A 72,089-nucleotide genomic window follows, 5' to 3' on the forward strand; every position below is an offset into this window, starting at 1 on the left:
AACCAGAGACAGTTAAGGAGAGGATGGTGGCTCTGGGGAGAGAACTAAGATCCTGGCAGCTGCCAGGATCCCTGTGCTGTCATTCCCCATACTGCAGGAACTATCTTGCTCAGGCAGAACACTCCACTCCAAGTGGCTACGGCCTGAGGGGAAGCAGTAGCCCCACCGACAGGAATTATTCTGCCCCACTGTGTAGTGCTTAAGCCTAACGGCTGATTACAGTGTGACTAGATTAACAACTGAAGAAGACAGCCACAGACTGTCCTGGTAGTCTCAAAGAGGCTGACTAGGGGTGAATAAAGGGGCATGGAATGGAACAATGGTAATAGCATAATCAATAAAATATATTTTTTAAAAAAGAAGTAGACTTTCAGCCCAGACGGAGGCTTAGGTAGATATACTGTGCTTCCTTGAACAACCAAAAGGAGGACAACAAGAAATTTAAAAACAAAAAACACCAGTTTTTTGAAAATCAAACTGGTATCAGAAAATCAAACTGTATGGAAGTCAGACAACCAAGGAGTTAAAAAAGAAACATTCATCCAGACTGGTAGGAGGGGCAGAGACAGGCAGCTGGCTGGAGAGAACTCATGGCAAGGCAGTAGCTGGAGGACTGTGGCAGCTGGTGGACCAGGGCAAGCAAGGTGGTGACTGGCAGAGCAGGTGGTCCCACATTCACCTATGGATAAACAGAGAGGAACTACTAGGGAGGGAGACAGACCACATGACCCAGGGTTCCAGTGTGGAGAAATAAAGCCTCAAAAACTCTTACTGAAAACACCTGTGGGGGTTTCAGTGGCGGGAGAAACTCCCAGTCTCATGGAAGAGTTCAGAGACCCACGAGGTCCTAGAATGTACACAAACCCACCCACCCAGGAATCAGCACCAGAAGGGCCCAATTTCCTTGTGGGTAGGGAGGAAGTGAATGAAAATCAACAGAGAGCTGAGCAAGTGGGACTGTTGCCTCTTAGACCCCTCCTCCACTGACAGGATCACAACACAGCAACTTGGGTTGCCCTGCCCTAGTGGATACCTAAGACTCCAACCCTTACTACATACTAAGTCTGCCAAGACCAAAAAAAAAAAAAAAAAAGCCCAAATGAAAGAACAGATCAAAGCTCCAGAAAAAATACAACTAAGTGACGAAGAGATAGCCAACCTGTCAAATGTACAGTTCAAAATGATGGTAATCAGGATGCTCACAGAAATTATTGAGTATGGTCGCAAAATAGAGGAAAAAGTGAAGGCTATGAAAAGTGAGATAAAGGAAAATGTACAGGGAGCCAACAGTGACAGGAAGGAAACCGGGACTCAAATCAGTGATTTGGACCAGGAGGAAGAAATTCTGGAGAACAGAATGAAGAAACATTCGAGGAGAACAGAATGAAGAAACAAAAATTCATCTTAAAAGAATAAAAGAGGAGGACTCACACTTCCAGATTTCAAAACTTACTACAAAGCAACAGTAAATAAGACAGTATGTTACTGACTAAGAAGAGACATACAAATCAATGGGAAAAAAACCTGAAAGTCCAGAAATAAACACATTTATGGTCACCAGATTTTCAACAATGGTGCCAAGCCATTCAATAGGAGAAGAATACTTCTTTCCAAACAAATGGTGCTGGGGCACAGGATAGTCACATGCAAAAGGATGAAATTGGGCCATTGCTCCACAACACACACAAAAATTGATTTGAAATAGATCAAAGACATAAATGTAAGAGCTGAAACTTTAAAAATTCTAAAAGAAAACATGGGGTAAATCTTCTTGACCTTGGATTTGGCAGAGGATCCTTATATATGACCCCAAAAGCATGAGCAACAACAGCAACAAAATAGATAGATTGGTCTTCATCATTATGCTTTAAAGCATATCATCAGGGAAGTGAAAAGGTGACCCACAAAGTGAGACGAAATATATTTAATTCTCATTATTCACAGTAATTGTGTTGCATAATGTCATTGCAGACACTGAACTAGCAAATATTGAAGCATTACCCCTAAGGGAAATGAAGGATTAAGTTCCAGATAGCTTCTGGTCAGAACATTTTTTTCAGCCAATCAATATATAACATCTTTTTATTTGTGTTTCTATTTAAGGACAACTTATTTAATATTTATTGTTTGTTCATTCACACTGAATTTATGATCAACTACACTCATGCCTAAATGAAGCTTATTAACAGACATATCTTCTCCATTAGGCACATCACAGCCTTCTTGTGCTTAGAAACACTAGATAGCTTTTCAAGTCAAAATGCCCAGTTTTCAATTTCAACATAAAACTGTGATGCATGCAGAAAAATAAAAAATTATGCTCCATTACAAAGGGAAAAAAAGACATTAACATAACCTCTCCCCAGGAAGTACAGATATTGGACTTACTAGACAAAGACTTTAAATAACTGTCTTAAATATGCTCAACGAGGTAAAATGCACCATGGACAAAGAGCTAAAGAAAATCAGGAAGCTGTCATCTCAACAAAAAAGAATATCAATACAGAGGTAAAAATTATTTTTAAAGAACCAAACAGAAGTTCTGAAGGATTCAATGTCCAATAACTGAAATGAAGGATTCATTAGAGAAGTTAAACAGCAAACTTGGGTTGACTAAGGTAATAATCAGAAAACTTGAGGCAGTGTTAAATGAATTAATCAGTCTGAGGCACTAAAGAATAAAAAGCTTAAGCACCTACATTAATATCAGACAAAGTGAATTTCAGAGAAATTAAGATTACATGAGAGAAGAAGGGTCACTAATTTTTTTAAAAGGAGTGGCAGTCAATTAATCAATATATAAGAATCCTAAACATTAGTGCACCAAATAACAGAGTTTTCAAAACATATGAAGGAAAAACATCACTCCAAGATCAAATAAACAAATCCACAATTATAGTCAAAGATTTTAAATAGCACTCTCTCAATAATTTATACAACAGATAAACAAAAAAATCAGTCAGGACATAGAAGACTTGAATACACTATTACTCAATTTGACATGATTGACATTTATATGATACTCCACACAGCAAGAACATACAAATGCACAGACAGCATTTGTAAGATAAAACACATACTAGATTAAAACACAAATAACACACACATGAGCACATAGCACACATACACATCACCAAACAAATTTAAACTATTCAAACTGGACAAAGTATGTACCACTTCAACAATGAAATTTTTTTTAAATTGATACAAGAAAACTTGCAAAATCCCCAAATATAAGTAAGCACTTACACATAAACTATGGAGAGAAAAAAATCAAAGGGAAAATTTAAAATATTTTGAACATAATTAAGACAAAACACAGCATACTGGAATATCTGAGGTGCAATTAAAGCAGTTTTTAAAGAAAAATATATAGTGCTAGAAGCATATATTAGTAAAGAATCATCCCAAATCAATAACATTAGGTTCTCCTTTAAGCAACTAAAAAGAGATGGGCAAATTAAATCTAAAGTAAAAGAAATGAATAATAAAAACAAGAGTAGAAATTAATAAAATAGAAAATATTAAAAAATTTAAAATCATTGAAATTAAAAACTAGTTCTCTAAAAACATTGATAAAATTAAACCCCTAGCCAGATGTATCAGCTGAAAACTACAGAAGAAAGCAATTATAAATACCAAAACAAGAAAATAGATATCACTGCAGATCCTAAACACATTTAAAGAATAATAAAGAAATTTCCTGAACAACTTCTAATAATTCTGAAAACTTAGGTGAAATAGATAAATTTCTTAAGAAGCACAAGCTAACACAACTTACCCAATATAAAACAGATAATTTGAATAGCTAGCTCAATTAAAGGAAATGGATTTTTAATTTAATGATTCACCACCTTTGCCAAAATAAAATCTTCAAACCTGTATGTGATTTCACTGGAAAATTCAACCAAATGTTTGGAAAAGAATTACCACCAATCCTACAACATATATCCCCAAAAATAAGGAATACAGGAACACTTTCCAAAAATAAGAAAACTACAGACCAATACTTTTGTGGATACATATGCAAATATCTTTAATAAAATATTAGCAAGCAGAATTCAGCAAAAAATTATACATAAGAAGAATTTGTTCCAGGATGTAACAAACTCGTAACAAAAAACATAACATAAATGTACAAAATCTATTGTATTTTTATATAATATCAATGAGTACATAGACAGAAAATTTAAAATGCACTATTGTTTATAATCACTAAAAAAGTTAAATACTTAGGTATAAAAAACATATACAGGACTTGTATGCTGAAAACTACACAATGTTGATGAAAAGAAAATCAAGAATACCTACATAAATGGAGACATGTACTATGTTCATGAGTTGGAAGAATCAACAAACTAAATGTCAATTCTCCCCAAACTGATATATACATTTAACATAATTGCTACCAAAATCCCAGAAAATTTTTTGTAAACAAAAATTTCTACAATTTATATGAGGCAAAGAAACTGAGATAGCTAAAAAATAATTTTGAAAAAAAATAAAGCAAGAATAATCAGTCTATTTAATTTTAAGACTTACTAGCTTATTGTGGCTGCAATAATCAAGACTATGTGGTACTGACAGATTGTACATCAGTGGAAGAGAATACAGAACCCAGAAATAAACCCTCCAAAAATATATTCAAAGACTTTTTTAAAAATTACAAATGCAATTCAATAAAGACTTTCAATACTGCTGGAGCAACTGGATATCCATATGCCTCTCTGTCTCCCCCTCAAATAAAACTCAGCCTAAATCTCTTTATATTAAATTATTAAACTTTATATAAAAATTAACTCAAAATAGAGAACAACAAGTATGAAACATAAAACTATAAGCTTTTAGAAAAAAGAAGGGAAAGCCTTCAGGAGCTAAGGATGGGCAAAAAGTTCTTAAATGTGACACCAAAAGAATGAAGTGTAAAAGAAAAAAATTGATAAATGGACCTTCAAACTTTAAAACTGCTGCCCTGTAAAAGACAGTTAAGAGAACAAAAAGACAAGCTACAGACGGGGAACAAATATTTGTAGGTCACATATCCAACATAGGGCTAATATCAACAATACATACAGAACCCTGGCACCTCAACAGTGAAAAAGCAAACAATCAATGAGAAGATGGGTTAGAAGACCTAAAGAGACAATTCACCAAAGCAGATACGACAGATGGCAAATAAACCCATGAAAAATGTTCACTATCATTTGTTATTCAGGAAATGCAAATTAAAACCACAATGAGATATCGCTACACTGTCAGATGGCTAATTTTTTTTTTAAATAGTGACAACACCAAATGCTGACAAGGATGAGGAGAAACTGGATCACACATATGTGACTGATGAAAATGTAAAACCGTATAGACAGACAGCCACAGCTTCAGTTTCTTAACAAACTACACATGCAAGTATCATACAATTCAGCGATTATACTATTAGGTATTTATCACAGAGAGATGAAGATTTACCTACGTTCACACAAAAACCTGTACACAAATGTTCATAGAAGCTTTATCCATAACACCAAACTAGAAACAATCCCTTTCAAATGGCAGTTAAACAAATTCTAATACATCCATGCCATGGCATTCTACCCAGAAATAAAAAATAAGCTAGAGATACACTCAATAGCCTAAATGAGTCTCCAGAGAATTAAGCTGAGTAAAAAAGCAAATCACAGCAATTTACATACTATAAGATTCTATGTATATAAAATATTTATTTTAATTTTTAAATTTAAATTTCATTTTTTAATTACAGTTCACACTCAATATTATTTTGTATTAGTTTCAGGTGTACAGCAAGCATAGTGGTTAGACGATCAGTGTTCCCCCTGGTATTTCCAGTACCTACCGGCACCTTACATGGTAATCACGGTATTACTGATTATATTCCCTACACTATATTCTATATCCCTATGATTACTTTGTAACTACCAATTTGTACTTCTTGATCCCTTCACCTTTTACCCAATTCCTCAATCCCTTTCCCCCTCTGACAACCATCAGACCGTTCTCTGTATGAGTCATTTTCTACTGTTTGTCATTTATTTTGTTCTTTACATTCCACAAATGAGTGAAATTACATGGCATTTGTCTTTCTCTGACTGACTTATTTCACTTAGTACAATACCCTCTAGGTCCATCCATACTGTTGCAAATGGTAAGATTTCATTCTTTTTTATGACTAATATTCCATTGTACATACATACTACCACTTTTTTATCTACATGCCTACTGATGGGCACTTGGGTTGCTTCCTATCTTGACTATTGTAAATACTGCTTCAATGAACATAGGGATGCATATACAGGGTCCGGCAGAAATTAAGGCCTGCTTGAGTGTGGGTGGTAGGATAATAATATGGGTGTAATAACTTACAGTTTTAATTTGAACATCTCACCTAAAATATCATATGGAATGCTTGAGTGTGATACTGTTATGTTACAGAATTACATGCTTATGATTTCATAATAAAAAGTTTTATACTAAATAAAAAGGGGTGTTATTTGTGCCAGACCCTGTATTATTTGGCATTAGTGTTTTGGGTTTCTTCAGGTATGTACCCAAAAGTAGAATCACTGGGTCATAAGGCAGTTCCATTTTTAATTTTTTCAGAAAACTCCATATCATTATCAATAGCAGCTACACCAATCTGCATTTGCTCGATGTATATAAAATATTTTTGAAATGTTAAAATTATAAAAATGGAAAGCAGATTTGAAGGAGACTAGTGAGAAGGAGGGAATGAGTATGTCTATAAAATGGCAACATGAGGGATACTTTTGCTCATAAAAACGTTCTACATCTTAACCACATCAATGTCAACATCATGGTTGTAATATACTACAGTTTTGTAAGATGCTATGTTTGGAGGACACTGGGTAAAATATATGAGATCTCTCTAATTATTCCTTACAATAGCATGTGAACCTGCACGTACCTAAAAAAGAGTTTAATTTTTTAAAACCCAACATGAAGAAATATGAATATATTTGTTATTTTGATTGTGATTATTTCATTACCAAAACTCATCATGTTATACACTATATTATACCCATAACACATTATAATTCTTTTGAATATGAATTATTCCTCCAGAAAGCTAAGGAGGAAAAAGATACTGTATTTCTCTTGATTTTTCCTTTTCTGTATAACTCAGTCTTATAGTCATTAGCAGAGCCTAGCAAAACAGGCATTCACACCAAAAGAGGATGCAGGAGGCAGGACAGGCAGTTAGAGAGGGGTCAGCCATGTCCCCAACATGAGTGTCAGAGCCCAAGCAGGGTTAAGGCTTCGCATAGAAGGGTTGCCTGGTACGCTGTTGGTGTCTCCACAACACAACTGCCAAACACACTTCAGTCTCAGCACTAGTGGTGGAAGATGACATCCACCCATAGAGGGGACAGTGGTGGGAGATTGCTTACATACTCGTGGAACAAGTAAATGCATTAAGTATAATGAGACCACATTCCTCATTGTCGGAGAAAGAAGTTATAAGCATGGAAATGGAGAAAACAAGAATGAACTTGGTAGTGTTGGATTGCAACTGGAGCACTGATGTAAATCCATGATTTACAGTATACTTATAGAAATAAGTCAATATTTAAACGTGTGAATGGGTGTGTTCTCTGAGAGGGCCTAGAAGCAACATCTTAGTATTAATGACCACATCTAACACCCTGACCTTGGATTCTAAATACCATTCTCCATTAAGGGAATGAGGACTTCTTGGAGAAATAGCTGAAACTTTCCCAGGGCTGATGTAGGGGAAAGTATATAATCAGCCTGAAAATCTTTTCTATCAGAAAGTAAGAAATTATGCAGATAAATCAAAAGAACCAACTGTCAGATACAGGTACCTAACTAAATCTGTGAAATATTATAACAGATTGAAGTGAATCAACTAGGAAACTAAGAGTCTATACTGAAATAAATAGCAAGAATATAAGTAAATGAATAAATTGAAGGTTTGAGATGAAATGATATATTTGTTTTTGTTTTGGAACAGATATTTAACTTTACTGAGAATGTTTTAATTTTGACTCATAGAATGTGCCCATATATTAGTAACATAATTAAAATTGATTTCAAAAATACAGCTCATAACCTGAAGATTCATACATATCCAGGGGGAATGGAGTGGACTGTGAGACCTCTAGGATTCTCTCCCATCATATTTTTCCAGCTCATCCATGTAACAGCTGACTGGCAATGGGGAAAATTAAGAAGGAGGAATGTAAAATGGCTCTTATGTTTCTTGCTTGGGGTGTCCAGGTGCTACAGACTGATACTGGGAATATGAGAAAAAGAGAAGATTGGGTATAAAGTAAGACAATGGCTTCAGTTTGGAAGATTCTACACTAAGGATGTTTGGCAAGCAGTTGATTCCATGGGCCTCAAATCAGAGGAGAACTGGGTGCTGAATTAACCACATGAGTGGACACCTAACCACATTAGTTAGAAACTACCCAAATGTCAGCACAAGTAGAAATTAATATTCTACCACTTAATAGGCTGACCATAGTTATATATAAAATTTTATAATAATATGTTTATGACAGCATTTATCTTTTAAGGAACATGTTATTTGAACAATAAAAAAGGCATGCAAAATCTGGAAAGAGAAGAATTAAAAAGTTAACAAATTGTTTTAAAGGTGGAAATTTATGATGTTTTTCAACCTTTCCATATCTTTCAAATTTGCTACATACTTTCAGATTGGGAAGTCACAAAAATGATTTTCTTCTACCTTTTCCTAAGATAAACATAATGACAGTTACTACTTAACAAAGAACCTCGACACAGACTCGGCCCTCAATAAATGCCTAAGTGTACGTATGCCTGCAATGAAGGCTTTTACCTGAGATTCTCTGCCCTATTAAAAAGCCTGCAGTCTTGTCCGTGTGAGAGGCCCACGTCCCGCTGTCCCGGATCTTGCAGGCCTCGACACACTGATCTGTGCCTACCTCTCTGTCCAAGGACACAAAGGCCTTCCTGAGCCTTTACCTGGGGTTCCCAGGAACCACTCCTACTAGATTAAGTGATGGGCCCCAGACAGGTAAAACTCTTACTGGATCCTCCGAAAACAACACCCAGAGTGCTGTGGGCATCTCCTTCCGGTCACTGGCCGTGCAGAGAACAGAAGACGACTTCCCCACTTGCAGTGTGGGCTGGGAACTGGGCGTCTCACGGTCCTCACCGTGCAGGCCCTCCCGGGGCCCAGGGCTCTCTGCGGGCTGCCAAGGCCGGGAGCTAACTGCGTCAGGGCGCCCCGCTCATTCCTTAACCTGGGCCTGTTACTTGTTTATTCCAGTTCTCAGAGCAAAACCTATTAGTCCGTATTGGCGTCTCCGCACAGAACAGCTGGGATCTGAGACTCAGGTTACTGCACAAGGCCAGCCAGCCACGGCGGGGTGAAGCTCCCAGAGTCCCCAGGGTCGGTACTTCCTGTACGACGATGGCCACCCCGCGGAGTTCGGTGCATCCCCACGTTGAAGGAGGACCTCGTGTGGCTGGCCAAACCCCCACCCCTCGGCCTCGGAGCGTCTTCTGGGGCCTCGGCCTCCAGAGGATTCGGGGCATGAGAGCTGGTAAGGCCCAGCCGGTGGGGATGGAAATGGGGGACCGAGGAAAGGACCCTGCGGGCAGGGCTGGCAGGAGTCGCTGGGGAGCCCCATACCTTCTGGCAACCTCTCTTTGTGTTAAACCTCAACTCCTACCTCCCAGAAATGATGAAAATGGCACCCAGAAGATTGAGGTGTCCTCTCAGCATCTGCCCTGAGCCTCGGCTTTAGGAAGCCAACAGCCACAGCCCCCAACCGGCAACGGAACGTGGCCCCGCCCCCAGGGCGCGTAGGGCGGAGCCTCCCGGACAAATCGCTCCCACGGCTTGTGATTCATTCCTCCAGATGTTCCTGAGCTGCACTAGGTGCCCTGGGCTGTGAGGAGGTGAACGGGTGTCCGGCCTCCCAGAAAGTGGATAACAGTCGACTTGGGAGCAATACGGGGGTTGGAGCACCAACTGCCTGCACAGTCGAAAACTTACATATAACTTAAGTTGGCCCTGTGCATACATGGACTCAGAACTGCCAGCTGAACCTTGAACAACACATTTTTGAACTGCCAGGGCCAATTAAATTCGTGGATCAGTTGAACTGTGATCAGTAGAATTGAGCAAGTCAACTGAAACAATCCACATGTAAGTGGACCCCTGCAGTTCAAACCCACGTTGTTTGAGGGTCAACTGTTATTAATCCAGATATTCCACACAATGTGGAAAGTGGTGTGAACCGGAAAACAAGGATAAATCCTGGCTAGGCAGGGTCCAGGGGAGACTTTCAGTATAATAGCAAGGAAAGAGGTGAGAAGAATGGGGGTTCCCATATTTTGGTTTTGCTGTTCTTTTGAAGTTTCCATGATGCAAAGTTCCCATCTTGTGAAGTTCCCATCTGATGACTTCTCACTCCGTGGTGCTCTACTGTAGCACAGATGCTCAAGGAGTGAGGAGTGTGGAGAAATTGTAGGAAAGTGAAATAGTTCTCAGTATTTAGGCAAGTGAATTGGCTAAGAAAGCAATCATATGAGCCCCACTAAGACGGGGAACTTCGTTTCCTTCACTCCAGTGTCCCAAGTTCTTAGAAGAGTGCCTAGTACATATTAAACACTGAAGGAATGAATGGGTTCTTTTCAGGCATTGTTGGAGCTTACTTAGCCTTAGTAGTAGACCATAAATTTATGGTGGTGCAAACATACCTGTGTGATTTTATCCAATAGGAATAAGTCCCTTATTGGAAGGCAGGTCTAGAAAAGGCAGAGTTGAATTTTTCCCAGGCAGGAGAGATGAAAGCAGAATGGGGTAAACGGTTTAGTATAAAACTATTTAGGTTTGGAGTTAAGTTATGGACCGTAAAGTTTTCCTTGGATAAAGAGGAAATGAAGATAAAAGCTTGTCAGATGGACAGGGAGAAAGTATAAAGTGGCTTGTAGTTCCTGAATAGGTTGAAGAATTGGCACTCTGAGAGCATAAACTGAAAGGATAAAGTTTCAATGTCAGACTATATTTTCAGAAGGCAGGACAGTTCCTGGTGAGAAGTTCTAGGATATGCCATAACTAAACTGGAATGGAGGTACGGGGTCTCCAGAATTGGCATTTTCTGAAACCCTAAGCTTCACTTAGTGGCCTGACTGTGGACAAGAAATGGAACAGTGAGAAAGAGGGCTATAGTGGACATCTGTTTTTTCTTGTTTTGCTCTGACATACAGCATTCACTCAACTTCTGGAAGTAATTCCTCTGTTGCCCTCTAGGGAACTAAGCCCATTCTCAGTACCAGTCCTTGTGCAAGTGGAGTTGTCTTTCCCTAATAACACTCTTTCTTTAAGAGATGGATGTATAACTCAAACCTAGTCAAAAGATTGTTCCTTATTTTTGGCAACAGTGATTGGTCAAAAATGGGCAGGGGACTCAACTGGAGGCAATTTAGGGACAATGGGAGTTTTGAAGGGACTAGCGGGAGAGATAATCCATTTTTACCTGCACCTGAAGCTTAGAGGATTTTGCCAAACATAAAGTCTCATGATGAAGCCAGTCCAGAATATAAAGTTGAAAAGGGGGTAGAAATTTTATCTTGATGGCATCAACTGAGTCCCAGTATGAAAACTCCTGACAGAAGACAGCCTTACTCTCATCTCAGACTTTTTATGAAAATGAGTCAACAGGTTTTTTTGTTTTGTTTTCAAAGGCAGAGGTTCTTGAGTCCATCATGATTGTAACTCTAATACTCAATGTCCAAGGTCATTTGGCCTATTAAAAGGCCAGTGGCTATGCCAACTGTCTGCAATGCAATGTACTGCTACAGCTCTTAAGATAATAGTGCTTGGTGATTAATCATCTCAGCAAACATTGTTTCATTCCTTAAAAAATTGTGCTGTCTACTAGAGGACTTTCACACAGAACCCATCCACTTAAGGAACTTATCTTCGCTTCCCTATTCTCAAGTGATTGGAGCCACTGCTACCTTTGGGCAACTATCTTTATTTCAACCCAGGAACAGCATGAATCCTGTCTCTATCCTGGGAACACCAGCTAAATGTTCCTGTTACATGAGAGTCTGCACAGGACTGTACAACAGGTGCCTCACAACTTCTGTTTGGGTCAGGACACATGGAAGGCATTAATAAGCCCAGAGACCAGAAGCCCAGAACTTCCTATAAGACCAAAGGGGAAAATTAATTTTTATTCCTTCTAAGTTCCCTATGGCAGGGAGTAGAAACATCAATCAATAACTTGGTAAAATACCCTACCTCAAATGAAGATGGCCTAAAGCTGGACAAAAATTCTGCACAGGAAAACAACACACTCTTATCATTGTCATCTTAACCGCCCCCCAACCCAAGTGAAGCACTGCTAAACTTGCATAATAATCCATTTTGGTTTTGCATCTCCCCCCAAAATTCCCCTCATGGAAAGAACAGACCCTGAGTCTCCTGGGAGAGATAAGAAGGCAGCCTCCACAAGTCTCTGAACCCACCACTTGACCTCCCTAATGAAGACCAATCATGTCTTCATGCCCCAAGAAAATAGCCTAATGTGCCCTCTGATTCAGAGCCAATGGAGGTTCTTTGAGAAAGGATTCAAGAGAAGAGCCCCTTATCGTAGTCTGGGCTCTTTCCTTGAGACTGAAGAATGGGTCACAGTTTTCAATGTTAATCCCTCTGAAGGCTACCACAAAGAAACTGATTTTATTAGGCAGCACCTGGAACCAGAGAAATCCATAATACCTAAACCTGGGATCTTGGGTCCTCATGCTCAGTCAAGGTGAAGGTACCTGTCAATTCATGCATTTTGTTTGATTATAGATCGGAGTGTGAACATGAAGTTGTAAAAATTCTGGTAACACATTCTGATTGCACGTTGGTGATAATTCTTCAGATACCACACTATACTATATAAATACTACACACACGCACCCAAAATTGCCTAACACTGTAATCCCTAAGTATGGGCATAAAGTGAATGAAATGTTTTTCTCGATAAATTGATCTTCATCAATTTATCGGAAGAGCTGTTCCTCTTCCGATAGGAACAGCTGTCTGGGAAAATAAAAAACAGTCCCAGGAGCAGAACAAGAGTTTGGGATCACTCCTGGATGATGCTGCCATCTCATTTGGATAGGTTACTTCCTAGATATCCTGAGTGTGCAAATTCTCATTGCCTCATCCAATGTTTCCCTGAGTAGAAGCAATAGGCACCAGGTATGACTTGTTATATGACCCTAGGCCAGTTACTCAGACCCTTTAAGCCCCCACATCTTCCTTGATTAGAAGTCCTTAGGCCATCAGTACATGGAAAACAACCCACAATGGGAATTACATGTTCTGAGTTCCCCAGTACAGTACTGACTTTTCCATCAATTGGGTGACTCATTCTCTCTGACGGTCAAACTGGAGAATAAAGTATGAAGTGATGGATTGTTACATATTAAGTGTACTAATAAGAAGAAATTAAACCTTGCAACCTGAATGGTTTGTTTACTCTAGAAGCCAGTATATCTTACAGGAGCTGAAGGTTGCTTCTTTAGGCCTATGGTCTGGGAGCTAGGGCAGAGTGAAGAAACTGTAATGAAGCCAAAACAAGCCTTATTGCACCTAATTTTTCCTCTCCTCTGAGTCTAAATTCTGACTGATGAGTCAGGTGGTTCTAAGGGTTTCTTTCACTTTACCATTCACGATGAGCCCATAACAGCTTTACCTCCATGGCACTGTTCCCATGACACCTGTCCCTCCTTCTTTGCATACTCCAAACTATTTGATGTTTTTCTTTCAAGTCACCACTACACTTAGCAATTAAACAGTTTGACCTTAATGACATTCATATAGTTGAGGATGAGGATCCACTTGGTACCTTTGGCCACTTGTGCTTCATTGAACTTAGTGTTGTGTCCAGGAAGAAGTCCTCATATTAGGAAGACTTCTAAGAAGATTCCAATACCCACACCTCTTGATGTTAACACCATGTGTTATTGCCCTTTCCTTTGAGTGTAGGCTTAGTTGTTGATTTGCTTCTGGCTCATAAATTAAGTGAAAGGTGATAGGATGTCATTTTAATTGTTAGTTCATAAAAGGTTGTAACTTCTGTCTTTGTGGCACTCTCTCTTCTGGCTTTGATGAAGCAAGGTGCTATGTTGGACAGGCCCACATGACAAGGAACTGAGGGTGGACTCCAGCCAACTACAGCCAACAGCAGGCAAGAAATTGAGGACCTCAGTCCAACAGGTCTTAAGGAACTGAATCCTGTCAATGGTTGCATAAGTGAGTACAAAAGTGTGTCCTTCTCCATTTGAGCCTTCGGATGAAACCAGAGCCCAGCTAACACTATAATTTCAGCCTTTTCAGAGACTCTGAAGTGGAGAATCCAGCTAAGCCTCGTTTACATTCCTAAATTTGGGGGTAGCTGTTATACAGCAAGAGATAACTAAAACAACCCTATATTACTAGAACCTTGGTATAAGGTATAGTACAACTGGGAAGGTAGGCACCAAGTAGAACCTCCCTGACACCATCCCTGGAGATACTGTCTTCATATTCCATGATTACACGTCACATACTCTTGTGCTAAAATAGTATCATTGTCCTCTATCAAACCCTGACTAGTCTCCAGGAGGTGTCTTGAAGGTAAGGTGGTGTTTGGTCGAATGGATGGCCAGGATGCAGTCATGAGTTGTAATGATGAAATCATTTTTCTCCTTATGTTTTTCTTCTTTCCCACCCACTCCACAATTACATTTTTCTTACTCTTTATCTCCCTTTCCCCAAAATTCTGGGTGGCTGCCTGGTGACCACTCCTGCATGTGATGGCCAAATGATCTCTTGGTCTTGAAATAGACCAGCAAGAGACCATGCTGTCGAGCTAGACATCCTTAAGAAGTTTCCCTGAGGAGCAGGAAGAGCTTGTCCTGTTCCTTCAGGTGCTCTCACAAGCATGAAGACCTTATCATTCAGTTCAAAATGTTCTATCCAGATTCACACCCCACTTACAAAAGACCCATCAGCCAGACCCATGCAGTTCCTAGACCCCACCCTAGCCAACCCAGTATCCACAACAGCACAACCCATTCATATATACCCCACTCAACGACTACCCACCTGTGAGATACTCTGGAATCAGGAACGTTTTCTAAATGAAAATTAGTCACTGTTTTCAGGAAAATATTCATATCCCTGCCTTTTTTCAGAAATGCAAATTTGGTCCTCTCTCCTGCTCCAGTAAGGGTAGAGGAATGGGAAATGGTGAACTGTTACACATTTTCACTAGAATAAGTTAAGGGGGGAACATGTTCTAGCACCCCAAACTGCATAAATTAGAGAAGAACTCTTAGGAACAGGTGACATTTATTCTTCACCAAGAAATCCAGGAGGAAGATTTCTTCCTACCACTAACCTCAGTTCCTAAATACCCACCTATCCCATTCCCAATCCCAAAACTTTCTGTATGGAAAATTCTTTCTGTATTATACCAGAGTGACTCATCCCACCCTACACCTGTATATAGTTCAGGATGTGAGTGGAGTAGATAAAAAGATAGTTCAAGCCAAATTCTGGACTTTAGGACTTTTATCACTTTGAAAATGCCTGAAAGGTTTTAGAGAAACCCTTTTGTACTTTTTATTAGAAAATAGTGTTTTAACTACAGGACATCTAAGCAGGGTCAAATAAAGGACCCCAGGATAAAACTAAAAAGGCCACTGTTAGGCTTACTACAAAGGACTGGTCATCTTTTAAAAAAAAGAAAAGAAGAAATCAGTAAGAGCTGAAATAACTCCTTCCTTTCCCTAAGTACAAGTCCACGGATATGGAATGCCAACAACCCAATGCAGCACACAGAGAACACCACACTCCATTAAAAGAAACATTTATTGAGCAGGATCACTATCCTTGGTTATTCTAAGGAAAGATTGTTCTCTTCAGAGGACATGTTACCATGAAAATGGTGAAGCTTTCTCAACAAGGACCTGATAATTTCTTCAGGAAATTTTTTTCTCCTTTGTAGTCCTAAAGAAGGGTTTTCTGTTTGAAAAGAAGAGTCAAATCTCTGAACACAGTGTCTTCAAAAGGGGTGAGGGGGACTCGGGGGACTGGGCATAGTTGACATATGCTGATGGGTCTTGGATGGAGCACAGACTACCCAGAGTGTGGGGAAGGGTGTTGACTCTCTTCCAAAGAAGGCAAAAGAGCTGGTCCTTGAAGGCTACAACTTTCTTGGGATGTCTGATCCTGACTCTGTTCTTTATAGCATTTCTAAGAAAACTGGTCAGCAGTGACAGCTTCTTGATTGCAGCACTCAGTATTTGCACAATCTTTGTGATGTGCATCAGAGAGAGCCCTGTAGTTGGAGGGATGTCCCTTGTCAGGCTCTTTCTAGGCCTGCAGTTCCTACTTCTGTTGACTTAACTTGAAGGCCTCAAGTTCATGACTACATGCCAGTTTCTTCTCTAGGATCTTCCCAATGGTTGTCATGAGCTCATGAGCTTCAGGAAGCTCACAACTCAAAAAGATATCTGCACTTTCAGCTGCGTCATGTTTCTGTGCAAAGGTTGATGTGAACTTGGCATTTTGCTGGGGAGTTTCCAGTCCTTTGATTTTTCTCTTGGGATTGATCCACTGAAAAAATTGCCTCATTTTTTTTCTGAAATAACTATCAGGAGGAAACTGTTCATCTTGTGACAGAGATGTGAAAGTGCCCTCGAATCCTCTGTTCTCAATAGGGTGGCTCCTCTTTCCAGCTTTAGATGTCCTTACACTTGAATCCTCACTTACACATTCTCTTGCTTTGGAGCCCAGGGTTCTCAGTTCCTTTTTAGTTGGTGGGAAATGGTTATCTTGACACTCCCGTAAAACATGCTTGGAGACCCGGGACTCCTGTCTCAGCTCTGTGCTGATCCCACTGTCCTCAAAGTGGACATGAGGACCCTTGGAAGCTCCCATGTCCCTGTTGGAGATGCTCCGGGATGGAGTCAGTGAGGACATGCAAAGTAAGCTATCTGAAGTAAACTCACCAAGGACCTGGTTTTGGGGGTTTGGTATTTTAGAATCTTGGGGGTCTGATATTTTTGATGAGGGACATTCAGTGGTCAGGGTAGATTCTTCTTTACTCATATTGACATTTATCATTTGGGAGCCTCCAAGCTCCTGGGTTGTCAAGATGTCACAAGATGGTGATTTAAGAGCATGCAGCTCCTGGGCCTTGAATATCTCCCTGAACATGCAAGAGATGGAAGAATGTTCTAAATTTTTCTCCATTGTCTTTTGGCTGTGAATCATTTCTGCTCTATCACTGGAATCCACATTCTCATACCTTGGCTCAGGTCCAGCTCCAGCTTGCTTTCTGGGCATCTCTGGGCTGCATCTATTGTACAGTAAAGTCTCACTCTGACTCCCTTTATCTGTGGTGCTCTGTGTAAGGAGCTGAAAAGCCTGCCTGCCATGTACAATTGTCTGGACGTTCTTTGCAAGCTTATGTTCCATATCAGTGTGTGATGTTTTCAGGACTCTCTGTCCTTCACTGTGTACATATGAGGAATTCAGAGGACAATCCAAGATGGGGACTGAATTTATTGTTCTCAGGTTGTTTCCCTGAAAAGTTTTGGAGCTTCCCTCAAGAGGCTTGGAAACCTCAGCTTTGGAAACTACCCCAGAAATATGGGTGCCTGAGGAGGGGAATTGGGGAAGAGGCCATGTTTTGGCTTCTCTGAGTGCATATAATTTAATAGATTCAACAACCTTCAGTGGGAGGCCCCACCTCTGACTCACACGAAACCTTATAATATGGGCTTCGAGTGCCTGTTGAGTGCTGGAATCAAGAAAAGAAAGCTCTAGAGTGGTAATCTGGCAGTAGGCTCTACCAACCATTGTGGTTTTCAAATTTGTATTTTCCATATTGGTCTGGGAACTCCCAGGAGAAGGTAATGTATTATCCTTAGCCAGCCATGAACGACACACACTTATAGGGATCCTACCCTCAGTGATCTGCCAAGACTTCTTGCTCAAATGTAATCTAAGAATGATCTTCATTTGATTCTGGTCTATGTCCTTCCTCAGGACATTTATTAATTCATTCCCCAAGTGACTTGTTGAGTGACACACACAGTTACTTTTTATCTCTGAGGCAGCCCTCAGACCCTTCACTAGGTAACATTCTGAGACCATTTGTGGGCTGTCTTCTGGGCTCTTCTCTAGGATATACCCAAGATTTCGCTTCACATCCTCTCTTAGCTGACATTTTTGTGGATCCCCCTCACAGAAACTTCCTGGTAAACTCAATTGACCCATGCCTAGAGACTTGCTACACTGTCCCTGAAGGTCAGAGAACTGTAAGTGAGCATGACTGCCTTTCTGTTGAGAGGTTTCTGTTAATTTACACTGAGGCGCCATCAGTGCTAGAGACTCTACATTCCTATAGGCATGGGAGCACCAGGGTGGAATTAACCTCCTTGGAGCATAGAGCTGCAGTTTCTCCTGGGGCTCACTGGTGATGCAGAAATGGCCAGGGAGGGTAGAGGCTGGTGCATAGGCATGGGATGACTGGCTGACCAACGGAAGGTTGGGAGCTCGAGGACAAGTGGCCTCTTGCGATTTTTGGAAAACAGGGACCAAATCCTGCAAACTTTCCTGTTGCTTCTGCAACGTGTGGCATTCCAGGTGTTGATTTTCATTCAAGATATTAGAGTCTGACTCATTCTGGGGTCTATGGAAAGACTCTTCACAGTCTCTAATCTGGGATGGAGAAGAAGATGGTTGGATTGGGAGTTGGGATTGAAAGTGGGGTTGATGCTGCACCTGAGTGAAAGATTGTGACTGGGGCTTGATTTGAGGCAAATGTTGAGAGTCTACATTGAGTAGAGGAAGGACATGGAAATGAGGAAGTGGTGGAGATTCCTGTTGCTGCATTTTGACTGTAGAAGCATTACAGATTCCATTGAATAAAACAAAACGAGTCTCTAGTGGGGAACTACTTCTAGAAACCAGGAGAGCAGCCACCAGGGACTCACTGTGCAAAGAGGGAAGACCCCAGAAGAGCTGGCTATATTTCTGCTGCAAGGTTTTCCCCAAAGTCTTGACATAAAAGAACTGCTGGCTATTACGCAGCTGCTCTGGTTTGTCTTCAATGTTCCAGCCAGTTTGGGGGACTGTAGCATCCTGTGTATCAGGTGGTTGTGATGACTTCCCTGAAGATGTCTGTTGGTATTCTGACCACACTTGTGTTGAAAATGGTCCCTCCTCACTTTCTTTCTTCTCTAAAATCTTTCTCTTTTTTACTTTTCTCTCCAGGAGTGCCTGGATGTTAAGGCCTAGGAAAGAATGGCTACTGGCCTCCATGGGCTTTGAAACAGAGTCTCCCCAGGGACAGGTCTCTGGTAGATGGAGGAAAACATGCTCTTGCCGAAAATGAGAGTGTGATAATGTGGGGAGAAACATGTTCTTGGCCAAAGCCTGCCAACAGGAAATGTTTGATATTAACAGGTTTGAAAGGTCAGAGTCTCTGAATGTTGGGACACGAGTGGACAATGCACCAGGACTACCTGAAGATGAGTCCTCTGCAACAGGCTTCGATGAAGTGAAAACTGATTTCGACTGAGTCACAGTGGAAGGGCAGTCTGGTGGTGGTGAAACAGACAGCACTGGTGGGACAGGTTGACAACCAAATGAATCGATAGGCTTCGTTGTTTCTGACAAACCTGGTAAGGAGTTGATAACTTGAGTAAGGTTGGGATCACTTGAGAAGATGGTATTCAGAGATGAAGTGGATTCTTGGTAGATAATAGGATCTGTTCTTTGAGTATCATGTGGTGAGAGAGGGGTATAGGCAAAGGGTTGGGGTGGGGAATGGTCTACTGGAAATTTGGATTCCAAGGTAGGAAAAGGTTCTGGTAGCAGAGTAACCCAGTGGCGAAGGTGAAACAAAGTCAGTTAAGGGGGTCATTGGATTAGGGGAGAAAATATGGAGTTGTGGCGGGAAAGGCTCAGTCAGAGGGATGGGGATTGGGTCTCTTAGTGGGACTACTGAGAATGTAGGAGAGAGAGAGGATGATGACTTAGTACCAGGAGCTGTGGAAGCCAAAGTAGTAGCATCTTCCAGGGCCTCTAGGAACAGCAGCCGATTGACTTCAGCAGTTGCGTTATTACACACCTCACAGGAGGGGTCTGGACATAACAGCTGACGGAAGCGGGTGGTATCATGATGCTGGCCTAGGGGGCTGCAGGAGACAGGAAGTACAAAGCTGCAACCAGGACTAGAAAAAACATAAGGGATCTTGGCAGGTCTGGCAAAGGTAGGGTCTCAACTGCATATAATCCTTTCAATTTTCCTATTTCCTTGATCTCACAATATAACTTTTACTTCACTCCCAAAGGCTTTCACATCCTGACTCTGAGGATTTTCCCTCCCATGTAAATCCCAGGCTTCACTGAAACCTTACAAATTCATAGACTGTGCTTGAAAAAGGGGGATTACAGAAACAAGGTGGTAAGTTTAGTCACCTTTGCAGAAGAGAAAGCACCTTCCTTGCCTCCTCTTCTTCACTCTGGCGAGATTTCCAACCTGAGAAACCAGGAGAGAAATGAAGGTAGAAGCAAAGACATCTTATAAGAGAACATTTAGAATGTTCTTTAGAGGTACCTTTGGAAGATTGATTTGAGATCCCCAAAAATTAGAATACAAGGCCATATGTTCAGTGACAGTAACAAAGCTCAGATGTCCATTGCTGTATCACTCACAAAGGGTTTCCACATGTATCATCACATAAGAAATTCAAAACAACCCTTTGGGGAACACTGGTCAATAGCTATCTCAAAGAGAAATCTGAGTTCCAGAAAGCCAGAGTCCTTTTTAAAGTCAGTACACAGCAGTTCTGACTCTCAGCACCTAAGGGCAACACCCCTTCCCCAGGTCCATCACTGCTTCTTGTCCAAGGATTACAGAGCAGGGAATCTAAGAAGTGTCTCAGGTTTTGAGTACCTTCTCATGAGCCTCTCTGGGGGCTATTTTTTGAGAGGGATTATATCTAGTGACTGATATCCTCAGAGACCATGGACCTGGGACTTCATGGAAAGCAGAGAAATGGTCACCCATGGGGAGTTCAGGTAAAATAGGCAAAACCTTACCTTTTAGTGCCCCATATTTTTTTCGCCTCTTGTCTTTGCCCTCATTCTGGGAACAGAAAGAAGAGAATGGGGGGCTAAGACATTTCTTTCAGTCCTCTCCATAGGAAACTGAGACATTTATGATCCAAGAATAATATGACTGTTTTCATTAACAGAACTTGTACTTTGTCTTTTATTGTCTTTTAAGGGGGATAAAATATTGTCAACTTTTTTCTTCCTTGAAAAACTCAGAGGAGGATTGTGTCTAAGAGGTTCATACATGGCATTTTCAGTCAGAAATCCTCTGCTTGAGGAGGACATAAAATCTGAGGTCAGCAGTCTCGTCTATGCTCCCTTAGCTAAGGCCCTATGACCTGGGACAGAGCTCAGGCTCTAGCCTCTGTCTGCTCAGAGGCTGTCAGAGGCTCAGCACTGTTCTCCTGATTAGTCCAACACAATGGAAAGCTTGGTCCAGTGACTCCTGACACGAGAATGTGACTCCTGATGAAGTGCAGAGATCCTAAACTATCTAAACACAATCTAGAGCTACAGATATGTTGTGTGGGGGATTTTATCTGGAAATATGTCACCACACCCAGACAACTATGAAACCTTAATCTTCCCTGAACCATTAGACACACTTGATATTTTCCCCTACAAGAGTGATGTTCTCTATTCTCTTCTCAGACTCTCCATTTTAGGTGACTCTCTGGCCCAAACAAACTAATTTATACATGTGGGAAGAGGAATAGGAAAATAAAGAGGCATTTTGCGTGGGGATACTTCTGGTTCCAGCTCCCATATTTAAAGAGTTTAGGAGTCACTTCTATAAACTTTAGTTTATAGAAGTAAAAATCTGAAAAATAGAAAAGCAATGACTTTTCTTGGAGCCACCAGAGAACTGAAGCGCAAACCACTACACAAGATTTTCACAGAAGGTGAATACAGAGAATCATAGTCAAGATCAACTTACCTGGAGCAGAAGCCTTTGGAGCCATAAACTGGTAAGAACACATAAAAGACATATTGACAAACTGCTGAAGGATGCATGTGGGCTAGCATGAGGGTGAGGAACTCATGGAGTTGCTATCTTAGGGGAGCCCCAACTATTTATGAATTTTACCTCCAAGAATCCCTTTAGGTTCTCACAGTGAAAAACCATAAAAAAACTCTCATGTTTCTAGCTAAGCCATTGTGTGAAGTGAAAGATAACCATTTGGAAATATTCCCTGAATGTTATCCATCACAGAAACCTCCTCAGTTGGGAACAAGACCATCAGAGCTTTACCTTACATAGGAGAAGGAAAATTACTCAAACTCAGCCTTCCCTAAGCTTCTTGTCTCATCTGAAGAGTGAAAAGTGGGGGAGAAAGGTTAACGACACTTGTAGACTTCACAACCCAGGGACACAAACACAGTGAAGGACTGAGATTTAATCAGATGTACTCCCACAAGACCTGACAACCACATCAACAGAGCTCCAGTAGAGTAACAGAGGATCATAGCTGAAAGAGCTACACAACATAGGCTCTACTTAAGGAGGAGATTTAGGGAAACCTAAAGACACCACAGGAGACAAAATAAAAAAACTAAAATAAATTGAATCCTCTCACATATACAGCTACAGTAAATATTAAACACAGTCAACATAGGCAGAAAAAATAAAACTTCATGCTAATGGTCCATTTATTCCAGTTCCTGTTACCCAAAACATGATATCTGGCTTCCATCAAAAAATTACAAGTCATGCTAAAAGCAAGAAAAAGCACTTTGAATACACAAAACAAGCATCAGATACCCATTTAGATGTGACATAGATTTGGGAATTATCATACATGGAATCCACACTAACTATTATTAATATGTTAAGGGTTCTAATGGAAAAATAGACAATGCACAAGAAGGTAAGGAATATACACACAGAGAGGGAAGCTCTAAGAATCAAAAGATAATATTCAAACCAAAAATGTTATAACAGAAACAAAAAATGCATTTCATTGGCTCATCTTTACATTACATATGTGCAAGGAAAGAATAAGTGAGCTCAAATACATGTCGATGGAAAAATGTGTAAACTAAAATGAAAAGAGAAAAATAATTTTAAAAAATGTTAAAACCCAGAATAACCAGAAACTCTGAGTTTCAAAATGTATAATATACAGGTAATTGGAATATCAGAAGGTGAAAAAAGAAGAGATGGAGAAAATATTTGCGGTAATGATGGTGAGGAATTTTCCAAAACTAAAGACAGATTAACCACAGATTGTGGAGGCTCAGAGGACATCAAGCAGGATAAATATTTTTTTTAAAGTCTACACCTGCACATATCATAGTCAAACTCTATAAAACTGAAAGATGGAATTTTGAAAGAATATTGAGAAAAATAAGAATATAAGAATTATGGGCCTCTCACCAACCACACAACAAGAGAGTAAAGTAAAAGATTTAGCGTTGAAAGGAGAAAAAATACCAACCTAGAATTTTAGTTCTGGTTAAATTATCCTTCCAGAGTGAAGGAGAAAAAAAACTATCACAGACAAACAAAAACTGAGAAAATTCAGCTGCAGCAGATTTGACCTGCAATTAATGTTAAAAGAAGATCTTCCGGGAGAAGGCAAATGATAACTTGGGTCTATGTAGGAAAGAAAGAGAAGAAATAAATGAGGATAAAATAAAACTTTTATTTTTATTATTCTCAGTTCACCTAATAGTAATAAAGACAATGTTTTAGAGCATTATATATAGTATATGAATAAGTGATTTGAATGACAGCAATGTTGCAGAAAAAGGAGGGAGGAACTGAGAGCTGTTGTAAGGTTCTTGCATTACCTGTGAAGTGGTGTAGTATTATAGAAAAGTGGACTTAGCTTTTTTGTCCATGTATATTAAAAACTCTAGGGCTACTATCAATATAGTTGTTAAAGAAGAAAACTTGATATTCTAAGACAGAAAATAGAACCATGGAATATTTGTTTAAGAAAAAGTAGAAAAAGAGGGAAAGAAAAAAGATTCAATGAAAAGTAAACAGTTACAGGTATGGTAGATATTAATGCAAATTATGAAAGAAATCAGTAAATGTGAATGTTCTAAATTCACCAATTAAGAGTTAGAGACTGTCCATTGGTTAAAAAAAAGTAGTATTTTGTGTACAAAACATCCACTCTAAATACAAAGAGACACAGAGATTAAGGGTAAAGGGCAAGAGAAAAATGTACCATGCTAACAATGACCAAAAGAAAACAGGAGTAACTATATTATTTTCAGGCAAAGCAGACTTCGAATCAAGGAAAATTATCAGGAATAAGAAGAGGCATTACATAACAAGGGGTCAATTCCCCAAGCTGTCACCATAATCCTTAACATCTTACAACAAAGTGTCAAAACAGGTGAGGTAAAAACTCATAGAACTCAAGTAGAACAGTAGATGAATCTCCTGTTGTTACTGGAGACTTCAACACCCCTCTCCTAGAAAGGAACAGATTCAGCAGACAGTAAATCAGTAAGAATGCAGCTGACCTGAACGGCACCGTCAATCATCTTACCTAATTGATATTTATAAAAACTTCATCCAAAAACAGAATTCATATTCTGCTCAAGCACAATATGAAAATTTGGTAATGAAACATTTACCAAGATATACCACGTTCAGTGCCATAAAACACACTATAACAAATAGAAAAGAAGTCATACAAAGCGTGTTTTTAGACTGCAATGGAATTAAAACTAGAAATCAATTATAGATAGATAGCTGGGAAAAATCCTCAAATGTTTAGAGATTAAACAACATACTACATACTAATGGGTCAAGGAAGAAGGCTCAAAAGAAAAAGAACTTTAAACTAAGTGAAAATAAAAATACAATAAAGGTTTTGAGATGAAGCTGAAGCAGCACATGGAGAAAAATTGGTAACTTTAAATGTATGTATTTGGAAAGATTTAATATTTACCTGATTGATGTATCTCTGTTTCCGAAATACTGAGAAACACGGATTCCTTTTTAGGTAGCACAGTGACAGAAAGAGGAGCCCCATCACACACAGGAAGCCAAGGATGGGAATAACTAAGAAGTAGAGCTGAAGTTCACCCATGATGAGTAAGGCTCCTCAGACAAAGGTTTGCACCATTGAAAGTGCTTTGCTGCCTCAGGCAGCTGGACATTGAGAGCACATTCTATACTCAAGTTCCAGGCTGACATCACAGAGCTTTAGCACAGACACCGAAGGTTCTTGAAATGGGGGAGGGGACAACTAAGGGAAGATGAACTCACAACCCACCCCACGCCATTATCCAGCCCAGTAGATCTGTTCATCCCTACAGGGCCTTTACAATCCCTCCAACTTGACTTCCAACTCCACCCTTTCACCACACTGTATATTTACCTTAGTGAAATTTTCTATGTATTCAACCCATTAACCCAGATAGTACTTGAGGCCTTTTATTGTTTGGTGATCTCCCTTTGGACCCCCCACAACCTTGGAAAGGCTGCTGTGTCCAGGAACTTACACCTCCAAGATCTACTCTGTCCTTATGTATAATGTGTTTGTACCTGATAAAACTGGAAATATATTCAGTGGCAACCCCACCCCCATATCGCCCTAAAGAATCCACATTTACCAAAAAGCATGAGAGACCAAAGTAGCCTGTACCAACAACAACAAAGCAAACAAACAAACAAAAAAAAAACATGAAAGAGAGAGAGACAGGACATGGCAAACCCATGGACCCATGACAAATAACTTTAAAATCTTTAATAATCCTTTTTATCCCAATATCTCCTTTAAGCTATTCAGTCCCTTCCAGCCATATATTCTCTCTCTGCTCTTCCTTTTTTTTCTATCTGCCAAACCCCTTCACTCCCTACGAAACTTTAATTTCTTCATTTTACAGAGCAGTTGTACTGGCCCACAACCTGCAGGACCAAACAAGCCTTCATTTAGGGAGTGGGCTTCTCTTCAGCATAACTTAATGAGCACAACTCATTCGAAATATTTTTGTGTTTCTTGAATCACACTTCATGGTTACTTCTTCCATGAAAAGTTTATGATTCTTTTTTCTCAATTTACTTTCTCACTTTGTACCAAAATTCTTATTGGTATCTCTATATATACCTTTTAAAACAATGCTGCATTTTTTTCTTGATAGTGTTTCTCTATGCCATTTAATACTTATAACTCCTTCAGCTTCATTATTAAGATGTAAATTACTGAAATGCAGCCTACCATGTCAACTCCTTACTTTGCTTGCCTGCATCCCCTTTCTGAGTCTTGGCCCCAGACACCCAATCCTTTTCCTCCCATGTGGGGAAGTTTTGCCAGTAATGACAGCTCCATTCGTTGTGTATCTTTTCCTGCATCCATGTCTTCACCATTGTCTTTCCCGGAAAAGCAGGGTACATTTCAAGCTTCATCCCTTTCCCCTATCCTTCCTTGACTGATGGAAGTGTCTCCATTCATAAAAATCCCTCCACACATCTTTGCATCTCTGCTATTTTTTTAATACCAAGTCTGGTCCTATTTCTGTGGTTCTTAGAACTCACAACTACAAAGACATCCTTTAGGGGTGTCCAACATTTGGGTGTCTCTGGGTCACACTGGAAGAAGAAGAGTTGTCTTGGGCCACACATTAAATACATTGTGACACATAATCCCAAAATAATTCTCATAATGTTTTAAGTAAATTTATGATTTTCTGTTGGGCTGCATGCACAGCCATCCTGGGCTGCACGCGGCCCGTGGGCCACAGGTTGGGCACCCCTAATTAAGCCCCGCCAAGAAATTTCCAAGTGAGAAGGCATTATAAAAATAGCACATAGTATATATTCTTCAAAAAGGCCCTGTCTTAAAAAGGCTGAGAAAATTCTCCAGATTAAAGGAGAATAAAGACACATGACAACTAAAAGCAATACGTGATTCTAGACTGAATCTTGAATTTTTTTTAAAACAAAAAAACATACACAAAGGACTTTACTCAATAAATTGACAAAAATAGAATAAGAATGGGAAATTAGTTAAAAGTTTTATGCCAAATGTGAGATTTACCGAAGGGAATAAGTACTATATGTAAGAAACTGTGCTTTTTCTTTTAAAATATACAATGAAATACTCAAGGAGAAAGTACATGATGCATGAGACATATTCTCAAACACTCAGGTATGTATGCATAGTTTTAATTAATGTATATGTGAGTGTGCTTATATACAGAGAAATGCAAGGGAGGGAGGAGGGAGAAACAGGATATAGTAAATGGGTCAAAATGTGTATAGGTAAATCTAGACAAAGGGTTTATGGTTATACCATCCATGCAACTTTTCCACAAGTTTATCTACAAATAAATACATTTTTTAAAATGGACCATGGACTGTTGTCTTGAATTTTACCTGAAGTTTGAGATTTCTGCCTTTGATTCCCAAAGCCAACCACCCCAACCATATCCATCCCCCAGAAGTGTGCAATGCCAACTTCACAACAGTTGTCTCGGGTTCTGTCCCAGGCAATAAACCTAGAATCCTCTGCACATTTGGAGCATGCTAACATTTTAACAAAATACTGAAGAACACCCCATGCCCTTCCACAAAAATGATTGAAAAAATAATACACAACATAAACCATAAAAATTTTTCAAGATGTTTACTGCATGGAACCCCTAATTTCTTCCTTTATCTTTTTTTTTTAAGGTTTATTTTATTCTTGTTCAATACAGAGGGGAAAAAAGAGAAAGAGAGAGAAACATGGATGCCAGAGAATACTGCACACCCATCACCTGCCTTCTGTGACCGGCAATTGGACTGGAGACCTTTTAGTTACAGAACAACACTCCAACCAATTCAGCTACACTGGCCAGGGCCCTAGCATCTTTCTTATCTGGTGCCACCGGGTCATTTGTCTTCCGGGTGTTTGTGGAGTGAATGACTTTGCCAGCACAGCGTCCTCCGCTTTGCTACTCACTTAACTCTCTCCTCACCTGGATTTCCATCTTCCAGAAATGAGCTGACATCTTCTGAACTATCCTCTCCCCTTCTTGTCATTCTGAAGATATATCCATTTTAAACCCTTTACTTATTTTAACAGCTCTATTGAAGTTATAGTTCACATACCATACAATTCACCCATTTTTAGTATATTCAGATAGGTACACCATAATTTTAAAATATTTTCATGACTTCAAAAATAAACCTTATAATCTTTAGTTATTATCCCTCTCCACCCCTTCCCCCCAGCCCTAAGAAACCACTAATCTACTATGTCCATGTAGATTTCTATATCTGGATATTTTTCATATATGGTTATTTGTAATTAACCTTTTCACTTTATTGTATTATAAAAATAGGATGTATTACACATACCAAATTGCAATTGCAAAAGTTGGAAGAGATACATGGAAAATATATTGTTCTATCTGCATGTTTAAACATTTGTGAAAAAGCTTTAAAAAATAAAAGATGTTTATGTAACTCATAAGGAGATGGAGGGGGCAAAAGGATACCTGGCCAGGGTGTATCAGTCCATTAAGACTAGAATTTAGCTCTCTCTCAATATGGAGATTTCAGGAAGTGTTAGCATGTGTGTGTGTGTGTGTGTGTGTGTGTGTGTCGTTGAGGGGGGAAACCTCTTTCCATGTAGCATGACAGAAAATGGAAAGGAGGATGTGAAAGTATTTTTTTATGTGTTTTGTTGTTAAGTTCCCATCTCATGGCTTTTAGCTCCTCTGTGAACAGTGGTCCAGCACATCATCTGAGCAAGTGAAAATGGACTCAGTTTGAGGAAAGTGAGATTGGAAACAGATTTGAGCAGCTTTGGAGAGAGAATGGATGAAGGAAACAGGGACCTAAGCTCCATTTGTTTGTTCACATGTTAAGAATGGGGTAAGTTTTATGGAATGAATTAATGATTTCCAGGTAGTTCTGGGGCTCCAGTAGAATCAATTGGGAGATTTCATCCAATAAAATAAAATCTAGATCAGTTACTTATAGGAAGACACTTCTGGAAAAATATAGAGTTGAAATTTTGCCAGATAGGAAGTACCAAAGAGGGATTAGAAGGGACCCATTAGTAGTGGAACTTTTTAAAAGTTGGCTACCTGATGGACCATCAAGTCTACCTGATACGAAAGGGAAACAAGAGCTTAATGAATTGACAGAGAGTAAGGGGCGAAAATGAATGACCTGAAGTAGAAAAATTAACAAGGGGCATGTACTCTGGAAAGATAGGGGATGAGGCCAAAGGGTGGAAGGTCAGACTATTACTCCAGATGGCAGAGGTGTTCCTGGCAATAAGCTCTACAGTGGGGCAGTAAGTGCACTGGAGTGGAAGTAAAGGACCCTAAGATGAGATGATACAGGAACCGGGAGGCTGAGTTATTGGCTGCTTGATCCACGTGGTTGTTACAGCCCTCCATTGCCTGCTCACCTCTACCTTCGGCTCCATTTCACCTTTTCATCCTTCCCAGGACTTTCACAAAATCTGCATTTTTTTTGTTACCCCAGGCTTCTGACCTCACAGGGTCAATGGCATAACTCTGGACAAAAGATACATGTGTGGCAGTGAGTGAGAATTGTGGTGAACACCTGGGTTTTTTGTTTTGGGGGGGTTTTTTTTGTTGTTTTTTCTTGACATTCAGGATTCACAAAGCTTACTGGAAAACTACCTCAAGTGCTCTCTAGGACAGTTGCCCATTTTTGTCTCCCAGTCTGTACAAGTGGAGTTGCTTTCTCTCCAAACGTTTATGGCAAGAGTGGGTATGAGTACAGGTTTGGCCAAAAAAAAAAGAATTCCCTGAAGGTCCATGGTGAACCCTCAGACATCTTTAATCCTGGTGCATAGTCTAGAACTCACCTCTGGTTCATGAGCTGTAGGTGTCCTGGGGGAGATAATCTATAGCTCCACCAAAGCCATAAATATCAAAGGTGACATCTTCATCCTGATAAATGACCTGTACACACTAAAGGCAAGACCTTGTATATTTCCATCAGCATGGATGAAAGGGAGGCACCAAGACCACCTTCCCCAAAGACAGGGGTGCCATGCCTGATGACACCCCTGCGAATATTGCTTCCATCCTCAAGGAGCAGCCCTCTGACTTTTGGCTGTTAGGCATCACTATGCTGTGCAGCGCTCTGACCAGCCTTGGCGGGTGGGGCTTAGATCAGACGGAGGAGTCTGGGAGCAAGAAAGGTCACAGTGTGGGGATGGTGAGGTGTAAACCTGTTCCACCAGCAAGGTCACTCTTTCCCCTCTTCGTTTGTTTTTACTTTCTTGCTTAGTCTAAGGCATCTTTTCCTTCCTTTCAGCTTTATTTTACCATGGGAGGTAGGTAGCTGCCTGGTTAACATTCCTCCCACTGGTAACTGAGTTGTTTTGCTCAGAAAAAAAAAAAGTCATCAATCACTCAATGTGAAAAAATACCCAGGGAATGGAACCACTTCCCCAAGGTGACTTTCCAGTAGGGATACATCAGTGTCAAGGTTAAAGTATGCATCCCCAACCTATTATCATGACCCATGACACATATTTTTTGAGCAGCAGGTATGCTGTTCCTAGAACCTACCCCCAACTAGCTCAGGATTCCCTGCAGCAATATTCCTCCAAACCCTCCCATTGAGGCTTCATCCACCTGTGAGATACTATGATCAGACTTTAAATAATGATTAAGGTACTGTTTCCTCTTCACTTATATTTTCTAAAAAATATACCTTCCTTGGTATTCAGATATAGAAGGCCTGTCTTCTCTACTGCTCAAAAACATATCAACTGTTCTCTGAGGGGAGGTGCGGGCTGTTATACATGTTTATTAGGGCTAAGCTACAAGGTAGGTGACAGAGCTCATCTCCTCAAACTTCATTGAGGAAAACGGTTTTTAAGGAAAGGGGGGACATGGGGACATGATATTTGTCAATAACAGCTCCAGGGTGATTGGCCCCTTGAAAGCCAAAGGAAGCAATCAGCAAAAGCTGAACTAACTACCTCCTTTCCCTACTAAGCATAAGCCCTGAGAAACCCAAATCCTATATTCCCAACATGGTACACAGAAAACACATCACTGTTACTAGTGAAACATTTATTAAGGCAAATCAGTATCTCCATAAGGAAGGAATTATTTGGGGGTGGAAAACTTTTTCCCTTGGAAATTCTGCAGAATTATTTTTGTCTAGTTGGCAGAGATGGATCTCTGAACAGAGGACCTTCAGCAGTGGTGAGAGCGGCAGGAGGCCCCTGGCAGCTTGAGCCCTGCAGGTGAGGCTTAGATGGGGCACAATCCCATTGCAGCACACGAATTGGGGGTGCTTCTGACATAATAGATGGTTCTTTCATGCCACAAATTTCTGGGGTTGTCTGTCCCTGTCTCTAAAGACAGGTTATTTGTGGCAGCACTTGGTATTTTCACTTCACAGGAAGGAGCCCTGGAGTTGAAAGGATGCCCCTGGACAGACTCCACCCAGGCCCACACTGCTGCCTTCTGCTGAGCTTTCCTAAACTTCACTGAGGAGGCAGAGGCTCATGAGGACAGATGGTATCTATTGCCTGCTGATGTCCCAGTTTCTCCTCTAGAAACTTCCTAATGTCTATTATGACTTTCTGAGTTTTTGTCGTACCAGTAAAGGCACCTGTACTTTTAACTGGGCCTCTGCTCTGTGCGGATGAAATGGGGCTGCCCTTTTCCTGGGAGTCTTCTTGCTTTCTGCATTTCATCCCAGGATGAAGCCATTGAAAAACAGTGGTTCATTTCATTTCTGAAAAGGCTTTCAAAATGAGACTGTCCCTTCAGAGATAAGGCCTGAAGAAACTTGCTCCCAAGTATCTCCTCTAATGCCACATATCAAGTAGAAAGTCTCTTCCTTATAGGTTGGCATGTTCCCAACCCTGCATCCCCTCCACCAAGCGCTTCTGATTTGGAGCCTGTGGGGCTCACCTTCTTTACAGCTGGTGGGAAGCTGTCACCCTGGCACAAGTTTAATACATACTTAGGGATCCAAGGCTCCATACTGATACTGCCACTGCTCCATACTGACTCCTCTGTCCTCCAGATGGACATGCAAAACCCGGGAAGCTCCTTTGTCCACACTAGAGACACCCTGAGCATGTGTCAGGGAGGCTTTGGAAGTCAGGCTCAGTCATGTGATATGTCAGTGGGTTGCACCTGGGCCTGGCTATGCTTCCTGTTCTCCTATTTAGACTCTGACTCAGCGATTAAGTTCTCTAAGGGCTGATGATTTAGGATTTTGGAGACCTGATCTTTGCTGGGGGGGGGGGGGGTTTCAATGGTCACAGTAGTTGAACCTTTACTCTCATTCACATTAATCCTTTGGGAGGTTCTCCGCCTGCTAGTTGTCAAGCTGTCATTAGATTTGGATTGAAGAGCACTGATCTCCTCAGCCATGAATGTCTCCCTGGACATATTGGGCATGGAAACAGGTTCTGATTTCTTCTCCATCTCTTTGCCCTGACCCATTTCTACTTTATACCTATAATTATTACTTTGATCCTTTGGCACATGTCTGGCCTGGCTTGCCTTGTGGGCAGCTTTGGGAGCTGAATGTTGGCTATTAGAGAATGTCTCTGACTTACTCTGCCAATGATGCTGTTTGTGACAGGCAGGAGTGGCATCCCTAATTCTCTGAACCTCCTCTGCAAGCCCGTGGTGGGTACCAGAAGGAGACTGTCTCAGGGTCCCCTGTCCTTCCTTGCCCACAGACTTAAAACATGTTTAGGGACCCAGGGCTCCTGCCACTGCTCCATACTGACTCCTCTGTCCTCCAGCAGCACCTGGGAAGCTCCCGTATCCACACTGGAGACACCATGAGCATGAGTCAGGGAGGCTTTGGAAGTCAAGCTGTCTGAGTCATGGGGATATGTCAGTGGGTTGGCCTTGGGCCTGGCTATTGTCTCTGCTCTCCTATTTAGACTTTAAGTCAGCCACAATTGCTGGAGAACTAATATTTTTGCTGGAAGGGGTAAGGGCTGTTCAGTGGTCACAATAGTTATTCCTTTACCCTCATTCAAATTTATTCTGAGAGATTCCCGGCTTGCTGGTTGGAAAGAAGTCACTAGTTTTGGATTACAGAGAATGAAGCTCCTCAACCCTGGTTACATTTGCCACGGAAGCAGGTTCTGGTTGTATTTTTGCCCTGTTGTATTCCTGTTCTGTCACTGGAATGCACACTCTTATCCTTTGGCTTGTATCTGGCCGCAGATTGCCTTTGGGGGTGAATGTTGGCTACTGGAGAATGTCTCTGACTTGTGTGGCAAATGATGCTGTTTGTCACAGGCAGAAGAGTCTGCGTGGCATCCCCAATTCACTGAATCTCCTCTGCAAGCCAATGGTGGATGTCAGAGGGTGATTATCTCAGGATGCCCTGTCCTTCCTTGCCCCCAGATGAGGTGGCAGGGAGAGAATAATTCAGGACATCTGCTGAAATTGCTGTTCCCACTTTGTCTTTTTGAAGAGATTTAGAGCTTCCTCTCAGGGGCATGAAGACCCCCGTTTTGGGTCCACCTCAGAAATCATTTGTTTGAGGAGCATGAGTGGGAACCAAATATAAAATGGGAGGAAGTATATTTCAATTTAAAGATCTCTATGGATGCAAGGACCTTGGCAGAAAGGCCCCACAACTACTTCATAGGAACTTAGTAATATGGGCTTCCAGCATCTGCTGTGCACTGGACTCAGGGTAGGAAAGCTCCTGGGATGTAGTTAGGCAGAAGTCCCCACCCAATGATGGTGGCAAATCTCTCTGTTTTATTATGGTTTGGGGTTTCACAGAAACTGCTCGACAGTGTGCCATGAACTATGCACAGTTGCGGGGACCTGATTCTCACTGATTTCCTCAAATTTCTTATTCAAATGTGCTTTCAGGGCATTTTCTAGTTTTCTCTGACTTACAGTCTGCCCTAACAGACTCATCATGTAACTGCATAGGTCTTTCTCAGAGTCATGCTCCAAATCCTTATCTGAGGAAAAGGTGGAAGGCAACGAGTCTTTTGCATGAGCTTTCTGACAGGAAAAGTCTGAACTTGACAGTCTTGGATGGTCAGTGCCTTCCAGGACAAAAGTGGACCATGCACCCGTGCCATCTGGAGATGAGTTCTCCAGAACAGGCTGCGATGAAATGTAAACCGACTTAGCTTGAGTCACAGTTAAAGTGCAGTCTGGTGGTGGTGAAACAGGCAAGGTTGGTGGTACCTGGTTATACCTAACTGATTCTGTGGGATTCACTGTCTGGGCCAAATCTGGTATGGGGTACATGTCTTGGGTAATGGAGGAGTCAAGAAAGATGGTATTCGGGGTCAGAGGGGTTTCCTCACTCCGACCATCATGTGGTGGCAGAGAGGGAAGGTCAAGGGTTGGAGGTGCGCAATGGTTCACTGGGATTTCAGACTCCAAGGAAGGAAAAGGCACTGGTGGCGGAGAGTGAACCGGTGGTGACGGTGATGAAAAATCACCTAATGGAGTCATTCGGTTAGGGGAGAGAATGATGGGGTGTGGTGGGAAAGGCTCAGGCAGAGGAAGTGGTATTAGGTCTCCTGGAGGGACTGCTGAGAAGGCAGGGGACTCAGTGAATGATGGCTTAGTCACAGGAGCTATGGAAGCCAGAGGGGGCACAGAGAGAGCAGCATCTTCCAGGGCCAATGAGAACAGCAGCTGATCCATCTCAGTGGTTGCGTTATTACACACCTCACAGGAGGGGTCTGGACATAACAGCTGACGGAAGCGGGTGGAATCATGATGTTGGCCAAGGGGGCTGCAGGAGACAGGAAGTACAAAGCTGCAGCCAGGACCAGAACAAGGAAAGGAGGACCTGCTTGCCTACGGGGGTGGGGACACCTGAAGCCTGCTGTCCCTTCACATGACCCCACATCCGTGACTTCACAATGCACTCAACACCACTCACCCCAAGGCTTTCATTCACATTCCCATTCCTATGGCAACCCACTCCCATGGCTATGGAAGGATGCACTGAGTCCCTGAAATTGCATAGAACACGCTAAAGAGTATCAGAAAAAAGGGGGAAAGACAAGTCACCTTTTAAGGATAGAAATCAGCATCTTTTTATCCTCTTCTTCCCTCTGGTAGTATCTGCAACCTGGGAAACCAGGAGAGTAGCTTATATGGGATGAAGGTAGAAGCACAGGTATTACAGGGGAGTCCCTTTATGGGAGACAATTGGCATATTAGACTCTGAAAGCCCCATGAGTCAGTAGATGAAGTCAAATGGTCAATGATCATGTTAAAACGGTTCCCTTGTGTGTGTTGCTTCATTAATAAACTATTTTCAATAACATTATCTCATTTGATGCTGAAAACCACTCTGTGAAGCAGCAAGGTCAGTAGTTACACCAAAGAGGAATCTGATTATCTTGAAGTTAAAGTGCTGTCACAAAGTCAGGAGACACAAGTTCTGAGTCTTGACATCTATTGGGCAACACCCACTGCCCAGGTCCATCACTGCCTCATACCCAGGGATAGCAGAGCAGGGAATCTGAGAAGGGTCTCAGGTTCTGACTGTCTTCCCATGAATGAGCCTCTCCTCTGTGGGCTCTGTTTCCTGAGAGGAACTGTGTCTAGCAAGTGACAAAGGTCATGGACCTCATGGAAAGGAGAGAAAGAGTCACCCTTGGGGAGCTCAGGTGGAATAGGCAGAAGCTTACCTTTCCGAGGCCCACCTCTCCTTCTCCTCTTGGCTCTGCTCTGACACTGAGAACAAAAGAAGGAGGGTTAGGACTCATTTCTGTGGTTCCTCTCCCTAGGAAACTCAGACATTAGTTATCCAAGTATGGAGTTTTGTGTTCCTTCTTTATATCAATTTGTAAAGATTTAACATGTTTTAAGTGTTTTCTTCTTTGGAAAACTGAAAGAAGGATTGTGCCTATGAGATTCATATTTGGTATTCTCAGACAGAAGTCCTCTGCTCAATGAGGGCATAGAATCTGAAGCCAACAGTCGCACATATGCTCCCTCAGATAGGACCCTGTAACTTGGAACAGAGCTCAGGCTCCAGCCTCTGCTCAGAGGCTCTCAGAAGTTCAGCACTGCCCTCCTGATCAGCCCAGTACAAGGCAACACCTGTCTAGTGAGGCTTGACATGGGGATATGACTCATGGCTAAGTGTTAGAGAACTCGGATCTTCTGCAGAGATCCCAAACTCAAAATAACCCAATCCAGAGCCAGGAAATCACTCTTGGGGTTTTATTAAGGAATCCTCCACCACACCCAGATGGTGTGTGATATTCATATAGTAACCTGAGTCCTCCCTGAACCCCTAACCCTGCCTGCTCTCTCCCCTTAGACCCCTTAGAAGAGCGACGTTTATTGTCTCCTCAGATGTCCCATTTTAGGTATCTCTCTGATCCAACTAAACTCATGTATAAATGTGGGACTAGAAATAGAAACAACAATAAAGAATTACTTCGGGGGCTCTCCCAGGGTTCTTTACCTTTTGTGTGGGCTCATTTTCCCAGAAGGTTGATATTTTCACCAGGAAACAAAAGAAGAGGAGGAGCAACCACAACACAGAGATGTAAATTAGGCAGTGGTTACAATCCAAAGATTCTGAGCAGAAGCTCAGATAAAGCTCTGAGAGGCTATTCAGAAACTGGCTGAATGTCATTTTCTGAGCGGCAAAGCTGCCTGAGGCAACTGAGCTCTGAAAGGGAAGACTGCTGACCTTATTGCCAGGCCCTCCTCACAGATCATTGATGAGTCACAAAAGGTTTCTGAGGGTGGGGGTGGGCACACTTTCAAGAGAGTGTCTATGGTCCCTCCTGCATCCACCAACCCAACAGGTCCCTCCACCCATCTTGGCACTCTAGGTCCCTCTGCTCTACCCTGCCATGCTATTTTCTAACCCACATTATATCATATGCATTTACCTTAATTATGTGTTCTGTTTGTTCCATGTGTAACCCCATAATTACCTGGGTCCCTCCCCCTTTAATATTTGGAGACTCTGACTTGGATCACCAGGTCCACTACCTTGAAAATCTGAACTACTGCCTGAAATTTGCTTGTGCCCAGACATTCACACTCAGGAACATGTGTGTCCTCAAACCTCTTTCCTATAGAATATTTTTGCTTATGTGAACCTAGATATAGAACTTGAAGTTATTTTGTATTTATTTAGTTATGTGAAGTTGAATATCAAATATTCATTGTTTCAGTAAGTTACAAATGAATAATAAAAGTTTAAAATGTGATCTCTCCAGGAATACATCTCACATAATTTACATATATCTAACCCCCAGATTTTGTAACACAGCTCTCCTCAGAACATTTCAGGCAGCCGTGAGAAGATGACATTGGTTAGAGTGAGATCCCATTCAACCTTTTCCCAACTGACATCTTCCCAATTGGGGTACATCACCACACAGAAGTCTAGTCTCAGACTTCAGACTGCACTTGGTTATATTGTCTCCAAGGAATAGTATTTTCCAAAAGCTCTAGAATAATTGTATCAGAATAATGTGAACCCAGATATTAACCCCTTGTCTGAGCTATTGCTTGCAAATACCATCTCCCAACCCATTGGTTGCCTTTTTGTTTTGTTGTTTCTTTTGCTGTGCAGAAGCTTTGCATATAGTCTCATTATTTTTGCCTTTACTTTCCTTGCCTTTGGGGTCAAATTCATAAAATGTTCTCTATGATAAAGTTCCATAACTTTAATACCTATGTTTTATTCTACGTAATTTATTGTTTCAGATTTTATATTTAGGTCTTGACCCATTCTGAATTAATTTTATACCTGGGAACATTCTTTTTGCTTGTGGCTTTACAATTTTTCAAGCACCATTTATTAAAGAGGCTTTCTTTTCTCTATTGTGTGTTTTGGGCTCCTTTGACAAAAATCATTTGGTCATACACATATGGTTTTATTTCTGGGCTGTCAATTCTGTTCCATTGGTCTGAGTCTGGTTTTCTTCCAATACCATGCTGTTTTGACTATTGCAGCCCTGTAGTATAATTTGAAGTCAAGTAGTGTGATCCCTCCACCTTCATTCTTTTTTTTGAGGATTGCTTTGGCTCTTTTGTGACTTAATATAAATCTAATGATTTTTTTGTTCTATTTCCTTAAAAAATGACATTGGGTTATTGGTTGCTGTGGCTCAATGGTTTGGCTATCATTCCCAAAACTGAACGGTTGCCAGTTCAATTCCCAGTCAGGGCACATGCCTGGGTTGCAGGCCAGGTCCCCAGTTGGAGGTAAGCGAGAGGCACCTGATCCATGCTTCTCTCACACATAGATGTTTCTCTCCCTTTCTCCCTCCTTTCCCTTCTAAAAATAAAAATGAATTTTAAAATAAGACATTGGGATTTTCACAGGGACTGCATTAAATCTATATGTGGCTTTAGGTAATGTGGCCATTTAAAATATGATGATTCTTCCAATCCATGAACATGGAATATCTTTCCATTTCATTGTCTTTTTCAATCTCTTTAAATAATGCATTGTAGTTTTCAGTATATAGGTCCTTCACATCCTTTGTTAAGTTTATTTCTTAAGTATTTTGTTCTTTAGCTCATAATTGCAAAAGGAAATTTTTTCGTTTCTTATTCTGAAATTTTATTGTTAGTATACAGGAAAGCAGTGGATTTTTGTAGACTGACTTCATATCCTGCAAATTTACTGTATTTGTTTATTGTTTCTTTAAAAAAAAATTTTATTGGACTTCCAACCAAGAGGCATAGGTAGTTACACTTTGCCTCCTCGCACAACCAAAAGAAGGACAACAACAAATTTAAAAACAAAAAATAAACAGAACTGCCAGAAAAATTGAACTGTATGGGAGTCTGACAACCAAGGAATTAAAGAAGAAACATTCATTCAGACTGGTAGGGAGGGGCAGAGATGGGCAGCTAGGGTGGAGAGGACTTGAGGCAAAGCAGTAGCTGGAGGACCAGGTGGGCGAGGCAGTAGTTGGCAGACAGGGCAGTCTCACATTTGCTTGTGGATAAACCAGGAGGAACAACTGGGGAGCAAGACAAACCACGCAACCCAGGGTTCAAGCTTCGGGAAATAAAGCCTCAAAAGAAAGCCTCTGACTATAAAAAAACTGTGGGGATTACAGTAGCGGCAGTAGAAACTCCCAGCCTCACAGGAGAGTTCATTGGAGACACTCAAGGGGTCCTAGAACGTACACAAACCTACGCACCTGGGAATCAGCACCAGAAGGGCCCAATTTGCTTGTAGGTAGCAGAGGAAGTAACAGAAAGCAGGGTGGGGGCCAAGCAAGTGGCATTGTTCCCTCTCTCATCCCTCCCCCACAAATGGCACCACAACGCAGTAAAGTGGGTTGCCCCACCCTGGTGAATACCTAAGGCTCTGCCCATTACAATGTAACAGCTGTGCTGAGACAAAGAAATATGGCCCAAATGAAAGAACAGATCATAACTGCAGAAAAAAAAACTAAGCCACAAGGAGATAGCCAACCTATCAGACACAGAGTTCAAAACACTGGTAATCAGGATGCTCACTGAAATTACTGAGTATGGTCACAAAATAGAGGTAAAAGTGAAGGCTATGCAGAGTCAAATGAAAAACATACAGGGAGCCAACAGTGAAGGGAAGGAAACCGGGACTCAAATCAACAATTTGGACCAGAAGGAAGAAATAAACATTCAACCAGAACAGAATGAAGAAACAAGAATTCAAAAAAATGAGGAGAGGCTTAGGAACCTCCGGACAACTTTAAACATTCCAACATCCGAATCATAGGGGTGCTAGAAGGAAAAGAGGAAGAGCAAGAAATGGAAAACTTATTTGAAAACAGAATGAAGGAGAACTTACCCGAGCTAGCAAAGGAGATAGACTTCCAGAAAGTCCTGAAGCTCAGAGTCCCAAAACAGTTGGAACCAAGGAACCCCACACCAAGGCACATCATAATTACATTAGCCAAGATTAAAGATAAGGTGAGAATCTTAGAACCTGCAAGAGAAAAGGATACAGTTACCTACAAAGGATTTCCCACAAGACTATCAGCTGATTTCTCAAAAGAAACTTTGCAGGCAAGAAGGGGCTGGAAAGAAGTATTCAAAGTGATGAAAGGCAAGGATCTACATCCAAGATTACTGTATCCAGCAAAGCTTTCATTTAGAATGGAAGGGCAAATAAAGTGCTTCCCAGATAAGGTCAAATTAAAGGAGTTCATCATTACCAAGCCTTTATTATATGAAATGTTAAAGGGAGTATGTAAGAAAAAGATGATCAAAAATATTAGCAGTAAAATGACAACAATATCACAACTATTAAAAATGGAATCTAAAAACAAAAACAAACTAGGCAAACAACTAGAACAAGAACAGAATCACAGAAATGGAGATAGCATGGAGCGTTATCAGTGGGGAGGGAGAGAGTGGGGGAAAAGGTACAAGGAATAAGAAGCATAAATGGTAGCTACAAAATAGATAGGGGGAGGTTAAGAATAGTACAAGAAATGGAGAAGCCAAAGAACTTATGTGTATGACCCATGGATATGAACTAAGGTGGAGGAATGCTGGTGGGAGGCAGGGTGCAGGGCAGAGGGGAATAAAGGTGAGAAAAAATGGGACAATTGTAATGGCATAATCAAATTATATTTTATTGATTGTGCAATTACAGTTGTCCTGATTTTTCCCCCTTTGACCCCCTGCACCCAGCACCTCCCACTCCCTCAGGCAATACCCCCACCTTTGTTCATGTCCATGGGCCATATCTATAAGTTTTTTGGCTACTCTATTTCCTATACTGTACTTTACATTCCCATGGCTATTCTTTAACTACGTATTTGTATCTTCTAATCCCCTTGCCTCTTCACCCATTCCTCCTCCCCCAACTGGCAACCTTCCAGTAACTAACTTCTTTTATCTTGCTTTTAAGAATCTCTATTTATCTTTAACCTTTGGGCTTTTAATAATGATGAGTCTTGGAGTGGGCCTCTTTGCATCTATCCTAATTGGGACTCTGGGCTTCCTGCACATGCATGTGTATTTCCTTCACCAAACTAGTGAAGTTTTCTTTCACTGTTTTTTCAGATGGATTTCCAATATCTTGCTCTTTCCCTATTCCTTCTGGCCCCCCTATGAAGTGAATGTTGTTATCTCTTAAAATTGTCTCAGAGGCTGTTTATACTATCCTCATTTTGGGGATTCTTTTTTCTTCTTGTTGCTCTGTGTGGTTGTTTTTTGTTTCAGTGTTCCATATCATTTATTTGATTCTCAGCTTCATCCATTCTACTGTTGTTTCCCTGTAAATTGTTCTTCATTTCAATTAGTGTGTCCTTCATTTCTGACTGGGTATTTTTTTATGCTGCTGAGGTCTTCACCAAGTTCCTTGAGCATCCCTATAACCAGTGTTTTGAACTCTGCATCTGATAGATTTCTTATCTCCATTTTCTTTAGCTCTTTTTTTTCTGGAGTCTTTATCTGTTCTTTCATTAGAGCCATGTTTCCTTGACTTCTTGTTTTGGCAGCCTCCCTGTATTTGTTTCTATGCATTACACATAGCTGCTTTGACTTCATGTGTTGGTAGTGTGGCCTAATGCAGTAGGTGTCCTGTAGGGTTCAGTGGCACAGCCTCCCCTATCACTGAAGCTGGGTACTCGAGGTGCACCCTTCATGTGAGCTGAGTATGCCCTCCCCTTATAGTTGAGCCTTGGTTGCTGTTGGCCAATCAGTGGGAGGGATTTACCCAGGCCACTCAGCTGCAAGGACTGGCTGTGACCACTGACCAACAACCTCTGCCCTCCGTGGGTGATCAGCTGTTCAGGGGTAGGGTGGTGGTGCTCTGACAAGATCTATAGCTGTTCAATGGGTATGTCGGCTCTGGTATTTCCTGGGTGGTGCAAGCCAAGGTAATCTCCAACCTGTGTTTTGCCTGGGGCACCCAGCCTGAGCTGTAAAGCAATCTGAGATGGCTGCTACTTATCCTGGGCTTGGAGATTTCTGGGTGAAGCCAAGCAGTAACACTAATCTGGCTCCCTCTAGGGTTCAATAAGGCCAGTTGTTGGTTCTTTGACAGGACTTAGGAGCCAAGACCAGTCATTTTTATGGAAAAGCTGCTTGGGTGGGCCTGTAAGTTGGGTGGGGTAGAGCCTCTCTGGATTTCCAAGGTGGGTCACGCAGTGTTAGGAAGGTCAATGGAGTCTCAGATATGGCACCAGCCTACTGGCTCTGTGGGGGGAGGGCTCAGCAAAGGGACAATGGCCTCTGCTCACCCAGATGCCAGACACTTCAGTCTCTCCCTGTATACCATGGTGTCCTTCAAGCTGCATTCTGTATTCTAAATACAGAATCATGCCTAAAAGTTATCTGCTAAAAGTGATACTTTTACTTCTTCATTACCAATTTGAATGCCTTTTATTTGTTTCTCTTGTCTGACTGCTGTGGTCCACTGGGTGCGCTGGCCCTACAGTTTCCCAGGTGGTGCAGGCCAAGATCAGCCCCCACCCATGTTTTGCCTAGGGCCACCCTACCTGAGTTACAATGCAATCTGAGATGTCTGCTACTTGTGCTGGGCTTGGAGATTTCTAGGTGAAGCCAAGCTGTGAGTCTAGGCTGCTAGTTCTGGTCCTGGGACTCACTGAGGCCAGCAGCTGCTTGTTTGAGAGGATTTAGGAAGTTCTGAAGCATGAGCTAAGACCAGCGATTCACATGGAAAAGCCTGCGTGGGCCAGTTACTTGGGTGGGCCCACTAGTTGGGTGGGGCAGAGTCTCAGGGGATCTCCAAGGCAGGTCAAACAGTGTTAGCCAGGTTGATGGAATCTTAGATATGGTACCCCCCATCTGCCAGCTCTGTGGGGGGAGGGCCCAGAAAAGGGAAAATGGCCTCTGCTCACCTTGATGCCAGACACCTCAGTCTCCCCCTGCACACCACTGCTATCCTTCAAGCCACCCCCCTGGTGCCAGAGCCCAGAGGGAGTGAGTCTGAGTAGGTGAGTCTCTGTGTGGGTTCTTTAAGAGGAATTGCTTGGGGCTCTAGAATTTTCTTCCACTGACTCAATCCCCACTGGTTTTTGCAGCTAGAAGTTGTGGGGACTCTTCCTGGCACTGGAACCCTAGGCTGGGTGGCCTGGTGTAGGCCTGGGACTCCTCACTACTAAGATATCCCTCCCGAATTTTTATCCACCACACATGTGGATGTGGGGCAGCATGTTTCAGATCTTCACCCCTCCTACCAGCCTGGGTGGCTTCTTTAACTCCATAGTTGTCAGACTTCTATTCAACTCTCTTTCTGTCAGTTCTGAGTGATGGTTGTTCTATATCTTAGCTGCAATTTTGTTGTGGTTGTGCAAACAGGAAAGCCACGTCTGCCTATGCCACCATCTTGACCAGAAATCCTGCTTTACATATCTATCTTATTTTCTTATCCATTCGGCTACCCTACATCTTTGGATCGAAGCATTTAAAGTGATTATTGGTAGGTATATATTCAATTTTATTCTTCATAATTATGTTGCCCTTTTTTTTTTCTTTCTTCTTAAAGAAGTCCCTGTAACATTTCTTGTAATACTGGTTTGGTGGTAACTAACTGCTTTACCTTTCTCTTGTCTGCAAAAGTCTTTATTTCACCTTCAATTTTAAATAATAGCCTTGTTGGGTAAAGTAATCTTGGTTGTAGGTCTTTGTTTTTCATCATTTTGAATGTTTTGTGCCCATCCCTCTGGTCTGAAATGTTTTTGTTGAGAAATCACCTGACAATCTTATGGGAGCTCCCTTGTAAGTAACTGTCTTTCTCTTGCTGATTTTTAAAAAAGATTCTACTTATTTAATTTTTTAGAAAGAGGGGAAGGGGGGGAGAAAGAGAGGAAGAGAAACACCGATGTGTGGTTGCCTCTTGCGTGCCCCCAGCTGGGGACCTAGCCCGCAACCCAGGCATGTGCCCTGACTGGGAATCAAACTGGTGACTCCTTGGTTCACAGGCTGGCACTCAATCCACTGAGCCACACCAGCAAAGTTCTCATGATGTTTTTAAGATTCTGTCTCTACCTCTGACATTCTAATGATGATGTATCTTGGTGCGGTCCTCTTTGGGTTCATCTTGTTTGGGACTCTCTGAGTTTCCTGGACAGGTGTCTTTTTTCCTTCATCAGGATAGGGAAGTTTCAGCCATATTTCTTCAAATAGGTTCTCGATACTTTTCTGTCTCTCTTCTCCCACTGATACTCTACATGATGTGGATGTTGTTTCACTTGATGTTGTCCCAGAGGTCCCTTAAACTGTTCTCATATTTTAAAATTCTTTTTATTTTTTTGCTGCTGTGCTTGGGTTTTTCTGCTATTGTCCACTGAATCACTGATTTCATTCTCTGCTTCATCTAACCTGCTATTGATTGCTTCTAGTGTTTTCATTTTAGATATTGTATTCTTCATCTCTGACTGGTTCTTTTTTGTGATTTCTTCCATTTTTTAAGCTTAATATTTCTTTAAGTTTTCACTGAGTTCATCCACTCTTTCCGTAAGTTCCTTAAGCATCTTTATAACGATTTTTTTTTAACCTTCCATTTGGCAGCTTGATTTCCTCCACTTCATTTCATTCTTTTTCTGGGGATTTTTCCCCATTCTTTCTTTTGGGGTATGTTTCTTTGTCTCCTCATTTTGGCTATTTCTTTGTATTTGTTTTAGTATATTCGGTAGATCTGCCATGACTCCCAACCTTGGTATGCTGGCCTTGTGTAGTAGGTGTCTTGTGGGGTTCAGTGGAGCAATCTCCCTGGTTGCTTGACCTAGGTGCTCCAAGAATGGCCCTTGTGTGGCTATGTAAGTCTTCTTGTTGTAATTTCCACATCTCTGCCCTTTTTACCAGTCTCCATGTGCCTTCTTCTATTGTTCCTTAGGAGACTTCTGTTCAACTAGTCTTCAGTTGGTTCTTCAGGTTGATTGGTGTGTAATTTACTTGTAATTCCAGCTTGGTCCTTGGAGGAGATGAGTGTAACTTTCACCTACTCTGCTGCCCTCTTGGATCCGCAGAAGTTAAATATTTTTAAAACATCCTTTTCAAAATGGCCACTCAAACAAGTATCACATTTGAGGATTTAAAACCCAGTATGACTTTCTAAGTTTAGAATCTTTTTTAAGAAATAATAAATCAAAAGTACAACTGTTCAGATTATATAACATTTAAAACTTCTACCTATAAAAAAAAGTAGCATAAGCAATTAGAAAAAAATCAACAATAGCAGAAATTATGGCAAACAGCCTCCTTAGAAAATGTATTATTTTATTATTGTAACAAGTAATGAATTTTTAAATGTAGTATTTGTTAATTAATTTTTTCTGCTCAGGGCCTTTGCTCAGGGCAACAGAATTAATATTCCTGAAACCCCACTTTCTTATGATATTTCCTTGCAATAAGAGTAGAGCAATTCTCTGTTGCTTACAATTCTCTAATCTTAGACATTTCAGTACAACATCCATCTACTCATCATAACCATATACCATCTTTATCCAATATTTAATAATTTTCTCTAAATCAACTGTTTTACTTAAATAAATATATATTTTTTCTAACCAATAATTTCTGTGAAACCAAAAGTTCTATATAAATGAAATTAAAATATATAATACAAATTTAAAAGCACAAATTTGTCTGCCACTGAAAATTACCCATGCTACTGTGACAGTTCATTGTAATATGTCAACTTGGCTAGGCTATAGTGCCCATTGTTTGGTCAAACACCAGTCAATGTTGCAGTTGTGGTATCTGTTATACATGATTACCATTTAAATCCATTTGAGTAAAGCAGATAACCCTCCCTAATGAGTGTGGGCCTCAGGCAATCAATTGAAGGACTTGAGAGAAAAAAATGAGGTCCTCTGAAGAGGAAGGAATTCTGCCTCCAGACTGCCTTCAGATTCAAGAAGACAACATTAACTCCTGGGGGAATTTCCAGCCTACTGGCCTGCCCTGAAGATTTTGAACTTGCCACTATTCACCATCAACTAAGCCAATTCCTTTAAATAACCCCCCACACTCACTCCTCTGTGTGTATACCCTATCATACTGGTTGTTTCTTTGGAGAACTCTGACTAATATCCTTGCCAGCCTTTGGGAACACTAACTTTACACATTCAAATATTGTGGCTTTTAGATGCCAATGTCCACCTCAGTGTGGTTCCTCTCTTCTATTTCAAATTCATTTCATATGACTTTCCAATGCACACTCTGCTTTACTCCATCTGGTCACCTCACGCCTTTTTCTGCTCTGAACTCTGCCGAGAACCGCTTGGCGTGAGGCCTCCCCACTTCCTGCCCTCAAGGCCTTGATCAATTACTTCATGAAGAGGTAAAGAAGAAATAAAATGTAGATAAGAGTCTCACACTTAGAAATATGTAAAACCACTTTGGATAGCTTTGAATAGTAAGGTTTTGTCTCATGCCATACTGTCTAATTGGTGGTAGCTACTTGGAACACTTTAAGGATTCTGAGACACTGTCTAAAGGAACGCAGTGATATCTGACAGTAGAAGAGTGAGAAAGGATCAGAATGGAAATAAACTTCATACATATTTGCCACCTCTGTCTGGCTTTTAGGAAAATTAGCCAGAATATTTTCCTGACCTATTTCCCATACTTACTCAAACAAGGTATTATATCTGTGAACTTCTTAAAATACTAATTTACATTCATTCGAGTTATTTCTCAGATATACACAGGTAGAGAAAGTCAACCAAGAACATTCAAAGAAGGCAGAAAGAGCAGAGAACAGGCTACATTTGCTTCCCCCAAACTTCCTTTCTCCTGTGATACCAAATGTCAAGGCAGAATTTGCCTGCTAGGATGAGTAGGGAATACAAATTTCCACAGCATGCTCACTTAGCTACTCCTTGGCCAACCTGCTCAGCACCTGACAGTGGGACAGCCTTATAAATACTTTTGGGAAATCATTAGCTATAAAAATTCTCTTGGGGCAGAAAAGTTGCCTTGGTCCTTCCCTTACATCCCTACCTTCCCATCTCTAGATTGCTGGAATGAGAATAGAAGGAACCCTTCGTAGCACACCAAGATCAGAGTTTGCCCTATTAATACAGATTTTCCTGAAAGTCAACCCAAATTGTCCTGATAAAAAAATCATGGTTTTCCATGGTTCTTTCCCATATTCCTTAAGGTTTGGGATGGAGGAACATGATCATTTATACAGATGGACTAGGTTACTTTCATTTATTCTGATCTTGAACAGCTCTTCCCCAAAAAATCACTATGATAGGTACTGAAGATACTGACAGAAATCACACCTGGTCTGTGCTTTCATGGACCTCCTAGGTTAACTGAGAGTCACCAAATATATAAAATCATATCTAGACCAGGGTTGGCAAACTTTTCCTATAACAGGCCAGACAGTAAATGTTCTCAGCTCTTCAGGCTACATGTTCTCTGTTGAAACTACTCAAATCTTCAATTGCAGTACAAATGCAGCATATACATGTCAAACAAAGTCAAAGAGAATATGGAGGCTTTGGCTAGAAGGAAATGATAAGGATTTATTCAAGGGTCTTAGGGTTTGCAAACTGGAAATACAACTAAGCAATGACCAGTGTGTTACAAAGAAAAAAGAAAAGCTAAGTATTCTTATAGTTTTTTTTAAAAGTACATTATAGAGAATAATGAATCCTACATTTTTAGCCCCTGGATTGGTCTGAGATGGTAATCCTCTCAATAACCAGTCATCTGGAGAATGGATGTCAGGAGGGCTGAATGCATGAAGATTCTTTCCTTAGTCCTTCAGGAAGTTATCGAAGGGTTATCTGGAGGTTTAATGATGATCTGGCATTAATTTAGAACTGGAAAGTTTAAAAGTTTAAGTTCTCAAGCTAGTTAAAATAAAAATAGAACCATTTCTTCATACCTCAACATACTTGATTTTAGTAATTTAGCAGCTTGACTATAGCAACTCCATTTTATTTCTTTACTCTATTTCTCACACATTACTTAAATATTATAGAAGCATGTAGCTGTGTTCCCATAACAACCTATTTACAGGAAAAGGCTGCTGGCAAGATTTGGCCTGCAGTTTGCTGATTCCTAACTTAAGACTCCATTAGACAGAGGTGCTCCATCTGAGATGAGCACCTCTCAAAGGAAGATGTAAAAAAAAGAAAAAGAAAGAGTGGATTAGTCTTTGGTTAGTGTGGTCACCTAAATAATCAGAACCTTAATCATTGGAGGTGATTTCTTAATTTATTAAAATTCCGGATAAGATCTATGACATCTTTTGTGACGATGTGAAGAAATAAAGCACTTATATTTAATAACAGGATGGCCTTCTATATTTGAAAATATTTTTAATACAAAACTTATGATAGCCACAATCCATTCAATGAGGAACAGTTACTGAATATGTAAATAATGTGGCAGAAATCCATAGAGAATAGTGGAGAAAGCCCAAGACAGAAATCAGAAAGTTCTCATGAAATGCAAGTGAGAATGTGCCTTGTCAAACAGCGAAGTCTTAATTTTTTAAACCATTATGAAATATTCTGGAGAAAAGGAGCCTCAACCCAAAACTTCAACAAAGGTTCTCTTATTCATGTACCCTTCAGCAACTGGAAATATATTGAGTAAGAGGGCAAATAAAGGAGTCTTGACAATTTGATGGAAGATCAGAAAGCACTATTTTAATGTTAGGTACATGATATTGGTTATGAAATCCTCGCCTTACAAAAATAACTTGTTTCTGAAAAGCTGATTTGAGGAGTCCATTGAAGCACAATCGCTTTGGGTAGATAGTGCCACCAATCAGATTGTATGACAGAGCAAGATATCTCCCAAAGTTCATTGCACTGTCCTTCATGATATTATTAAACGTCAGTGTCTGAAAGGTTAGAAAAGTGGTACTCCTTCTTTTATTAAAAGCCAGAGTCCACACACATTCAGCTATAGTCAGTAGCACAATCATCGCCATCAGTCAAAACATGACATTTATTTCTAAAGGTGACAACAAAAGCAAAACCTGGCAAACTTCACTTCCACATCACCAATGCCCCTGCTTTAACCCAATATATACATTTCCTTTATACTTGAATCCTCATCGAAATATCCCAAACATCGGTTGATAAATATTAATATATCTTTTACCCACAACTAGGTATTTACATTTTCAAAGAGGACTTGAAGACCAAAGGGTTTTTAAGGCCTAGCAATGATACTGTAAAGTAAGATTTCAAGCATCATGAGGGATAAAAAAAAATTATTGGACAAGGACAAAAGGTTCTCCTGGAACTAACCTTGATTATTACCTTCCCAAACACTTATACAACAGTCTTTGTTGATTAAAACAGTAGTGGATAACCAGCTCTCCACTCACCATGTCAAACACATTTCTCACAATTTTAACACAAGTTGTCATCATTATAAACTATAATGGATTTGGTTAACTTTCTTTCTAAGTGTGTTTATGTAAAGCCTCACTCCCAAGAAGCACAATCTCATAGTCACCTACTCTATTTATTGTATAGTGCTAGCTGCTGGGAACATTAAGAAATATAAGACATGGTTCCTGTCCTGAAAAAGACTGCATGGTCAAAACAAAAATAAATAGTAAAGCACATCATCATTAGGCCAATATAACTCCCTACAAAAAAACAATAACACAGTCAACAAAATCACTCAGCTCTCCAGTATTCTCCCAAATCATTGTTTTTCACTAGTTTCCCACTGCAATTAGATTAATAACAAAATGTCTTAACAGGACTTATGAACACTTATACGCTCTAGGTGACAACATTTTCTCTGGCCATTAGTCTACTTGCTCTCCCTATTCCAGACACACTATCTGCTTTTCAGTCCCTCGTGCTTCCTCCCACCCCAGGGCCTTTGAACAGACATTTTCCTGAGCCTGGGAGGCTCTTCATTTCCCATTCTCCCTAGACAGTCCCTGTTTATTATCAACGCTCAGATCAGGTATGATACCCCCACCTCCAGTGTAAACTTTTATTGCCCCCATGATATTTTTCACGTAGTGAATCTTTTATTCATTAAATATTTGTTAATATATTTCTCTCTGCTCAAAACTCCATGAAAGCAAAGAGCATATCTAATTTTTGCTTATCACTGAATCACTAATGCTTAGCATATAATTAGGGATTCAGTAGATATTTGCCTAAATAAGTGCATAAATGAATGAATATCTGGACTTACGTAAACAAATTAATCAACATATTTTATTTGATAATAATCATTTTAAAGTCTTAAAGGTCACTCAGCAAATATTTACAAAATCCCTTCTGTCTACTCGGCACCATGCTAGGCATTGAAACATAAAGACATTGACCCTAACCATGCTGCCTACTACGAAAGACAAATGAATGGACAAATAATTCCAATATAACAAACCTTACAGTTAAGAGAAATTCTATGAAAATGCAGAAGCAAGAATTAACTCTGCCTGGGGAAGCTGAAGGAAGTGATATTTGAGTTCCTAAGGAAAAACGTACAGTACTATGGGCAAACTGATGAAAGAAGATATTTCATGCATAAAATGGAATGTGAAACAGGTCAAAAGGTTTGAAGAGCCTTGTATCAACAAGGAAGAACACTCAGTTTGGGACCATTGTGACTGAAAGTGCGTGGAAAGGGAATGCCTTGAAATGGGATGGAAATTGTAGGCTGAGGTAGAGTGGTGGGGACATGATAAATCTGAGGTAAGAACAGCACACCCAAGTGGAAATTGAATGGCAATTAGTGGCAGGTATAGAATAGAGGTTTGGGAAAGTAATATGAGAAATATCCTCATGGAAATGATGATGGATATTTGGGAATCAGAGACTCCCCTTCTCTACTCCCTTTCAAAATCATGCTGTGTAGGACAGTGTTCCCCACACTTCCCTCATGATAACAATCACATGGCTGTTAAAACACATACGCAAGAGACATATCCATCCCCCCACCTGCATCAGCATGCCCATAGGAGAAGCCCGAAATCTGAATGTTTAACCTACACCCCAGGTAACTCTTTTAATCAGGGAAGCTTGAGAAATATTTTCAAAGGGAGCTCCCAGTTCACCCTCAGGTAAGGCTCACCATCCTTTTCCCTGGTAGTCTCCACTGGCCTGTCAGGAATGTGTCTGTCCAAGAAAATAACATCAATTGACAATTACCATAATGACCTTTTTTCCCAGTACAATAATAAAACATGACTGCTACACAGAAAAAACACAAGCATGGTCAGCACATCATTGGAAGAATTGCACATGCCACTTGAGGAAAACTTCAGCCAATTATGCTCAGAAGGTAGAGAAACCAGACTCACAGTGCTGAAAGAAGAAAGCCAATGAACTTCTATTAGTGCAGAGTCTGAGTGATTTTTGAGGCTTCCAAATTCGTTTGCTTCTCCCCAGGTGACTATCAACTGAATTATCAGTTCATGTCCCAAGAACAGTGGGGCTGACTACAGAACAACTGAAATTCTCTCAGCCCTTAGTTGTTGGACCTTCCACTGACAGAATGGAGAAAGGATATATATTACATAACACAGATCTGCATCGGAGTTCATCACACCACCTAGACCGGAAGAAACATTCTTTCTGTGCTAATGAGGTATTAGTGTTCAGAATTTGAGTTGCTCATACTGTAATCATCTGGATAGCCACCCTTCATTGAGCCCACACACTTTCTGTGACCAGCTGGGTCACCACTTGACTACCCATGACTGCAGATATAACGGAAACTTGGTTGTTGCAAGCCTGAACCATTGCTAATGGAAAGCTTCTGCCTTTCTTGGGACTCCAGCCGGGTAACTGACTCCAACTCTGGAACTCATTGAAAAGCACTGGATTATTTATATAATTTCCTTCATGGTTTTAGCTAGTTTCATATATCTTTGCCTCAGTTTCCTCACCTGTGATTCATCACAAATATTCTTTTTAACCTGTGTCATATAATACTCTAAAACTAAAAGATGTTTTTAGGAGTTTGCTTGACAGGATGTCAAAATCACTTGTTGGTATGAAACCATATTTAAACAAAATTCTTTTATTCCAGTGGACAAGTATGTATAATCTACTGTTTTTCTCATTTTAAGTCAAATTGAATTAAGCTAAATTCATAATAGGTACTCTGCTTGAGGCAATAGCATATTGCTGGGAAGGGAAAGGTTTGTTCAAAAGCAGAACACCTGAGAAATAAACACTGCTAGGTCTGTATTTTACTTTTTCTTAATGACATTTGAATTTAAGATAAAATATTTTCAGTAAAAGATGACTTTTTTCCCCAAAATGCTGTATTTCTTATTGGGTAAAAGAGGTTTGAGGGAAGGAAAGCTATGGACATTGATAATGAAAGAGAGTAATTTCTGAGAGTTACTGAGCTATAGACAGATTTCTAAAAATAGCAGAAATAGTACTGGGTTGACCAATTAAATGTATTTAATGAGGACCCCAGGAAATGCTGGGCATTGCTTTGTAAATGGCCATCTTTAAATTTAACTAATATTGGGTCCAGTCACAAAATGACCTATGGATTTTCCAAGGTTTCTTGTCTGTTGGTCCAAGTGGGTTTTCTCAAAGAGTGTTTACAATGGATGAATGTAAGAATTATCTGTAAAAAAAAAATAGAGAAAGGTCATGTTCAAAACCCAAGTACAATGAACACCTGATATATGAAAAAAAGAAAACAAGATGTGGAGAATGAATGGTTTTTACAATGAATAGTTCTAGAAAGTGATATTGAATCAAAGACTTTAGATAAAATATAATCACAATAGACAACCATATCAACATTTCAACTAAAATATGGAACAACCACCACTCAGAACCATCAGATAACAAGTTGAATGCAAGTCTGACAACTACAAAATTAAAGAAACCACATCCATCCACACTGGTAAGAGAGGTGGAGACATGGAAAGAGCTGATCCAATAATGACGTATAGTGAATAAAATTTGGGAGGGAGCACTAGCTGGAATGGCTCAGTGGATTGAGCACTGGCCAGTGGAAAGAAAGTTTGTTGGTTCAATCCCAGTCAGGGCACATGCCTTTCTTGAGCCCTTCCCCCAAAGAGCCACAAACTGGCAGGTGAGTGCCATATCTAAGACTCCATCAACCTGGTGAACACTGTTTGCCCTGCTCTGGAGATCCCCTGAGACTCTGTCCCACCCAACATACAGGCCAACCCAAAGTGTTAACTGTGAATTTCCCATAAAAATGGCTGGTATTGGCTCATGCTCCACATGTCCTATATCCTATCAAACAAGCAACAGCCGGCCTCAGGAGGCCCCAAGCCCCTACCTCTTGTTAAGTGGCCCTGGGCCTGGCACTAGCAGCAGCCAGACTAGATTCACAGCTTGGCTCACCTGGAAATCTCCAAGCCCAGCACAAGTAGCAGCCATCTCAGATTGCTTTGTAGTCCATGCAGGGTAGCCCCAGGCAGAACACAGGAGGGGGATGATCTTGGCCTGAATCCCCCATGAGATCCCAGAGCCTGCATACCCAGTGGACAGCTACAGACCACATCAGAGCAACACCACACTGCTCCTGCACAGCTAATCCTCCACAGACGGTAGAGATTGGTGGTCAATGGTCATGCCCAGGCTTCACAGCTGACTGGCCTGGATAAATCCTTCCCATTGATCTTCCAACAGCAATCAAGGCTCAAGTACAAGACGAGGGAGTACTCAGCCCACATGAAGGGTGTATTTCAAGTACTCAGCATGGATGATAGGGGAGGCTGTGCCACTGGACCCTACAAGACACTTACTACATTAGGTCACACTACCAAGACATGGAGTCAAAGCAGCTCCACCTAATACATAAAAACAAGTACAGGCAGGCTGCCAAAATGAGGAGACGAAGAAACAAGGCCCAAATGAGAGAACAAATCAAAACTCCAGAAAATGATCTAAATGAAATGGAGATAAGCAATCTATTAGATGCAGAGTTCAAAACATTGGTTATAAGGATGCTCAAGGAACTTAGTAAGGGCCTTAACAGCATAAAAAATATCCAGTCAGAAAACAAGGATACAGTAATTGAAATAAAGAACAATTGACAGGGAAACAACAGTAGAGTGGATGAAGCTGAAAATGAAATCGATGATTTGGAACACAGGAAGTAAAAACAACCAATCAGAACAACAAGAAGAAAACAGAATGCAAAAAAATGAGGATAGTGTAAGGAGCCTCTGGGACAACCTCAAACATTCCAACATTCGCATCACAGGAGTGCCAGAAGGAGAAGAGAAAGAGCAAGAAATTGGAAATCTATTTGAAAAAAATAAGAAAAGAAAATGTCCCTAATTTGGTGAAGGGAATAGACATGCAAGTCCAGAAAGTGCAGAGGATCCCAAATAAGGTGGATGCAAAGAGACCCACTCCCAGCCACATCATAATTAAAATGCCAAAGGTTAAAGAGAGAACCTTAAAAGCAGCAAGAGAAAAGCAGTTAGTTACCTACAGGGAAGTTCCCATAAGACTGTCAGCTGATTTCTCAAAAGAAACTTTGCAACCTAGAAGGGATTGGCAATAAATAATCAAAGTTATGAAAAGCAAAGATCTACAGCTAAGATTATCTACCCAGCAAAGTTATCATTTAGAATTGAAGGGCAGATAAAGAGCTTCCCAGACAAGAAAAAACTAAAGGAGTTCATCATCACCAAACCATTATTATATGAAATGTTAAAGGGACTTATTTAAGAAAAAGATCAACACTATGAATAAAAAGGCAATAAATACATATCTATCAACAAATAAACCTGAAAAACAAACAAACAAGAATAGAGACAGAATCATGGATATAGAGAGCATTTTGATAATTGCCAGATGGGTGGGGGTGTGGGGGAATGGGTGAAGAGGTGAGGTGATTAAGAAGTACAAATAGAATTACTCTGGGGAGGTACAGTACAGTATAGGAGATGGAGTATCCAAAGAACTTATATGCATGACTTATGGATATGAACAATGGTTGGGGATTTTTGAGGGAGTGGGTGGTGCTGGATGGAAGGGGCAAAGGGGGAAAAATTAGGACAACTGTAATAGCATAATCAATGAAATATAATTAAAACAATGATGATAATTACAGTATGCATTTGGCATCTCATCATATAGAGCACTGTTTTTCAAAATGTGGCCTATGCACCACCTGCATCCAAGTCACCTGGATGATACTTAAAGATACAGATTTCTAAGCCTACCTTAGACTTGTTGAATCTCTAGGAGCAAAACCTAAAATATGTATTTTTATCAAGCTCCCCAGATAATTTTTAGTACACTAAAGCTTGAGATTCACCTATAGAGCATTTTACAGTTACAAAAACTATGTGAATCCCAGCACTTCCCATTATAGGCAAATTTATCTGTCTGTATTTTAGTTTTCTCTTCAGCAAAGTGTTGATAATAATAACCTCATAGGCAGGCTGTAATGATTAAATGAGTGTTCCATGCCCTGGCCAGTGTTGCTCAGCTGGTCGGAGTGTCATCCTGTAGAACAAAGGGTCGTGTGTTTGAGTCCCAATCAGGGCACAAAGCCAGGTTGCAGGCTAAATCCCTAGTCTTGGAATGCATGAAAAGGCAACGAATCGTTGTTTCTTCCTCACATCGAGGCTCTGTCTCTCCCTCTCCCTCTCCCTCTCTTTCCCTCTCCCTCTCCCTCTCTCTCTCCCTCCCTCCCTCTCTCTCTCTCTCTCTCTCTCTCACTCTTACATGCTCTCTCAAAACAATGAAGAAATGTCCTTGGATGAGGATTTTTAAAAAACGAGATATTGCATATACCACATCCCCCTTTATCTGCGGTTTCACTTTGTGGCTTCAGTTACCTGTGCTCAACTGTGGCCAAAAAATATTAAGTGAAAAATTCCAGAAATAAAACAACTCATAAGCTTTAAATTACATGCCATTCTATGTGGCATGATGAAATCTCATGTAGCATGGTGAAATCTCATGTTGCCTTGCTATGTCCTTGCTATGAGTCATCCCTGTGTCCGACGCATCCTGCTGTGTACACGCCGGCCTGTGAGTGGAGCAGCCATCTTGGTTGTCAGACTGACTGTCATGGTAAAACAGTGCTTGTGTTCAAGTAACCTGTATTCTACTTAACGACCCCAAGGTTCTAGAGTAATGATGCTGGCAATTTGGACATGTCAAAGAGAAGCCATAAAGTGCGTGTACGTATAGTAAAAACATAGTATAAATAGGGTTCGGTACAATCTATGATTTCAGACATCCACTGAGGGTCTTGGAGCATACCCCCCATAAATAAGGAGGGACTAAGGTGTACTGCTTAGCCTGGTCCGAATTCATACTAAACACTCAGTAAATGTTAAAATTACTCTCCACATCCAATAAATTTACTAAAAATGAAGTTTTCAATTGCTCATGAAAAATTATAATTATAAAATTATAATTTTGTGCTGTATTACTGTATATAAAGACAGTGCTTTGTCAAGTATATTAACATATAAGTGGAGAGAATTTGATCTTGAAAACATATTTGGAGATACTACCTAGAGAACATAACTATTTATTCATATACCTTCACCAAAGAAATCACGATCCAATCTAAAAGATACAACTTTAGGATGTGTGTATGTGATGTAGTTAGAGACATCTGCCCAATGACACTGAGGAGCTAAAGCACCTTGGTAGACAATGCAATAGCAGATTAATTCATTCAGTGAACATTTACTGGAAGATTACCATATTCTAGGCAGTGTATCAGCTGCTGAACATTAAGAAGAAAAAGATATGGTCCTTCCCCTCGAGCCGCACATAGTTTGAGATATTGCAATATACATCTTCACATTTGCATGTATTACACAGTATTTCTCAACCCTTTTTTTTCTCAAATGACTAGAAAACTGGAAAAGCCTGGTTTTATGAATGGATTTTATATGACTACTCTTTTGGAATCAGGGATAAAAGAAAGATATTAAACGATGAATACATGAAGCTTCCTCTCCTCTTCCTGTCCCAAAAGCAAACATTTTTCTGTTGAACTTTGAAGATATCACTCCTTTTTCTTCTAGCATCCAGCACTGCTGATAAGAAATGTAATGCAATAAATGAGTGGAGGAAACTACACTGGTGAGATAAAAAGCTACTTTAGCAACTTTTCTGGTTTATACATTCCTCCGCTTGCCCTTCAGTGCCGAGGAACTGTCAGGACTGGGAAGTGGAACAGCCCCTTCAGAAAATAATGGTCAACTGTAATCAAAACAGCCTGATACTGGCACATAGACCAATGGAACAGAACAGAGAGTCCAGAAATAAACCCAAGTCTCTACAGTCAATTAATATTTGACAAAGGGGGCAGGAACATAAAATGAAGCAAAAATAGCCTCTTCAACAAATGGTGCTGGGAGATCTGGACAGCTACATGTAAAAAAATGAAACTCGATCACCAATTTACACCATACACAAAAATAAATTCAAGGTGGATAAAAGACTTAAATATAATTCGTAACACCATAGAAGTCCTAGAGGAAAACATAGGCAGGAAAATCTCAGACATTCCACGCAGCAACATCTTCATAGACATGTCCCCTAAAGCAAGGGACATAAAGGAAAGAATAAACAAATGGGACCTCATCAAAATAAAAAGCTTCTGCAGGGCTAAAGAAAACAGCATTAAAATAAAAAGAGAACCAACAGCATGGGAAAACATATTTGCCAATGATACCTCAGACAAGGGTCTGATCTCCAAAACGCATAAAGAACTCACATGACTCCACTCCAGGAAGACAAACACCCAATTAAAAAATGGGCAAAGGACTTGAACAGACACTTCTCCAAAGAAGACATACAGAGGGCCCAGAGACATATGAAAAGATGCTCAGCATCACTAGCCATCAGAGAGATGCAAATTAAAACCACAATGAGGTACCATCTCACACTGGTCAGAATGACCAACATAAACAATCAACAAACAAGTGTTGGAGAGGATGTGGAGAAAAGGGAACTCTAGTACATTGCTGGTGGGAATGCAGACTGGTACAGCCACTGTAGAAAACAGTATGGAATTTCCTCAGAAAACTAAAAATGGAACTGTCTTTTGACCCAGCAATTCTGCTGCTGGGATTATACCCAAAGAACCCTGAAACACCAATCCAAAAGAACCTGTGCACCCCAATGTTCATAGCAGCACAATTTGCAATAGCCAAGTACTAGAAGTAACCTAAGTGCCCATCAACAAATGAGTGGATCAAAAAACTATGGTATATTTTCACAATGGAATTCTACACAGCAGAGAGAAAGAAGGAGCTCATACCCTTTGCAACAGCATGGGTGGAACTGGAGAGCATTATGCTAAGTAAAATAAGCCAGGCAGTGAGGGACAAATACCGTATGATCTCACCTTCAACTAGAACACAATCAACAAAAGAAAAAAACAAACAAAATATAACCAGAGACATTGAAGTTAAGAACAATCTAACAATAGCCAGAAGGGAGAGGGGAGGGAACAGTGGGGAGGAGGGTCTTCAGGAACTACTATAAAGAACACATGGACAAAACCAAGGGGGAGGGTGGATGCAAGGGAGGGAGGGAGGTTTGGCTGGGGTGGGGGGGCTGGGGCGGGGAGAAAATGCAGACAACTGTAATTGAAGAACAATAAAATAATTTTAAAAATAAATAAAATGAAAGGGAAAGTAAAAAAAGAAAAAGAAAATAATGGTCAAATAGACTATGAGCCTGGGCCCAACTATTTGTGCCCAGATAGTCCTAACCATGGACACCTGAGATTCAGACAAAACATTTTACAGACATGTTTCCTAGGGACACCAAGGTTTTGCACACTGAGGGGCTTAAACAACAGAAAATTATTCTTTTCAGTTCTGGAGGTTGGAAATTTGGTATCAAGCTGTCAGCAGGACCATGCTTCCTCAAAATGCTCTAAGGAAGAATTTCTTACATGCCTCCCTCTAGCTTCTGAAGGATGCTGGCAATTCTTGGAATGCCTTGGCTTGTAGCTGCATCACTCCAATCTTTGCCTCCATCACCTGACCATGTTCTCTCTGTGGCATCTCTTCCTATAAGAATATCAGTGCTTGGATTAAGAGCTAACCTGAATCCAGGATATTCACCTTAATTTAATTACACCTGCAAAGACTCTTATTTGAAAATAATCATATTCTGAGGTTCTGAGTAGATATGAATTTGGGGGAGACTATATTCAACCCAGCGCAGTCTCAATAGAGCATGGTCTTAGAAGGAAAAGGTAAAAAAAAAAAACCAGTTAGTTGAAATCCAGGCAGGCAGGGGATGGAACCAAAGGCAAGGAGATAGAAACAGCCACACACTTAGCATCCAGCAGTGCTGAACTACTCAGGGTCGCCTTCCCACATGTTCCTACCTTCTCTAACAGGAACCCCGTATCCATGGAGCACAAGTAGCACAGGGCCAAGGTACTTTTAGGGGACCATGCAAAAGTTTCAAACTCTTCTAAAAGCTAAAGAAAATAAATATATACTCCACCATGAATTATATTCACATTTTACATCTATTCAGTCATAAAAATACATTTTAACATTTTTTAATGGAGGTGGGTGGGCTCCACGAGAGGCAAAAGTGCCTAAAACCCCTCCAAAGTCATCACATAGCCCTTTCTCTGATGTTCATTCTCATGCTCTATGCCAGAAATTTCCTTCCTCTTCCATCACCTGGCTCATCTTTCCAGAACCAATTTATGAGTCATTGCCTTGGGCATATTTGCTTTGACAATCACCCCATCTCACCTGTACTCCATCCCCACAATGCTCTCATATCTGGGTTGGTTTAAGTGCTCCTCATGTGCGGAGCTCTATCACTCCACCTTTGAGTGGTTTTACAATTACTAATTTCTAAGGAGACATTCAGAGACTAAATATGAGGTATCATTTTACAGCACATGTTCTTGATGCTCCACCTAGATCCCCTTTATCATTGTAATACACTCATCTACCACATGTCAAGGGTATTGCTGCTAATAGCTCATACCTAAAGGCTCCCAGAGGACATGTCTTGACCTGACCAGCCCCGTCTGGAGGCAATTGAAAGTGTCCACCCATTCCCATTCCTGGTGTAACAGCCCAGCCCCATTGCCAATGGGGAGAGTAGCCTGTATGATACAATTCACTCTCCAGATTGTCTCATAAAATTGTATCATTGCCTATGCTCTTCCTCTGCCACATTCTGTTTCTCTTTCACCTTTACAACATTCTGTCAGTTTACTACTTGCATAAGAATTGACATCTCTATCTATGCTTCTACTGGGAGTAACATAAGACACTTTGAATCTCCATGACTAGAATTAGCACCTGGCAACATTCTCTAATAAACAAAATATTGACTGACTGAATGAATGAATAAATGAATGGATGAATGAACAAAGGAAGGAGTAAATGTTAGAGAGACATGGAAGCAAACATCAAAGACTAACCCAGACCTTTACAAGGGCTGAACTGATAATAAAAGAACTTCAATGCCTGATGAACTAAAAACTCGAACACAGGAGGAAAAGATAGGGATGTAGGTTCTAGAACAGCCCAACAAGAGAGGTTTGCTCACAAAAATTAGGCATTCTGACAATTAGACCTGAAGAACCATGCCTATGGTGTGTCCAGCAAGTCACTTGCACATGTATGAACAGACTAAGATGGTATCAAACCATCAAAACTGTTACAGGTTTCCTTAAATTCTCAGACTTGATTGGCCCCAGAAATGGAAATGGTATGAGTTTACAAACATGGATTATGAGGTTTGTTAGAAAAACTTTTTTGAACAATGATCTACTGATGAAAGGGCTGCCTTTGAAGACCTGGTACCTTGCAGTAGTAGTAGTAGTAGTAGTAGTAGCAGTAGTAGTAGTAGTAGTACCCTGCTGATCCTAACAGTGTGGTTTTCCAGAAGCAGTTTTCAACAAGCTGGAAAAAAGAGAGATTTCATTGCATGGAATTTCAACCATAGATTTAAGCAGCTCTCCTCAATCTGTGTAACAGTTTTGGAGCCAAGCAAGATGCAGGGAATGGCTTGACTAAGTGATGAAGTTTCAACATGTATTCAGAGCCCTGAAGAATTTTTCCATGGTGTATGCAACAATAACTACTTTTAATGGGAGAATGACTAAATGAATGAATAAATTAATAATTGAATGAATGCAACAAATATGCATCAGAAAGTCTCCATACTTTGTTCCAGGGTGCAAGAATAACAATAAGGTGAAACCTACTGATCTAGTTCTTCACTGCCATTAACACTATAGTAAAATATGGAATTAGGTACACAAACACTTTTGTTGAGAAATGATTTAACCTGATCATTGTAAAATGAGTTTTTGGATGAGAAAAGAAAAGATTATCATAGGAAATGATGTCCAGGTGAATAAGAACATACTTTATGAGCCAGGGTAGTAGGGAAATGTGTTCATGAATAGGTGTAAGTACCAGAAGAGGGAGTGAATGCATCTCAGAGGTATAAAAGCCACTTCCACTGGCTACACCACTCATAAGCTTCAAATTCCCACTGGTATGATACCCTAGGAAAGTACAGGCTCAAGTAGTTTGTATAAATGAAATTTATAATCTATAGCCCATGGGGATGTAGCCAACCAAAGAGGTGTAAGACTAGTGCCCAAGTTTAAAATAATTTTTTTAAAAGATAGTAAAAAAATGTTTACCTAATTTTATTTAATGAATTCATGAATATATTGGACATGGTATTTTGAAATTTGATTCCAAAGTCAAAGTTGGTTTAGGTCATTTCTAAAGTACATTTTCTATAGCACATAGAGCACATAATGATAAGACCCCTTTTAGCACAATTTTGTGGTTTATTGTCCAAAAGATAGGCAAAGTCATTCTTGATAGCCCTTGGTGTAAATCACACATAGTCACTGTAAATCAAATATATTTTACAAATTAGCTTAATTGGTTCTAATTTTTGCAGCAATTTGCTCATTTGAACAGGGACACAGAACATCCTCTCAGGTCTTACACTTACTAGAAAATGAGATGACTATTAAAACTATGAAAGAAATTTGATTTCCTTTATGAAAAGGTATATTTTCTAATGCACTTTCAAATCAAATGCTCTTGGAAATATTCTAAAAATTTTATTCCTAGGGCCATTTACTTAAATCATCATCACACATTTTAATCTCAGTGTGTCCATGGCACTAGTAGGTACCTAGTTATTCGTGGAAAGTGAATAATACTTAGAACTAGACCTCATGCACTTATGGTCTGCAGATTTTACTGACTTGTAACAGCCATTTGAATTCTCAGGACAGCTGATAATTTTTTTAAAAATCAAGAAAATATAGTATAAAAGTGCATTTAGTGAAAGGGCAGATAGTTCTAATAAGGCATCTCTCAGAGGATGGCTAGTACACCTTGACATTGGGCTTATGATTATGCAATTGAATCTTATCCTGATACCATCATTAGGAACACCACTTGATATTCTCTTTCAGAACTGAATTCAAGCCGAAACAGCTGCCACTATAACTCCTACAATCAGCGGCCCCATTACTTTTGCAGTAACGTATTTACCAAACACAGTTAAGTAAACAATATAGACTGGTTAAAATATTATGGGCTTATGAACTGGTAAATACAAATAACAAAGACTTACTATGGGCCAAGAACTGTTCTAAGTGTTTTACCTATATTAACACATATAATCCTCTAAACAAGCTTGTGAAGTAAAGAAACTGATGCAGAGTTCCAGTCAAAATAGTGGTATAGGTAAACACAGTGCTCTGAACCTCCCACAACCACACTAAATTAGTAACTAAATTACAGAACCACCAGCATTCAAAACACCAGAAATCTAGCTGAACATAAGTCCTGTAATGAAGGATATAAAGAAGAAACCACATCGAGGATGGTAGGAGGAGCAAGATGTGAATGGGCTGGTCCCACACCCACAAGTGCCAGTTAAAAATAGGGAGGGATATCTCAGCTGTAGACGTCTCCGCTGAGGAGCGAGGGGTCCCAGGCCCTCATGAGAACCCTCAGCACAGGGTTCCAGTGGTGGGAAGAGAAGTCTCCATAGCTTCTGACTGTAAAAACCAGAGGAGATTGTGGCTGAGTGAGACAGAGAGCTCCTGGAGTCCCAGGCATCTCTTGTAAAGGACATTCAGGAACTCCAGCACTGACACAGATGCTCAAAAGACACCAGGGACATATGGGGAGGAATTCAATTGTCTTTAGAACAAGGGCTAGAAGGGCAGCTTTCTCTCAGACAGAAGTACTGACAAAGGCCATTCCTCCTTTGCCAAGCCCTCCTCTGTCGGAGCTGGCAGGTGAGCTCCTTATCTGAGTCTCTTTAACCTGGCTAACACTGTTGGTCCCACACCTGGGATTCCCTGACCTCCTGCTCCACTCAAATTGTGAGTCCACCCAAGTCCTTCCCAGAGGCTTTTCCAAAAAACAGCCTCCCTTGGCTCATGCTTTGGACTTCCCTAAAATCTCTCAAACAAGCAGCATCTGGCCTCTAAATACCCCATGCCTCTTACTAAGTGGCCCCAGGCCTGGCACTAGCAACAGCCAGCCTCCATTTGTAGCTTGGCCTCTCCCAGTTCCCAGGTACTTGCAAGCTCAGCACAAGTAGCAACCATCTGTAGATTGCTCTGTAGCTCCTGCCAGATGACCCCAATCAAGGCGCCCAGTGGAAAGCTTCAGACCACTCTAAATTACAATGCAAACACTCCCTGAGAGACACACACAAGGGGCGGACTCAGTGGGTACCAAAGCCCCACCGAAGGGAGTCCTGCTCTGTAGGGTCAGCCCCTGCACAGCACCAATTCCTCTGTAGTTGTAGCCGGTACTCACAGCTGATCAGCCTGAGCATCAATCCCTCCCACTGATGTGCCAACAGCAATCAAGGCTCAACTACAACATGACAGCACACAGAGCCCACATGGGGAGCACCTGGAGCACTCAGCTCAAATGACTAGGAAAGCTGTGACACTGGACCCTATAGGACACCTACTATATAAGGCCACTCTACCAAGTCCAGGAGACATAGCAGCTCTACCTAATACATAGAAACAAAAATAGGGAAGCAGCCAAAATAAGAAGGCAAAGAAATATGTCCCAAGTGAAAGAATAGGAGAAGTCTCCAGAAAAAAAGAATTAAATGAAATGGAGGCAAGCAAACTACCAGGTACAGAGTTCAAAGCAATGGTTACAAGGATGCTCAAGGAATTTAGTGAGCATTTCAACAGCATAAAAAAGGACATGGAAACCTCTTTTAAAAGTCAGAAATGAAGGATACACTAACTGAAATGAAGACTAAATTATAGGAAGTCAACAACAGAGTACATGAAGCAGAGAATCAAATCAGAGATTTGGAATATAAAGAACAGAAAACACCCAATCAGAGCAGAAAAAGAATCCCCAAAAATGAATGTAAGGAGCCTCTGAAACAATGTCAAGCGGATGAACATTTGTGACATAGGGGTGCCAAAAGGAGAAGAGAGAAATCAAAAAAATGAAAACCAATTTGAAAAAATAAGGATGAAAACCTTCCCTAACCTGGTGAAAAAAAAAAAAAAGACATACAAATCTAGGAAACAGAGTCCAAAACAAGATGAACGCAAAGAGGACCACATCATAATTAAAATGCCAAAGGTTAAAATCAAAGAGAAAATTTTAAAAGCAGCAAGAGAATAGCACTTATCTGCAAGGGAGCTCCCATAAGACTGTCAGCTAATTTCTTAACAGAAACTTCCCAGGCCAGAGGGGATTGGCACAAAATAGCAGAGTAATGAAAAGTAAGAACCTTCTACCAAGATTACTTTACACAGCAAAACAATCATTCAGAATCAAAGAATGGAAAAGAGCTTCCCAGCCAAGAAAAAGCTAAAGAAGTTAATCACCACTAAACCAGTATTATAAGAAATTTTGGCAGGGAAACAAAGATTTTAAAAAATGAATAAAATCACAATAAACACATATCTATCAACAATTGCTTTAAATGTAAATAAAATAAATGCTCCCATCAAAAGACCTGTGGAGGCTGAATGGGTAACAAAACAAGACCCTTACACAGGTCATCTACAAGAGACTCATTTCAGATTGAAGACACACACAGACTGAAAGTAAAAGGATGGAAAAAGATATTTCATGAAAATAGAAACAACAAAAGCTGATGTAGCAATACTTATACCACATAAAATACCATATAAAATACTTTTAAAAAAAGGATATCACAAGAGACAAAGAAGGACCCAGCAACTCCATTTGTGGGTATATATCTGAAGAAACCCAAACCACTAAATAAATGAAAAACACACATGCATCCATATGTTCACTGCAGCATTATTTACAATAGCCAAGATATGAAAGCAACCTAAGTGTCCACCAATAGATGAATGGATAAAGAAGTGGTGCATATGAATGGAATATGATTCAGCCATAAAAATGAGTGAAATCTCACCATCTGCAAAAACACGGATGGATCTAAAGGCTACCACACTAAGTGAAATGTCAGAAACACAAATGCCAGATTATTTCACTTACATGTGGAATATTAAAAGAGATAAATAAATAACAAAAATTTAAAAACCCAACATACGGGCTCAACAGAAGAATGGAAGTGACAGAGGGAAGAATCACTAAACTTAAAATGCCACAAGGGAAATTATCCAATCTGAACAACAGATAACATAGACTGGGAAAAATGAACACAGCCTCAGGAGTTTGTAGGTCTATAACAAAAGATGTAATAATCTTTCTGTGAGAAAAGTCCCAGATTAGAAGGGAAAGGCAGTGAGTTGGCTCTTAGAGTAGATGTTTTGGAGAAAAAATATATAGCTTTTGACATGAGAGGAAGATCCAGAAATTACCACTGAACCTATTCAGGGTTCTTTCTTTTCTTTGCTTTTTAAGAAAAACAAGATTGTTTTTGTCATTTTTTTCTTCTAAATTAGAAATACCTCTTATTTGAATGGCTGTGTAATGTGATGTTTGGTTAAGTGACTGCATTTTTTTTTCCCTGATGTTTTTTTATTAAATGTATTGGGGATGACATTGGTTAATAAGATTATATAGGTTTATAGTGTACATTTCTATGACATATGATCTGTATACTGCATTGTGTGCCAAACACCTAAATTCAAATAGTCTTTCATCCCCATACATTTGACCTCCTTTAAACTTTACTACTCCCCCACCCCCTTCCCTCTGGTAAACACCATACTGTTTGTTGTCTGTGTCAATGAGTTTCAGTTTTATATCCCATATATGAGTGAGATCACATGGTTATTAGCTTTTTCTGACTGACTTATTTTGCTTAGTTTAATATTCTCAAGGTCCATCCATGTTGTTGCAAATGCCAGTATTTCATTTTTTCTCATGGCTGAGGAGCATTCCATTGCATGTATGGACCAAATCTTCTTTATCCAATCCTGTATCAAAGGACACTTTGGTTGTCTCCATGTCCTGTCCACCATGAATGATGCTGCAGTAAACATAGGGGTCTATAGATCTTTGTGAATAAATGTTTTTTAGGGGGTAGATATCCAGAAGAGGAATTTCTGGGTCACATGGTAACTTCATATTCATTTTTTGAGGAACCGCCATACTGTTTGTTTTCCATGGTGGCTGTACCAGCTTACGTTCCCTCCAGCAGTGAATGAGGGTTCCTTTTTCACCACAACCTTTCTAACAGTTGTTATTACATGTCTGATTGATAATAGCCATTCAAACAGGTATGAGGTGGTATCTCATTGTAGTTTTGATTTGCATTTCCTTAATAGCTAGTGAAGTTGAACATCTTCTCATATCTGTTGGCCATTTGTATGTCTTCTTGGAAAAGGTGTCCATTCAGGTCTTCTGCCCATTTTTAATTGGATTGTTTGTTTGTTTGTTTGGTGTTGAGTTGTATGGGGGGGGTTAACATTTTTTTATTGTTGTTTAAGTACAGTTTTCTGCCTTTTCCCTCTACCCCTCCTTACTACTCTACCCTTTCCCACCTCCCTCCCCTGTTTCCACCCCCCTTGTTATTGTCCATGTGTCTTTTATAATTGTTCCTGCAAACCCTTCACTCTTTTCCCCTATAATCCCCTCCACTCTCCCCTCTAGTCGCTGTCAGCCTGTTCTCAATTTCAATGTCTTTGTATGTTTTGGATATTAGCCCTTGTTGAAGCTGTTGTTGGCAAATATCTCCTTTTATTCAGCTGGTTGCCTTTTTGTTTTGCTGGTGGTTTCTTTTACTGTGCAGAAACTTTTTAGTTTGATATAGTCCCATTCATTTATTTTTCCCTTTACTTCCTGCCTTTGGGGTCAAATTCATAAAATGTTCTCTAAGACCAAGGTCCACTAGTTTATTACCTATGTTTTCATCTATGTAATTTATTGTTTTGGATCTTGTATTTAGGCCTTTTATTCATTTGGAATTAATTTTTGTACATGGAGAAAAACTGTAATCTACTTTCATTCTTTTGCATGTTGCTTTCCAATTTTCCCAGCACCATTTATTGAAGAGACTTTCTTTTCTCCATTGTGTGTTTTTGGCTCCTTTGTCAAAAATTACATGCCCATATACATGTGGTTTTATTTCTGGGCTCTCAATTTTGTTCCATTGGTCTGTGTGTCTGTTTTTCTGCCAATACCATGCTGTTTTGATGTTTTCTAATCCAAGTTCTTGTGACGTCTTTTTGTGAAACTGAATTAAAATACTCATTTTCTCTTGGAAAAAAAGCAGAAATCAATGAAATAAAAAAACAGAAGAAAAATTAGAGAAAATCAGTGAAACAAAGAGCTGGTTCTTTGAAGAAAAAAAAAGACTAACATTAACTATGTTCGAACAGGAGTGATAAAGAAAAAATGACACAAATCAATATCAGTTACAAAACAGAGGATATAAGTATAGATCCTACAGGTACAGGGATGAACAGAAAAGAAAGGAACCCTTCCCAGTTAATTTAATGAAGCTAGTATTACCCTGATACCAAAACCAGACAGACAAAACACACACATTCAAAAAGAAAAGCAGACCAATATCCTTCATGATTATGGGCAAAAAAATCCTTAACAAAATTTTAACAAATAGAATTCCCCAATACAGGGTGAAACAAAAGTAGGCTTACAGTTGTTAATATGGAAGATAATACAATAAATAATAAATAATAATACAAGAATAAACTATGTTTCATGTACTCACAGTTGTAAACCCATTTTTGCCCTCTCCTGTGTATAAAAAGAAATATCATAACAACTAAGTGGAAGTTATTCCAGAGATGAAAGTCTATCAGTGGATTAATATACAATGTTTCAATATACAATCTACCAGTATACTATAACAGGATCATTACAATCATGCAGAAAACATCATTTGACAACATTCAACATCCATTCATGTTTTTTAAAACTCTAATAAAAATTTAATAAGAGGGGAACTTCCTCAACTTGATAAAGAACATCAATAAAAAACTTAATACTAACCTGATACTTACAGTAAATGACAGTATGGCATTGGTAGAGGAACAGACACATAGATCAATAGAACAGAAGAGAGCCCAGACATAAACTCACACCTTTACAATCAATTAATATTTAACAAAGGAAGCAAGCACATACAATGGGCTAAAGATAGTTTATTAAATAAATGGTGTTGGAAAAATTAGACAGACATGTGCAGCAAAATGAAACTAGACCACCTTCTTATATCACACACAAGAATAAATTCAAAATGAATTAAAGACTTAAATTTAGACCCCAAACCATAAAGATCCTAGAAGAAAACATAGGCAGTAAAATCTTGGACATTGCTCATAGCAGTATTTTTTCTGATATATCTCCTCAGGCAAGGCAAAAAAAGAAAAAATAAACAAATGGAACTATATCAAACTAAAAAGTTTTTGTATAGCAAAGGAAACTATCAACAAAATAAAAAGACAGCCCACTGAATGGGAGAACATATTAGCTGATATAGTTAATAAGGGGTTAATACACAAAATTTGTAAAGAACTTATAAAACTCAACACCAAAAAACCAAATAATCCAATTAAAATATGGGAAAAGGGCTTGAATAGACACTTCTCCAAGGAGGACATACAGATGGCCAATAGACATATGCAAAGATGCTCAACATCACAAATCACCAGAGAAATGCAAATTAACACCACAATGAGATTATCACCACCCACCAGTCAGATATGCTGTCATCAACAAATCAACAAACAAGTGCTGGCAAGGATGTGGAGAAAGGGGAACCCTTTTGCACTGCTGGTGGGAATGCAGACTGGTGCAGCCACTGGGGAAAGCAGTATGGAATTACCTCAAAAAATCAAAAATAGAACTGCTATATATGATGACCCAGTGATTACACTTCTGGGAATTTATCTGAAGAAATCCAAAACATTAATTTGAAAGAACATAAGCATCCCTATGTTCATTGCAGTGCTATTTACAATAGCCAAGATTTGGAAGCATCCCGAGTGTCCATCAGTAGGTGAGTGGATAAAACTATGGGACATTTACACAAAGGACTACTACTCAGTTATAAAAAATAAGATAGTTTTACCTTTGTGACAGCATGAATGGACCTGGAGAACATTACGCTAAGCGAAATAAGCCAGTCAGACAAAGACAAATACCATGAGATTTCACTCATATGTGGAATCTAATGTCAGAATAGTCTGGCAGCTCCAGGGACGGCAGGGTGAGGTTAGGGATGGAGTGTTGGAGCAAAAAGGAAAAAGGACTCATGGACATGGACCACAGTGTGGTGATTGCAGGGGGAGGGGCTGGATGGAGGTAGAAGAGCTTCTAAGGGACATAAATGGTAATGGAAAAAATACAATAAAAAGAACCCAGAGAGAGACCCAAATATGTCCAACTGATTTTGACAAAATGTAAAAACAATTCAATGTATTGTAGTAGAGACAGACTTGCAACAAATTGTGCTGGACACATCCATAAGGCTAAAAAAACAACCTAAGTCTCACACCTTATATAAAAATTTATTTATAATGAATCACAGACTTAAAAGTAAAATATAAAACTTTGAAAAAAAATTAGGAGAAAATCTTTGGAATCTAAACCTATGTAAAGAGTTTATAGAGAAAGGAACATAATCAATAAAAGAGAAAACAGTAAGTAAGACTACATCAAAATTCAAAGAACTTTTGTTCTGCAAAAGACCCTATTGAAAGGATGAAAGACAAGCTATAGATTTGGAGAAAACGTTGGCAAACTACGTATGTAACATAGAACTACTTTCTAGAATATATAAGGGACTTATACGGCACCACAACGCAGTGAAGTGGGTTGCCCCCCTCCCCCGGTGAATACATAAGTCTCAGCCCCTTACAATATAACAGGTACACTGAGACAAAGAAATATGGCCCAAATAAAAGAACAGATCAAAACTCCAGAAAATTACTAAACAAAAAGAAGAGAGCAAGCCTATCAGATGCAGAGTTCAAAACACTAGTAATCAGGATGCTGCTCACAGAAATGATTGAGTATGGACGCAAAATAAAGGAAGAAGTAAAAGCTACACAAAGGGAAATAAAGAAAAATATACTTGGAACCAACAGTGAAGGGAAGGAAACCAAGACTCGAATCAATGGTTTGGAACAGAAGAAAGACATAAACATTAAAGCAGAACAGAATGAAGACACAAGAAATCAAAAAAATGAGAAGAGGTTTAATCTCTGGGAAAACTTTAAATATTCCAACATCGGAATCATAGGGTTGCCAGAAGGAGAAGAGGAAGAGCAAGAAATTGAAAACTTACTTGAAAAAAAATGAAAGGAAACTTCCCTAACTTGATGAAAGAAATAGACATACAAGTCCAGGAAGTGCAGAGAGTCCTGAACAAGGTGGACCCAAAAAGGCTCACACCAAGATACATTACAATTAAAATGCCAAAGGTTAAATACAAAGAGAGAATCTTAAAAGCAGCAAAGGAAAAGCAGTTAGTTTCCTACAAGGGAGCCCCCATAATACTGTCAGCTGATATCTCAAAAGAATCTGCTGTCAATAAAGTTAGGAGTCTGTACTCTCAGAGCTCAGTTGTCTCGGGCAGCTTTGGAAACTAGGCTTGCACAAGGACATTAAACAGAAATAAGAGTTACACTTTTGAGCAAGAATATAAAATAGTATCTAACATAGTTATTAGGTGTCAGGAATTAATTGCAATACATAAAACAACTCTGTGCTGTACATGCTATTACTATCTTTATTTTATAGTTAAAGCAAGATGTCTAGTCACTTAAGTAAGGGAAAAATTTGTGATTTGCTTCCAGGCAGACTGGTTCCAGAAACCAGAGCGTTCATTCATATATATATATAAATACACACACACACACATACACAAAACCTTTTCAGAATTTGCACATGAAAGAACTATTTACTTACAAAACATCCACACATCCACAAGACATGTAATAAACTTTAAGTCTTAAAATTACAAAGCCTATTATGAGTTGTGAGTTTTATTGATGCTCCAAATTACAAAGAATGTTTAATAAAATTTCTAGATACAGGATTAAAGGAAAGAGTTAACAGCTGGTTCCTTTCCTCTGGCTCCATGGATGGCTACACCTATCTCAAGGAATTGTTAGGAGTATATCTATAATGGTTCCAAAATAAATACTAATCTCCAGCTAAAAACTTATACTGGACCAAGCACCTGTACCTCATTGTTGAAAATATTGATCAGGTATTGAGGAATGCATATTGATAAGATTCAGCTGCACTGGAGAATGGGATCTACTCCTGTATCCCTAAATAGGCTCCTTGATGAGTTATATAAAAGTTGAAGGGACCCTGGAATTGATGGCTTCCCTAAATTGAGATGGTATACTACAGAGCCATACACATATAAAATATAAAGTAACTGGGACATTGTAATCTATGCCTGAAATCACAAAACCTCTTCCTCATTGTTGTACATGCTTCCTTCATGTGTACCTGTATCTTTCCCTAGTGCTAGATTAACTTAAAGCTCGGTGAAACCTATTGTTAGTTGTGAGTTTGATTGTTATTCCAAAACCAAGACCAGTGCTGCAAAGTGAGCAAAGCAGAACAAAATATCAATTGATCTACTATGTGCCTGAATAACCAATTGAAGGT

At 40.1% G+C, this 72,089-nt stretch overlaps 1 protein-coding gene across 1 annotated transcript; it reads right to left on the reverse strand.

The window, feature by feature from the left end:
* Window positions 1-16,429: 16,429 nt before the first annotated feature.
* Window positions 16,430-32,581, reverse strand: LOC112304409 (spermatogenesis-associated protein 31D1). The gene is made up of 4 exons (XM_071220516.1): window positions 32,416-32,581; window positions 22,110-22,137; window positions 20,096-20,250; window positions 16,430-19,920 (listed from the first exon to the last, which is right to left on the reverse strand). Exons 1-4 carry the CDS (start codon window positions 32,579-32,581, stop codon window positions 16,430-16,432), a joined length of 3,840 nt encoding a protein of 1,279 aa, XP_071076617.1.
* Between the last annotated feature and the right edge of the window lie 39,508 nt (window positions 32,582-72,089).

The sequence above is a fragment of the Desmodus rotundus genome, chromosome 1 (genome assembly GCF_022682495.2).
Source record: "Desmodus rotundus isolate HL8 chromosome 1, HLdesRot8A.1, whole genome shotgun sequence".
NCBI lineage: Eukaryota > Metazoa > Chordata > Mammalia > Chiroptera > Phyllostomidae > Desmodus > Desmodus rotundus.

Bases quoted from the DNA above. Each gene is read 5' to 3' on its own strand.
- LOC112304409 (XM_071220516.1), bottom strand. From the start codon at position 32,581: ATGGGTCAGGGCAAAGAGATGGAGAAGAAATCAGAACCTGTTTCCATG. The intron at 22,138-32,415 runs GTAAAGGTTCAA...TGTTCTTACCAG, and splicing joins AAGGATTAATGTGAATGAGA to TTTATGGCTCCAAAGGCTTC. The intron at 20,251-22,109 runs GTAAGTTGATCT...TGTCTCCTGCAG, and splicing joins TCCAAAGGCTTCTGCTCCAG to CCCCCTAGGCCAGCATCATG.